The sequence below is a fragment of the Chiloscyllium plagiosum genome, unplaced genomic scaffold, assembly GCF_037043375.1.
Source record: "Chiloscyllium plagiosum isolate Xiang-an unplaced genomic scaffold, Cpla_swu_hap1 HiC_scaffold_41, whole genome shotgun sequence".
Lineage (NCBI taxonomy): Eukaryota > Metazoa > Chordata > Chondrichthyes > Orectolobiformes > Hemiscylliidae > Chiloscyllium > Chiloscyllium plagiosum.
In genome coordinates, this window is record NW_028270179.1 from 29,338,334 (window position 1) to 29,410,422 (window position 72,089).

The 72,089-nt window shown below is 43.9% G+C and overlaps 1 pseudogene; it reads left to right on the top strand.

Moving 5' to 3' along the window:
* The first annotated feature begins 25,012 nt into the window (after positions 1-25,012).
* On the top strand, positions 25,013-30,900 carry LOC148138202 (putative G protein-coupled receptor 139; annotated as a pseudogene).
* The last annotated feature ends 41,189 nt before the right edge of the window (positions 30,901-72,089 follow it).

The window sequence follows — 72,089 nt, forward strand, 5'->3', positions numbered from 1 at the left end:
CAGGTGTTCATGCACCGCACATTGTAGCTTTATGGTGATCAGCAGAAGATGGTGAAAGCATGACTCCGGATGTTTTTCCCTCCACTTTTCATATTGTTTTGAAAACCTCTGTACCTCAGTTAACTAACTAATGCCTATATACCATTTGTGAATTTTCAAAAATCCAGAGCAAAGTTTGGATGATAATGAAGGGGAAATCGATGGACGTTGGGGGATAATCGACAAACTAATACTAATTATTATTTTTACAATTATTATTATGATTTGTTCTACAGTTACAGAATCATAGAATCTGACATCATGGAGACAGGCCGTTTTGCCCAAACTCGTGCATGCTGAGGAAAATCTCCATCCATGCTAAACCCATTTCTTTGTATTTGGCCAATTTCCTTCGAATCCTTTCCTATTCATGTATTTAGCCAAATGCCGTTAAATGTTGTTAACATACCTGCCTGAACTACTGCCAATGGCAGCTGATTCCACCTGTGTACCACCTCCTGCGAAAAGAAAAATTTCCTCTTCAAGTTCATTTTTATTCTTTCCCATCTAATCTTAAATGAAGCCCTGTAGCACTCGATTCTAAAATCATGGGAAGAAAGACTGAGTGTATTGATCCTAAACATGCCACTCGTGATATTAAACATTTCCATAAGAAACCTCCTCGGTCACCCACGTTCTAAGGAAAAGAGTCCCAGCTTGTCCAAACTCTCACTGTAACTCAGACCATTGACTCCTTGTAAATTTCTTTTGCACTGTTTCCAGTTAAATGGCATCATTCTTGTGCAAACTAAACAAGTCTGAATACAAAGCTGTACTCCAATTGCGGCAACGAATGACCTGTGCAGCTGCAACAAAACCTCCAAACTTCTTTAGGCTATGCCAAGTTGTGAAAAGCCTTCTTCACTGATCTGTCTCCGTTTGACTCCACTTCCGGAGAACCTGAACTCCAAGGTCCCTCGATTCCACTGCACTCCTTCAGGTCGTACTATTCACCATGAGCCTGATGCCGTGATTTGACTTTCCAAAACGTAAGATCTCACACTTGCCTATTCGAAACGCCATTTTTCCATTACTCGGCCCACTTCCCTAGCTGATCAAAGTCCTACTGCAATTTCTGAGAAGCTTCATCACTGTCCACGACACTGCTTATTTCACTTCCATCTGCACACTTTTTAACCATGCCTTGTGCATTTTCATGCAGATCATTGATGTTGTTAACAAACAGAATAGACCGACCTCTGACCCCTGTGGAAACCCAGGAGTCACAATCATGAAGTCTTGCAGGCTTAATTATTTGCTCTGATTCCTACTGTCAAGACAACTTTGTACCTACTTTTCCAGCTAACCAGGATTCCATTCGACTTCGACTTTTAGAGCAGTCAACCATGTGGAACCTCATAAAAAGACCTTGTTAAAATCCATGTAATCTCAGGATACAACCCTGACTTTGTCAACCTTCCTGTCACTTCATCAAATAACTCTAACGATTCGTAAGACACTATACGCACAAAGCTACACTGACTACTCCTCATCAAATCATGTCTTTTCAAAAGCATGTACACCTCTTTCTCTGAGAACTATCTGAAGAATCTTACCCACCACGCATGTTAGGCATACTGGACTATAATTCCCTGGTTTTGCTTAGCCGCCATTCCTGAGTAACGGCACACAGCTTGCTAACTTCCAGTCTACCTGTACTTCACTTATGGCTCATGATGATGCACAAGTATAAGTCGAGGCACCGCTATTTTCTTCTCTCACTGATTGCAGTTTTCTTGAATATACCTGGTCACGACCAGGTATTTAGCTACCTTCAAAGATTATAATGCATCCAACGCAAACTATTCTATGGTTATAGACTGTCCCAAAGATATCACCACAAACTTCCCCAAATTCCAAGTCTTCATGTCGTTCTCCACGTAAACACAGAGGAGAAGTATTAGTTGAGGCCCTCCTCTGTCTGCTGCGATTCAACACATGCATGTCAACTTTGAACAAAGAACATTATCAAAAAACCAAGAAAACAATAGGATAGGAACAAGCCTGTGCCAATTCAGATCCTCTACCTAAACCTGTCACCTGTTTTCTCAGAGTCTGAATCCCTTTGCCCACAGCCCATTCATGTGTAACTGACGCTATTGTACAAACCACTACCACCTCTGCTGGCAACGTGTTCGAGACACCCATGACCCAATGCATAAGCATCTCCTCTGAACTTGCTCCTCTCAATTGGAACTCGTGACCCCTAGTAATTGAGTCTTCCACTCTGGTAAATAAAAAAAATAATTCTTTGATCCACCTTGTCTGTACTCTAGCGATTTTGTAGACATCAATCACGTACGACCCCAAACCTCCATCTTTCTAATAAAAGTTATCTTAATCTAATCAATATCTGTGCATAGCTAGATCACTCCATACCAGGCAATATTCCAGCGAATCTTCTCTGCACCTTTCCAAAGCATCCACATTATTTTGGTAATGCGGTGACCAAAACTGAATGCAGTATTCCAAATATGGCCGAACCAAAGTATCATGCAACTGTATTATGAACTGCCAACCCTAATAATCAGTTACCCTGTCCAATGAAGGAGACATGTCGGATGCATTCTTGGTCAATCTGTTGCCCTGCGTCGCCACCTTGAGAGAATAATGGACCTGAAAAACCAGATGTCACTGTATATCAATTATCACCAGGAATGATCTATGTATTGAATATTTCGTTCCTGAATTGGATCTTCAAGAATGCATTGTTTTGCACATGCTCAGATTAAATTCCATCTGTCACTTCTCTGCCCAACTTTCCTATCCATCTGCACTCTGCTGCATTATCTGAAAGGTCACTTGACGAACTGCTCGACAAGCAATCTTCGTGTTACCTGCCAGCTTGCTAATCAGATGACCTAAACATTTCTCCAAATCATTCATACATATCACAAACAACTGAGTTCCCAGAACGGATCCCTGTGAAACACCACTGGTCTCGGATATAAATTTTGCGAAATTTGCTTCCACCAATTCCTGCACAAAATAATGTAAATACATTGCATGACACTCTCAACCATATATCCATGTAGAATTCATAATTAGTGTTGACTAGGACAGGATAAAATTGACTGAGATGACGAACATAGAGACAATGTTTATTTTTCTTAGCATTGCATTCCCGTGTCTTTCTGATTCTCCCCATTGCTTTGAGGCCGGGTTCTCCACTACGCTCCACTGATAATTAATAAGTGTGGGTGACGGTGAAATCATTAAGCAGTATCTTCGGGAGAAATGGAAGAATCCGAATTAAAATCTATTGAAGGAACTGGATTTTGACCGACTCCCGAACGCATATTACAGCAGTTTTTTCTCACAAAATCAGAAGACGTTCGCCGCTTGTACATTCGAATTTGGGTTACTGAAATTGAATTAAAACTGTTTAGAAAACAAACACGTTTAGGTTTTTGCTCTATCCCTCTCTCATATGCCACCCTCTAATCGATCATGATCATTTGCAATGCTTCTCAATTTTTTTCCCATTCATTTACCCATTCACGACTGATGCATTCTTCAGCAAATCTGGTTAATCTGTGCGTGGGCTGGCTTCATCTGAGCGCATACTGCGCATAATTCTCCGTTTCGGAAAACACAGTCAGAATGCAACAGATACTCAAAGATAACAACATCTGGATTAACATACGAGCCACGGGGGAACTAGCAAGTTAGATTTAAAATTGAGACCAACTAGAGATGCAACAGCATCTCCACCTGCATATGGACAAATATTAATATTTTCACCGATAAAGATTACTTTGAATGATCACAGTATTCTGGTTCCCTTTCTTCTGAACGATTTATATCAATGATCCCAATGCAGGTGGGGTAATTTAGAATCTAATAAACCGAATAACGTGCCATTTCTTTCAGAATTATGTGTCGGTCGGAATTTGTTTTGACGTTCTGTCCACACTGCCATCTTGGTTGATGTAATTGATAACTGAATGTACTTCTGTCGTGTATGGCTAAGAACTGCTTTCATTGCCTGAATGGGGGAAAAGTGTCCAATATGCTTTGAACGAGTGTAAATCCAACACAAAGATTAATGATCTCAACTGGAACACTGTAAACCAAATAATTCTACAAAATTTCAACACTTTTGACAGCATCTGTGGAGATATACAAAAGTTTCAAGTTCACTGACCTTTCGTAAGCACAATTCTCTTTGAGAAATTTGAACACAATGAGACAAATGGGGAAACATCTGGGAAAATAATAATTTGTTAAAGTAAAAAATCAACTGTGCTTCACTGATGTCTGTTAGGGAAGGACTGTCACATTAAATGGACTTTCACATTAAATTCATGGAATTTCGTATGAAAATGGCTGCGGCCTCATTTCAGTGACTAACTAATAAAATCATTGGGGGATTATTCAATTGTGTTGCTACATTGATAATCTGGTGATTTTTCGTCATTCATGGAAGGAACGTTTACAGCATTTGTCAGTCTTGTTCGAGCGAATTTGGAAGACAGGCTTGGTGCTAAAACTAGCTAAAGGTGAATTTGCAAAAGCCCAAGTCAACTTCCCGGGCCATGCTATTGGACATGGACTAATGGCTCCTGGTGATACAAAAACCAGAGTAATTGGGTTCATGGGATTGAGTTGATTTTATGTAAAATTTGTGCAATTCTTTAGCAGTCTGGCAGCTCCACTCACTGAATTGCGAAAGCAAGGCAAGGAGTTTCAGTTGACAGCGGACTGGCAGAAGCTGCCTGCCTGATGACTGTTTTAACCACTGTCCCAGCACTAGCCACACCTGATTACCCAAGGCCTTTCAAGGCGGCTATCACTGCGTGGGTGTCAATGCTATGCTCCTGCAGGAAGACGGCAAGAAGATTAAAATAATCCGCCAGGAAATTGAACATTCATCAACAGAAATATGTGACGATTGAGAAAGAGACATTAAGTGGGATGTTGGCACTACAACCATTGAGTGTTTATGTTACCAATAACACATCAGAGACAGTTGTATACACTGATCGGAACATATTGAAGTTGTGGAGGAATTAAAACACACAAATTCGTGACTGTTTTAATGGGGTTTGGTATTACAGCCGTTTAATTTTGGAATTGTCCATGTGGCAGGAGGAGAAAACGTGCTAAACGATGCATTGTCGACACACAAGTGAGAAATTAAGGTGTTCGGTTGTGGGAGAACCACAGACTGAATCCGAATGTAGTTAGTCCTATTGCGTGTTTATAATAAGTGAATGTATACATGTGTTTAAAGTACTAACCATTTCTAAAAACGTTGTTGAGGGTTTTGAACAATGAAGCTATCTTTCGATATTGATGCCACTTCTTCAGGGGGGAGGTGTCACATTACTGGTTCTGCTAAAAGTTTACTATGCTCTTGTTTTTGAAGTGAGTGTGTAATTGGCCAGACTCCAGTATGTCTGCAGCTTGATATGTTCATTGGGGCCTTTCTCTTAACCCGAACAGATAATATCTCCATCTTAAGACTTTCCCGTCTTAAAAAAAAGATAATCAGAGGGGAATAGCAAGCTAGCTGCATAACTCGCCTTCGTTTAGGTTAGTGTTTTTTTCTGTTTAGAACTTGAGTCAGTTCACTTACAGCAGGGCAAGTGTGAAACGTTGCTGGACTTCTCTCTCTCCTGGAAAACTGGAAAAATGTCTTTGATTTTGCTGTTTGTGAGAAGGGATGTGTGTATTAGGACGATTGCAAGTTTTTTAAGCAAAGAAATGCCAGAGAATTCCTAAAGGCCTGGCACTCCAACCACAACACCTTAAACAAACACATAGATCTAGATACCATCTATCAACCCCTCATAAAAGGAACAGGAAATGACATCACGACAAACCCTAGGAACCCCATCCAGGACAAACATATAAATAGAAAGCAGAAGACAACTTCGCTTCACTTGAAGGTCGTCACTGATGATGTTACGTGGCAGGTAATGAAACGACTGAATATCAAACCTACAGCTCAGTGAGCAAAACTACACCCTAAACTATTGCAAGTATTTTCGGAACAGCAACATTAAGTCGTGTTTGGATAGGATAAGTTACCCGACGCATTATTATCTGTTATTTCTGTTTCATTCTGTAATTTTCTTACTAAACTTTGTTTGTATAAAACTTGGAATTCGACCCAGCTAATTTACACTGGGAATATCCACTATGCACCTCGCGAAACAAAGAGCAAAATTAACATGTGGGCGACCTGCTCAAAAACGTTTTGAGAGCTCTTGCACAAATAGTAACAAAAGTGAGGGCGACAATGCACCCAGCAGATAAGTCCAGACTGACAGCATTAACGTGCAAGAGGCGTAAAGGACAGGAATAATAATGAAAAGTGATAACTGAAGATGTAATAGAGTATTACATTCTTGATCAGTACGCGTAGATCTGTGGTCGCAACTGCGAAACATGCAAACATTTTGTCTTGTGAAAGAATAATATCACAATGCTTGATTCAAATGAGATGTAATACTGTGAATCACTGTAAATGACAATACAGAAAAATGTAATCAACTGGTGCTGACAGCAGTCTGAAGGGATAACAAGTCAGTCCAAATGTACACAGTGAAGCAAAATGTAGCAAAATCAGATATTGGAACACAAAGTTGTTTCAGTAGTTCTCAAAATAAATTATTCTTAAAAAATTACACAAAAAATCGATTACTTCACTAAATGTGCTGAGTAAGCTCGCATAGACATGGTAAGGATCAACAAAGACAGCTTAAATCGAATCCACAGGCACAATTCTGGGGCAGTGGTTGGACACCAGCCCCTGGGGTATGTTCCTCTTGCTCCAGAGGTGTGCAAAACGAGTCTGAATAGATTTAATTCGGAATATCTTGTGATTAAAAGAATTGACAACAATCCCACCTATTGATTCTTCCTGCCCATGTCCGACAGTGTGCATCTTTTTCAAACTCAACTCGAAATTTCCCCTCTTCCCAATACCACCCGTGATTCTTCTTACACTTCAAGCCAGTTTCAGAATTTATCTTTCGCGGGCTCCAGTCATCGACATAGTGTCATAAAATCCTCCAGTATAGAGACAGGCAATTCAGCTCAAACTGGGCAACGCTGACTGAAAAATCCATTAGCAATAACCCCATTTTCGTTTGAGACTAGGCCCAAATCTTTATGAGGAGAAAGTGAGGTCTGCAGATGCTGGAGATCAGAGCCGAAAATGTGTTGCTGGAAAAGCGCAGCAGGTCAGGCAGCATCCAGGGAACAGGAGAATCGACGTTTCGGGCATGAGCCCTTCTTCAGGAAGAAGGGCTTATGCCCGAAACGTCGATTATCCTGTTCCCTGGATGCTGCCTGACCTGCTGCGCTTTTCCAGCAACACATTTTCGGCCCAAATCTTTATGAACGTTTCCTGTCCATGCCTTTGTCCAAATGCGTTTTTACCATTTGCACACAAAACCTTTACACATTCGTGCTGCATTGCAATGGTCATCGGGCTTTCCATTTCTTCATTAAAGACAAGCCTGAAATAACCCCATCAACACCGAATCTCCACCACATGACCAAGATTACCGGCACCCTGAACAACTTAGTTTTTATCTGTGCTCATTTTCGTCAGAACAAAAGCATGATCGGGGGTAGCACGTTTGACCCTAATAGGACTATCTCTTTGTGGGCGACAGGGAAAATTCCTTGTTTCAATTTTAACTGGCCATCACCCGATTCTCAACGAATCAATGGCATTATTGATGCTGTTTATTTTTCTCGTTCAGAATTAGAAAAATCTTAGTTATTTTACTTCCAATTTCGACCTCGCTTTCACCTTCACGTGGCCCATATCCGACTGCACCTTCCCTTCTTCGACGTCTTTATTGCCAGTTGTGATCATAGGTTGGCCACCAATATCTAATGCAAACCAACTGACTGACATAGCTATCGTTAATATATATACTCACACCCTGGTGCCTATACAGGGAGGACTAGCAATTTGGGTACAGAAATGGCTCAAAGGTGGAAGAGAGAGGGCACGGCTGGAGGATTGTTTTTCAGACTGGAGGCCTGTGACCAATGGAGTGCCACAGGGATCGGTGCCGGGTCCTCTACTTTTTGTCATGTACATAAATGATTTGGATGCGAGCATAAGAGATACAGTTAGTAAGTTTGCAGATGACACCAAAAGTGGATGTGTCATGGACAGCAAAGAAGGTTACCTCAAATTACAACAGGATCTATACCAGATGGGCCAATGGGCTGAGAAGTGGCAGATGGAGTTTAACTCAGATAACTGTGAGGTGCTGCATTTGGGAAAGAAATCCTCAGCAGGACTTATACACTTAATGGGAAGGACCTCTGAACAAAGAGACACTGGAATGCAGGTTCATAGTTCCTTGAAAGTGAAGTCGCAGTTAGATACGACAATGAAGAAGGCATTTGGTATGCTTTCCTTTATTGGTCAGAGTATTGAGTACAGGAGCTGAGAGGCCATGTTGCAGCTGTACAGGACATTGGTTAGACCACTGATGGAATATTGTGTGCAATTCTGGTCTCCTTCCCATCGGAAAGATGTCGTGAAACTTGAAAGGGTTCAGAAAAGATTTACAAGGATGTTGCCAGGTTTGGAGAGTTTGAGCTATACGGAAAGGCTGAACGGGCTGGGGCTGTTGACACTGGAGTGTCGGAGGCTGAGGGGTGACCTTAAACAGGTTTACAAAATTATGAGGGGCATGGATCGGGAAATCAGTCAAGGTATTTTCCGTGGCGCCGTGGAGTCCAGAACTAAAGGGCATAGGTTTATGGTGTGAGGGGAAAGATATAAAAGAGACCTATGGGGCAACTTTTTCACACAGAGGGTGGTACGTATATGGAATAAGCTGCCAGAGGAAGTGGGGGAGGCTGATGCAATTGCAATATTTAAGAGGCATTTCGATGGGTATATGAATAAGAAGGGTTTGAAGGGATATGGGCCGCATGCTGGCAGGTGGGACGAGATTGGGTGGGTGACTCTATAAAGACTGTATTCGATTCTCATAGTTCCACCGTCTTCATCACAAATGCTCTGATTTTCCCAATGTCGATAAAGGCATCTCCGAACTCTGCACTTTTTACCTCAAACAAGGAATCTCCTGCAACGTACGTGTCAAAGTCTTCAGACGGATCCACCCCCATTTCCCATACGTCAGTTGTTAACATCCTCTTCCCTTACACAACAACGATGGAGACCCCGTTGACCCACTATCCCATAAGTATCCTCATCCAAATGATCATTAGTCGCCTTTTCCTTTCGCACGAGCAGAATGCCATCATCAGAAACATTTTCCGTACCCTCACTTGTGAGCATTCCCTCTGCGAAACCCTGGTCCACTCCTCCTTCGATCCCAAAACATTCTCAGAGACACACCTTCCCAGAAGATGTAATGCCTGAACGGTTAGTTAATGCTCCCCTTAAGGTGATCAAAAACTGCAAACATACCTTCCAGGTATACCAGCACTTTTTTTTATTTTTTGCAATCTAGTTTATTCCTGCTTGCAATGTGGTCTCCTCTACTTTGGGGAGAGGAAATGCAACCTTCTGACTGCTTCTTAGAACACTTATGTTATACCCCTAAATATGGCCCTGAACTTTCTGTTATTTGCCTCTTCAACACACCAACGTATTTTTGGCAAAGATCTCTGTCTCCATTGTGATCCAGCGAAGCTCAAAGTAAGCTGGAAGAACAGCACAGCATTTTCTGCTTGGTAATGATACTGCTTTTTGGACAAGGCATCTGCTACAAAAACTTTAGGGCATGAGAAATTGTCGCAAATCTTTCCCCAAACCCACACAACAGACTGTATCATCACATGGGCTGCTACTACTCAATTCCAATTTCTAGACATTAATAGCTCCCATTAGAAGCTCATCATTTTCTCAGATTGACTACTAACGACTCATTTATCTGTCCAAAGATTTTTCTCTCTCTTTCTCAATTTCCAACCATTACTTAATTTCCCCTCCCTCGACTCTATATTCTTTATCTATCTATCTATCTATCTATCTATCTATCTATCTATCTATCTATCTATCTATCTATCTATCTATCTATCTATCTATCTATCTATCTATCTATCTATCTATCTATCTATCTATCTATCTATCTATCTATCTATCTATCTATCTATCTATCTATCTATCGATCGATCTATCGATCGATCGATCGATCGATCTATCTATCTATCTATCTATCTATCTATCTATCTATCTATCTATCTATCTATCTATCTATCTATCTATCTATCTATCTATCTATCTATCTATCTATCTATATAAACTCTTTAGTATCGACATTCGCACAAAAAGATGGAAATGCATCACTTAAAGGATAATTAAAATAAAATGAAACACAGGCCAGATTATTCAAATTGATTTCATGATGAGGTATTTCAAAGCCGTAGGTGGGGGTTTTGTTGGTTTTTTTGCTGAATAGTATTATTAACAGCAAATTTGACTTTTCACTAAGGTAAAGGCACTCGGAGGTTTGAATTTGATTTACATTCTCTGAGCTTGTGAAGATCAATTAATGTGGTTAGACGAGTAGTTGCAAGTCACTAAGGGTCAAAACTCAGATACCTTCTCGCAGAAAACATGGTCCAACGCCGAAGCATTATTCTGACTCATCAGTGAGAGACTTGACTGCTCCCTCCATGAGGTCCCTGTTAATGTGTAACATTTGCCATCTGCAAATTTCGCAACTGGCTGGAATTATCCCCCAGGCACTGACTTCGTTAGCAGTTCAACTTCTGCAATCTGTTTGAACATATTCCTTCTCCCACATGACAAAACATCTGCAGAACCGTTTGATCAGTAATAAACTACAATTCATTTCCAGGGTTGGCCTCACGGATAATTCGACCACAATTGAAATATTGTCTTCAGTTCTACTCGAATCATTATAGGTAGGATGTACCTTCCTTCGAGAGGGTGCAGAGGAGTTTTACCAGGATGCTGCGTAGACTGGAGTGCATGTCTTATGACGAGAGATTAAGACAGCTGGGCTATTTCACATCAAAGAGAAGAAGGCAGGGAGGTGACTTGACAGAGACGTACAAGAAACTGAGAGGTGTCGACAGAGTCGATGGCCAGAGACTTTTCCCCATTGCAGACATGGCTGCCACGAGGGGTCATAATATTCAGGTGTTGAAGAAAGTTATATGGGTGATGTCAGAGGACTCTTCTTTATGGAGGAATTAGTGAGTGCGTGTAAGGCACTGCCAGGGATGCTAGTGGAGTCAGAGACATTAGGAACATTTAAGCGACTGCTGGACAAGAAATTAGACGGGAGTAAACGGAGGGGTGTGAAGTTTTGGTTTATTTTAGATTAAGATAAATGCTCGGCGCAACGTTGTGGGCTGTTGAGCCTGTATTATTCTATGTTCTATGAAGTGGGTGTGAAATTAATGTGTTTGACTATTTGCTGTGATGGCGGGACTGTATTCACTGGAGATTGGATAAATGACTGAGAAGGGGGATTTAACTAATAGATATCACAAAATTTAAACCAGAGTAAGACAGGGAAACGAAAGAAAGATGTTTCTGATATTCGATGGTTCTAGTTTGTCTCAGTCTAAGGATGAAGTGAAGGACTGACAGGAGGAGAAATGTCTTCACGCAGAGTGGTGAGCCTGTGGAAGTTTTTGCCACAGAAAGAGGTTGAGACCAAGGTACTCAATGTTTTCAGGATGGAGTTAAATTAAGATCTTCGGGAGAAAGATTTCAAAGTGTATGGGGAGAATACTGGATGGGGGAGCGGAAGATAAGGACCGATTTCTCATTCGCCTTTATCTCTGGATTGACGTTTCAGTCTGAAATAGAAATGGGAATAATGGGAATACACCGTTTCAAACTTGAAGAGAAGGAGAAATTGAGCCAGTTTTCAAAGAGCATGTGTTGCATTCTGCTCTGATGTGGGCATTTTTGATCTTCGCACATTTGATTGCCAAAGGCAGACACGACTCAAGCTTTCCCGAGTGATGAATGAACATTGATGCATGACATTGGCCCTATCCACATTCAAACATTTCTTCTTTAACTTTGCAGACCAAGATCATTGTATCCTCGCTCGCCACTGCAGATGTCACAGAGGACTGGTGAGTAGCTAATGTATTATCTCTTTTCAGCAAGGTAAATAGGGTTAATCGGTAAGACGTGCATCGTTGATTGAGTAGCTATTGGACGGATTACTTAGCAATTTTTGTTTACATATATTTGGAAAAGAATCGTTTAATTAGGACTAGTCAGCAGGGCTTTGTGCTGGATATGGCATGCTTGCCAAAAATGCTTGAATTTTTCCAGGAGGTGTCGAATGAGATCGATATGGAGCATTGGGAGATTTCTATGTTGATTTTAATAAGATTTTCGAGTAAGTCCCTCATTGTAGGCTCATCCAGAAGATTAAAAAGCATGGGGTCGGCGATATTTTGACTGCTTTGTTCTAGAATTGGCTTGCTCATAGAAGGAAGCGGGTAGTGGTGGAAGGGTATTTTTCTCGATGGATGCGAGAGACTGAGGGCGCGCTGCAGATGACGCCTGCTATTTCTGATGAATATAAATGACTTGGAAGAAAATGCACACGTTTGGTGGGGCGGGGGGGGGGTGGTGTTAGTAAGTTGTAGACGTTACAAATATCAGCGGATTTGTGGATCGTATGGAAAATATTCAAAGCATGTCGTGGAACATAAATCAATTGGTCATATGGGAGGAGAAATGGCAGTTACTTTAATTCACGGAAAGGTGTGGTGCTGAACATTAGGCGATGAACTGTTAAGAAAAAGCATACAGGTATTGGCAGGACCCTGAAAGCGCTGATGTACAGAGGGATCGTGGGGTTTGGGTTTATAGGTCCCTGAACATTGCCACGATGGTGTTTTAAAGAAAGCACACGGCATGTTTACCTTTTTTGATCATGAAATTGAGTTGAAGAGTCAAGCTGTCATGTTGCAGCTTTGTAGGACTGTAGTTCGGCCATTCTTGAACTGTTGCAATCAGTACTATTCGCCGCAACACAGGAAGGTTGGAGATGCTTTGCAAAGGATGTAAAAGAAGCTTTTCAGGAGACTTCGTGGATTAAACAATATGAACTATAAGCGGAGACTGGAGAAAATCGGATTTTTTTCTTTGGAGCGGCGGAGGCCCGGGGAGAATTTACATAGATAGGGTTGACGGTGTGAATGTTATTATCACAGTTCAATGTCTTTGCCCGTGCATTTAATGTGAGAGCGAGCAAGTTCAAAGGAGCTGAAAAGCGCATGTATTTGACATAGGCAGTAGTAGACTTCTGGATAGCTCTTCTAGTGATAGTGATGCAGACTGATAACGTCGGGAGTTTAAGGATATCTTAGACAAACACGTGAAGATTCCAAGATAGAAGGATATGTACTCAAGGCAGAAAAAAAGGATTAGATTAATTCAATTTGGCGTCGTGTTTGGCCCGACATGGTGGTTTCAAGACCCATTACTGTGCTGTAACATGTTATATTCTATGTTCTGTTTTCTGGACTCACAAAAATGTTTCCACCTCCAATATCCGGATACAGAGGGTCAACAAAGGAAACGGGACATCAGCATAGAGTGTGGAGAGTGAACAATTGAAAGCAGGCTCATAAACTAAATTTACGGTCAATGGCTGAATAAAGTGGCTTACCAGAAACTCCAATGAACCCAATAATAATATCGCAATAACAATCAATAAGTTAAAGCAATTATTGTACTTTAAATCGTAATGAGAGGTGATCATGGTACGAAAAAATACCAGCATACATTCTTGAAATAACTTGCAGATATAAAGTCCATTGTTTACAGATTCGCTTCCGTTGAAGGAATGCTCCAGTCCGTTGTTCTCAGATTCAAATCTCTTGTAGAATATTTTTAATCGTTTCTTGTCAGATTGTGTACACTTATTCTGAAGTTACAGCCTCTTGCTCCCGGATTCTGATCTCTCTCTCTCTCTCTCTCTCGCTCTGTCTCTCCCCATTTAGTTATCCCTCTAACTACGAAGAATATGTTCCCACCGACATTATGAAACATCCATTGAAAGAAGTGACATTTAACCAGAAGAGGGAAAGCTTCCAGCGACACGTTGAGATCCATGGCGATTATTGATAATTGCAAACTTGAAACAAACTGTTTCACCTTACCTCATTCGCTCCAAAACCATGTGTATCATAACAACTAGCGAAATGGAAATATGGATCACCACTGACTGTTCCAGTAAACGATGGTGACTGTTTGTCATCTGTTAATACTCCCTGTGTGTTACGAAGTTGTGTCGTAGTTAGTTGTTCCCATACTCCCACACTGTTATAAAGTGTAAATCGGTGTAAACATTACAATTTCAGACCAGTCAGTAGGATTCCTACAGGAAAATTTGTTAGATCTGAATATTAGGTTCACAGCCTAAGATTACAGGGCACGGTGCTTAGACAGAGATGAGATGATATGTTTTCACACAGAGAGTGATAAACTTGTAGAATTATCCACCACAGAAAGTAGTTCATGCAAAACACTGAATATTTTAAAGAAAGAGATATGGAAGATTCTTATGATGAACGTACGTTATGGCAAAAAATAGTGGTAACAGGGTACTGAGTAGATTGTTCAGTTCTCGTCAGACTGAATTGTGGAACAAGCGTCAAAGCTGAAGAACCTACTCCTGGACTCATTTTCTATGTTTATAGACCCTAGGCGAAATATCACAGGACAGTTCTGCAGTGAGGGCATGGACGGTGGGCTGGTGGGCAATTACACATGTTCAGGGTTTCAATCTGCAAGTGTTTGATTGCTGCAGGGATCAGTGTTGTGGCCAGAATTATTTACAATATTAATCATAGAATCATAGAATCCCTAAAGTATGGCAACAGGCCATTTGTCCAAACAAGTCCAGACTGAACCTTGCGAGGAAGAACCCACTTAGAACCATTCCCCTACCCCATTACTATGCATTTACCCCTATTTAATGCATCTAATCGACACATCGCTGAACACTATGGGCAATGTAACATGTTAAATTCACCTAAACGTCAACCCAATGCGTTGTGGGAGTATACGCGAGCACCCGAAGGAAACCCACACAGACACGGGGAGAAAGTGCAAGCTCTGCACAGCAGACGTCCGAGTCTGCAATCAAACTTGAGTCCCTGGCACTGTGACGACACCAACTGAGTCTGATTTTGCTGTTATAGACGAGGAAAGTGAACCTACTGAGGTAGATGATGCAAAAAAATTGGCAACTGATGAGAAAGACATAAATATTAAGCAGAGCTTACACACGGGCCAAGTAAGTGGGAAAACATTTTGTAGATTAAACACAATATGAATGGAAGTTAGCTCGCTGAGCTGGAAGATTTGTTTTTAGATGTTTCATCACCATACTAGGTAACAAAACTAGTGAGCGTCTTCAATGAAGCGCTCGTGGTGTGCTTCACCTCTCTATTTATAAGTCTTAGCTTCTTCAGGCAAGTGAAAATATTTCCAGTTCTATTTTAAAGAGAAGGTAGATAAGATCTAAAGCGACGTGTTTATTCATAGAGATGTGTTGAGATTGCCCTGTCTCTAAGAAGTCTCATGCGCATGTTCTTTTCACCTGTCCTCTGATGTCTGTGTTCTCCCCGATAAAGTGGTTTCCTTCTTTGTCTGTATGTATAGAAATTGCCACTCATCAACCAGAGCTTCAAATGTTCTCCATATTAAATATAATATGGAGAAATGTGCGGTAATGCATGTGGCAGGAAGAATAGAGGTTATAGACACAATTTAAATGGTGATTCCAGCTTGGTGCTCGTAAAGCTAAGGTTGCGAACTGCACACACAGGAAGTCTTCTGTTCCACAATATCATGCACTTCAATGGGACAGAAATCCAAAGTCATAATTCAGAGCTTTCATGACAACCTGAACCAATGTCTGTCAGTGGCACATATCGATTATCCATCAGTGCCCATCGACTTCTCCTCCATTATCACTCAAACCGGTAAATTTCCTCTGCAAACTCTCTAAAGCTTTCAAATCGTTCCAATAATGAGGTGAGCAGAACTGAACACAATATTATATGTGTGGTCTAACCACGGCTCATTAAAGCTGCAATATAAGCTGCGGCTCCTGAACATATTCTCCCTGCCAATGAACACCAACGTAACAAACCACTTCTTAACTTCCCAAGCAACTTGGGTGGCAACTTTGAGGGATCTATGGACATGGACCCCAGGATTCTTCTGTTACTCCACACCACCAAATATCCTGCCTTCAAACCTGCATTTACATTCAAATTCGACCTTCCAAAATGAATCAATTCGCACTTTCCCAGGTAAACTCCATCTGCCGCTAATCAGCTCAGTTGTGCATCCTGTTGATGTCACGTTGCAACCTGCAACAGCCCTCCACTCGATCCACTGTTCCAGCAAACCTCGTTTCATCGGCAAACTGACTATCTCATCCTTCCACTTCCTCATCCAAGTCATTTTTAAACAATAAAAAGAGCAAATTATTGCTGTATTCTACTTTCTAATGTATCCACGTCTGAATACAAGATGATTTCCACATCGGGCTTTCTTTTCAGGTGTGGCTGCTTGGACATTCCCCAAACCACTTTTTAGACATAACATAACCAGACATGTATGCAGCTTTACAACTGAGCCACGAGATCCAGGTTCAATTTCAAACTACGTCAGAGGAGTGTCACAATTTGTTTTGCAAAATAACTTGCAAAAACGGTACATAAGGCGTGGGTGTATGCTTGTTTCCTGAAGATGTCAGGTGTATCCAAAAGGCAAACTCAGCACCAGCGTTCAGAACAAATAGATCTGTCAATTATTACAAGTGGATCTCGATTGCCTTTCATCTCCGGGGAATGCCATTTTATAAAGGGATCCGAGTGCCTGCGAAAAGTCTGACTCTGTTAAGCGTTTTTGTGGAAATAAAAGTAAGATCTGCGGATGCTGGAATTCTGAAACAAAAGTGTAGAGGTGTCGGAGTAATTCAGGAGGTTGCCCAGAGTCTGTGTAGACAAAGCAGAAGGAACATACAATGGCTTCACTCTTCTTCAGAACTTATTTGGAGAAATGGAGAGTGCTTACTGAAGTGAAACGTTAACTTTGCTTTCTCTCCAACAGAACTGCTGAATTTCCGCAACACTTTCTACTTGTGTTGAAGTGTTTCTTCTCTCTTCAAGACAAACGAAAGTTTGGCAGATAGTTTCGAGTGTAAAACATGTCATGAAATCAGCATGATTGACAATTATATAATCCTAGTCAAAGGAATGGAAAACAATCAAGAGAGTGGTTTGTCATTGTACCATTTCCTTCATGGGGAGTCGACCAAATCTCATACTATCTTAAACCATGGCAAACATCCATTCTTTTGCGGCGGGAGTGAAGTGGGGGTGGGGTGGGGGCAAATATCGAGAATTTACTTACAACTTGCGTTTACTACGAGAGAGTAGAAATAAAATCAATTTAATATACATGTCTGTGATTCGGAAGCACATCTCCCAAACTTTGAAGAGAGACACATGGGCAGATATATAATCAATTGCAAATATATGTGAGAGGATTATGTTGCAGTTAGGGAGCATTCCAACTTTGCTGACATAAATTGAGACTGCCTTCATGTGAAAGGATTCAATGGCGGCAAGATTTAAAATAAGTCGAGGAGACGTTTAATGCCAATACATAGATCGTCCCACGAGAAATGTGATAGAGTTACAGGAAGCTGGAAGGATTAATTCCGGTCAAGAGTTTGAAGTTTTTTTGTGGATCATCATTTTGGTGATAGTGACGATAACTCAGTACTGTTGACTGACTGAATGATCGCATTGACTGTGAACGCACGCTCTGACTGACTGACTGACTAAATGTACGCACGAACTGACTGACACACTTAATGAATTCACTGACTAATTGACGAACTGAATGTACGCACTGACTCAATAATAAACTGAACGTATTGACTGTCTGACTGAATGGTCGCACTGACTGCATGCACACACAGACTGACTGACTGACTGGACACACTGTCTCACTGAGTGGCTGAATTAACACACTGACTGATTCAATGGACGCACTGACTGACTGAACGGATGCATTATTGGTTGACTGACTGCATGGATGCATGAATTAAAGTATGCTCTGCTCGACTGACTGACAGACAGAATGAATGTAATGACTGACAAATGATCGCACTGATTGGCTTATTGAGCAAATGCACGAACTGATTGACTGATTGACTGAATGGAAACATTCACTGATTACATGGACACTGTCTGCCTGCCTGACTGAATTCACCCACTCACTAACATAGTTATTGACTGATTAAGTGGATTCACTGTGTTGAAGAAATGAACAAAATTGACACGAAACAGTTAGAAGCCATTTTGTCACAAAGCTATTTTTACATTAAGATTTCTAGCCAGGTCGTGAAGTGTGAGAACAATCCTACTCTGAAAAGTCTGACCTTACAGCTGACCTTACAGCTGCTCTATCCCAGAGAATGAATTTTATCAGGACACTTTCTTCATATATGTCATGTGATCTGAGTGTATTTGAACATTCATTCATTCTTCAGGCAGCTATGAATCTGAGTTACTATTAAGCATTAAGTTGCAAAACTCAATACTATTCCACTTGAGTTTCAAACTTCATGCTGGTGGAAGAAAGCTCAGGTGATACAATGCTGTACCAACAGACTACGTTATTTCTTTATTCAATTGCTAAATAAGGGTATCGCTGGCTATGCTAGCAAATATTGGCAAACTTTAATTTTCCAGATGGCTATTAGAAATCAACCACCTTGCTGTGGATCTGGAGTCACATGTAGGCCGGATCAGGTAAGGGTAGTAATTTCTTTCCCTTAAGAACAACCATGAATCAGATGAGATTTTACCTGACAGTTGCCAATCGATTCATGCTCGTAATTAGTCTCTTCATTTCAGACAGTTTTCTAACTGAGTTTAAATTCCATTATCTGGTGTGCTAGGATTCAAATCCCGGATCCACGGAGCATGGTGTCGTTCTGCAGCTTATTAACCCAGCAACAACACCATGATGCCATCGGCTGCACGTGAATATTGAAGTTGTCACGAGTAGGGCTTTTAAATGTGTGCTAACATATTGACTATAAATATCACAACAACTCAACAGATAGTAACTGATTATTATAAAATATTCCTGCCTGGAAAGGATTTGGACAAAAATGTGGTGAAAAATCACTATACTGTGCTAGGTATGATCTCGCTCATAAAACCACTGAAATTAAATGCTTAATGATGAATGCGTTAATTTAATTCACCTCTGCAACTTACTTCCTGTTTCTATTTTGGAACCCCGACTGTTATAGCTACACAGCTTCGCAGAGTCATACAGCACAAAAACAGAGCCTTCGATCCAACTCATCTACGCTGGCAATACTCACAAACAAAATTAAACCGACTTGGATCCGCTTGGCCCATGTGTCTCTGAACCTTTCCTATTCATGAAACTGTCCAAACGTCTTTTGAATGCTTTAACTCTGCCTGTCTCTTCCATTTCATCTGGCAGGCCAGTCCAAATGCGACCACTCTCTGTATCAAAACGTTGCCCCTCCTATCCCTCTTAAGCATTTCTCCTGTCACCTTAAATACATGCCCGCTAGTTGTGAACTCCGCCACCCTGGAGAGAGTACATTGGTATTCAACGTATCTGTATATCTCAAAGTGTTATAATCCTTTATAATGCCAACACTCAATCGTCTCCCCGTCATTGATAAAAATCAGAGGCTAGCCAGCCTGTCGTAATTTAAAACGCTTCAGTCCAGGGAACATCCTGCTGAATATTTTCTGAAACCTTTCCAATTAAGTAATAACCTTCTAATAACAGAGCGACCACACGCACAATACGCCAAACGTGGCATCACCAAGATCGTGTACAACCTCAAAATTAACTTCCACTCCGATACTCAATGTTATTAGCACGGACGACAAAGGTGATAATACTGTTATTAACTACCCAGACTACCTGCGATGCAACTGTCATCGAACTATATGCAAGAAACCCCAGACCCTTCCGTTTGACAAAACTCCCAGGTCCCTGTCATTATCTATAAATGCAGCCCGTCTTCATTTTACCAGAATGCAATGCCGACTATGTTTCTAATTGAATTCCATCTTGTCAACAAGTTTTCGAACGTCCATGTATGTAACGTGTAGCATTCTGTCCTCATCAATCTTTTGGCTTCCGTCCATTAACAACTACATCAAGTTTGTGAGTCACGATTTCCGATGTACAAAGCCATGTTGACCATTCCTAATATGTCCTTTCCCCCCGCCAAATGCGTGTAAAATCTATCTCTCTGCATCCTCCAATAACATAGCAGCCACTTTTGACAGACTCTTCGTTCTATAGTTCCCAGGCTTCTTCTTTGAACTTCACTTAAATAAAGACACACTATTCGCCACCCTCAAGTCCTTTGTAAACTTAGCTGCAGATGGCGTAAACATTTCTGCCAGGGCCTCCTCGATTTCTTCCCTAGCTCGTATGATGAGTCTGTCACTTTAAAAAGGGAGCTTTGTCCTTTTTTTTTGAAAGTTCATAAAGGCGGAGGTGCCGGTGAGTATCGTTTAACAATTGAATAGGTGTGTCCAGGCCTCATGGTTAAGGCGTTTTCTAGTTTGGTTTTGATGTAGCTGTCACAAGATGTATGAGTACATGGGAGTTGCAAGCTTCGTTGAAGGATTCGTCTGACTTTCTTCTGAAGTCTTTCTCTGGATATTGTTCCAACCTTCCTGCAAGAATTTGTTTGTATTTACCCTTTTTACAAGAAGTGTGTTTATGGGATGCTACTGTTTTGGAACAGTTAGTTAGTCATTGTTATTTTATTGGGTCGTTTAAATTTTGCAACAGTGCAATTCCTCTTTCTTTTTGTTCGTGTTCCAACTATAGTGTTAAATGAATTCTGTTTTGTTTAAAGCCGAGTCGTATGAACAGTTGCGTATAGGTGAAAGGTACAACTCACGTCTGTCTTTAAAATAAGGAAACGTTATTTTCGAGACAATCTTATATAAATATATTCCAGCAGTCTGGCATGTTGGAGGCTCTTGTCGGGATTAATTCTGTAATTCAAAATTCAACATTGGGTTTGTTGGATACAAAGATGGCACGTGGGAGGTGTTGGTGTCTATTGTTCCGTGTGTTGAATTCGGTTGGTTTAAACAGTGCTTTCAGAACTACTGGCTCATTCAGTGAGTAAGAGTTTTCTGGGAGTGGAAGAAATGACTGTCGGGGTTTCACAAAAGTAGAGCAAGGGAAACCTGTTGGAATTGGCAGACACGTTGCATTTGCACTTGCCTTCATCTGTGCAAGATAGAGAGGTAATTGCAGGAAAATTACGGGAACATTCACAGCTGCGCCACTCGCCAGTTTGTCTTTGTGTGGTTTTGTTCGTTCTCTTTCACAAGTTACAGGCTCACGCCACGACTGCTGAGGTTCGGATGGGGTTAGTTAATTTCAAACGCCAGCTTGAAGGACTGCCCAGAGACATATTCGCTTGGAGTTGAGATCCAGGAATGTTTTGAATTTGATTTGCAGTTTGGGAATTTAAGATGATTTCTTTTAATTGTAAAGAACCATCAGTGATTATGAAATGAAATATTATCGCTTCCACTCCCCTGTTTTTCTTACAGACCATGTCCGTCCTACTGTCAATTTCTAACTAATCACGTTTATGCTTAAATGAAAACAATTCTCATTTCAATTGAAATCAGTTTAATATGGTGAAACACGAAATTACAATTTTGTTTTAAACAAAAAGTATTCTCCTTAGATTCTGCACCATTTGACATTAGTATAACCTTGGTCTCAAATTCCCTATAATTTCATGCGACTTCCAAAGATCATTTTCACCATCTCGACATGTTGGACAAATGAAGGAATTGACGAAAGGAATTAAAGTCGTAGCACACCAAATCTTGGCCTCTGGCTCAGAATCATTTTGTTCCAGGATGAGAACAGGTCTCTGTTAAATTTTAATAAAAATCTAAACCAACCATTGAGGAAAATCAGTTCAGACTTTAACATTTGATCATTTAGTGGAGGAAGTCCATGAGCTTCATTTAATTTGCTTAAATATTGTAAAACTGGGAGTATAAGGATAGGTCGAAAATATCCCGAACCAACAGTATTATTTTCAGAAAATGATACTAGCATGTTCAATTTTTGTTTAGAACTCGTTTGTATCCACTTAATTTTAAAACTGCTGCAACTCATTGGTGACTATGAAGTACTAGTCATGGCTTTACTCTTTCTCAATTTTCTTCCCTCACTGACAATTCCAATATTATGTTCTGATAAATCATGCAACAAAATCAATATTCTATTGTTCATATCTGTGCCTTCGGATTTATCCATTATTTATGCATTCGGAGTATTTTGTTGCCATGTGAGTAGACAAGACCTTTTAATGCTGCTGCAGCGATTTCACGGCCTATAGAATTGTAAATGAGCAATGTTTGTCAGGACCACTTATGGAACCTAATCTTGGATTTTAAAAAAGGGACTAGAACCAGGTAATTATAATGTAATTCAGAGTTGTTAACTATGTACATTTTAAAATTGAATTTTGACTAAATGAATTTCCAGTTAATATTGAAAAATTTTAAAATGTCTCAGTCACTTGTTCAGTTTACACTCTGAATTACAGATAATGATTATTTTGTTATTATTTTTAATAACCAATTGTATTAGCCCTGACTCACAAAATGAGAATTAATTGCAGGGCAAGTTGGTTTTATTACTGTACACATTGTCAGTAGCCAGTGCCATTGCCTCATGGTTAATTTGAAGCGTGGCTGCATTAATTTATTGCTAATTAAAGATTGTAAAGATACCTTAATGCCCTGTTGAAGGAATACTGACTGGGTCATAGAGGTAGGTACAGCAGATGGAAATCTCAAAAGCTGAGGGATGTTCACAGCTGACTGTGGATGATTAGATGGAAAACAAAGGAAACATGAGAGACAGTGTAAGGTCACTAAGGGTGAGGAGTATGCAAAAAGAGTTAAAGCAACAACGCTGTAAAATAAATAACTTTCATTTTTCTCGTACTCTCGGGCCTAGTTTTGGCATACCGATCCTAGTAGAGAATGGGGATGTCACTAATAGGAATGAGAGATGGAAATTTTATTCTAGTATACCAACTGAGCCCCTAACATCACTTGATTGTACCCAGCACATGCCTCATTACAAACCTTTCCATCTTTTGAAAATAAAGCATCCGGTCTTCATAGTTGATATTATGGGGTAGAGCGGCCTGAACCATCCGAAACCATGGGCCATCCCGAGATTCAGAGTAATGGTAATGAAGCATGACCCTGACTGCAAGAACAAACCGGCCCAATTTGATCAATATATCCAAAGGAGGATACAGATGCAAACGCAGCAAAATTCTGAGAGTAGCCTGAGAACGAATGGTTTGTGTTATGAGACTGGAATAAGCAGCCATCTGTCTGACGGAAGTGTTATACACCCCACAATGTTACAATTACCGAGTATGAATCACCTTTACTGTGATTCTGTTCATTGAGCTGGGAATTTGTGTTGCAGACATTTCGTCCCCTGTCTAGGTGACATCTTCAGTGCTGAGGAGCCTCCTGTGAAGCGCTTCTGTGATGTTTCTTCCGGCATTTATATTGGTTTGTCTCTGCCGCTTCCGATTGTCAGTTCCAGCTGTCCGTGGCGGTGGTCGGTATATTGGGTCCAAGTCGATGTGCTGATTGATTGAATCTGTGGATGAATGCCATGTCTCTAGGAATTACCTGGCTGTTCTCTGTTTGCCTTGTCTTATAATAGTAGTGTTGTCCCAGTCGAACTCATGTTGATTGTCATCTGCGAGTGTGGCTACTGAGGATAGCTGGTCGTGTCTTATATGTGCATATTTTACAGAATTTGAGTGCATTTTATGATGGTTCCACTTTATCATCCAACGCCCCATCGGTCAATTTTGGAAGTAGCTGCTGCTGTAATCCAGGTACATCATTGAAGAAGGGATTCAATTCGAGAACAAGAAATCAGACAGATGTGATAACTACAATGTGGGGTTCACACATTTCAAACAAAGAGGCATTGCTCCCACCTTTGTACATGTGAAAAAAAACTCATGGAGCTAAATTTTATACGTTAGTAAAGCAAAGGTGGTACTGGAGAACCTTGCTTTTACATCCTTTCCCATGCGAATCCAGAAACATAACTGAGAGAAAATGCAGCTACAACAAATTTCCTCAAAGCGAGTTGAACAAGCAGCTATAGGATAAAGTTCAGGAGAAAAAGAAGGAAGTGGGTGAGAGAGCTCAGCTGAGTGAAAGCCACAGAGAGCTGTGAATGACAGTACTGGCTGGATATTAACTTGCTGGGCTATGAATATCTTAACGTGTTTATCTTGGGGTTCTGATTTGTTTAAGTGGATTCGTTAGGTCCAGCACAAGAACAGTATAAAATACAGATCTCAAACTCCTGTTGTCGTTTCGCAGTTTCCAAGTGTGAGCACATTTTTAAACTGATCAGTAGAAAGTGAAGACTGCAGATGCTCGTGATTAGAGTCGACAGTATGGTGCTGGAAAAGCACAGTGGGTCAGGTAGCACAGAGGAGCGGGAATCGACGTTTTGGGCAAATGCTCTTCATCAGGAATCTGATGAAGGGCTTTTGTCCGAACGGTCGATTTTCCTGGTCCTGGGATGCTGCGTGACCTGTTGTGCTTTTCCAGCACCACACTCTCGACTTTAAAATGATCAAACCTGGCCATTTTGAGTGTTTCAGGCTCTAATTAAATCAAGCACCCTGTGTATTTCATCAACAGGGGATGTCACGCATGTTGTAATCTGTTTACTCAAAATTTACCAAATGAAAAAAAAAACTTCAGCGTCGCGATGGATGCCCCTGAAAGTATAAAATGAATGCATTGGGATGGAACATTTCAGAGTTTAACTGTGAAAATTTTCTGCAGTACAAACCAACACAGCACTTTCACAGATGAAATGCATAGTACCGTACGAGCTGTCAGGAAAATGTTTTATGCGATCCTCACTATAATTGGTATTCCTGGTAAGTGTTTATAAGGGTTGAAATTGTTTAATTCTTTATATGCATTGGCTTTTGATATGTACAGTGACTTCATATAGTATTTGCTGGACATTCTAATACTGACACCATAGCATTATTACTGGTACCAATACGTCATTTTTATCTGTACAATGCGACTTTTTTTCCCTGAAAATTCCTTCTTGTTTAATTGTTTCTCACCCACAGAGATGTGTGTCTGCGAATGTATGTGTCGAGGCGTGTGTCCGTCTATCTGTGGTATGTATGTGTGTGTGTGTGTGTTTGTGTGTGTGTGTGCGTGTTTCTGTATGGTCTGTCCTGTGAAGCCAGATTCAGGAAGGGGGAAATTCCCTGATAATACGTATTGTTGGAGATTATCAATGTCAGATTCCACTGTGTGCAATGAAAAATGGACAACCATAACAGCAATCGTCTTTTGATTCTGAGAGGAATTATACGTTAGATTGGCTCTTGTCTGGGTGATGGCATTCTGTTTCACACGTCATTTACTTTCAATCTAATTAGATGAAATTATTTATTGACAACACTTTCTCATGTGGATTAATCTTCTTGCTGGTGCACAATTTTAAATAGAATTGAGTGCCGCACGTCCTGTTTTAGGAAATAATTGATATCAATTCACAGATATTAACATAGACGATAATAGACGGGATTCTTGGCCGTGTGGAGAAACAGAGGGATCTGGGTGTGCACGTACGTGGATCCCTCAAAGTTTCCATCCGAGCGGATAGTGTTGTGAAGAAAGCATGTGGTGTTTTAGCTTTCATTAACAGGGACATCGAGTTTAAAAGCTGCGAGGTTTTGCTGCAGCTCAACAAGTCCCTAGTGAGATCACACTTGGAATTTTGTGTCCAGTTTTTGTCGGCTTACTATAGCAAATATAAGAGGCTTTGGAGAGAGTGCAAAGAAGGTTTACCAGGATGCTGCCTGGACTGGAGGGCTTGCCTTATGAAGACAAGAAGAATCGGATCGGACATTTCTCTCTGTAGAGAAGGGGGAAGAGAGGAGACCTGATAGTGGTGTAATAAACAATGAGATCAATAGATCGAGTCAAGAGCCGGAGTCTTTTCCCCAGGGCAGGATTGACTGGTACGAGGTCTCATAGTTTGAAGATATTAGGAGGAAGGAATGAAGGAGATGTCAGAGGTAGGTTCTTGACACAGAGAGTTATGCATAAATGAAATGCGTTGCCAGCTGTGGTGCTGGAAGCAGAGTCATTGGGGACATTTAAGCACAGCTTTGGACTGTAGGAGGAAATCGGAGCACCGGAGAAAACCCATACAAACACAGGGAGAATGTGCAAACTCCACACAGAGAGTTGTCCCAGGTTGGAATCAAACCCGGGTCTCTGGTGCTGTGCTAACCCCAGAGAACAGACTTGAATAAGAAAGTTGGAAAAGAAAAACGCTCTGCAAGGAAGGAACTGCTCAGATAATTGGTTTATTGTCTGTGCTCAGGATTTTCTCATGTGAACTGACCTGGCAATGTGAGGCAGCAGGACTATCCACTGAGCGTTAGTGTCCAGGGATGTACACGCTTGGTGAATTTGCCATGGGAAATGTGATATTACCGGATAGGCATGGAAAATTCTCGTGGGGGCTCTGGTTGACATGTTATTCTGAGGGTCAGCACAGGGATAAAGTGAGGACTGCAGATGCTGGAGACTAGAGATGATAACTGTAATGCTGGATAAACACCGCAGGACAGGCAGCATCTGAGGTGCAGGAGAATCGATGTTTCGGGCATAAGCCCTTCTTCAGGAATGAGGCTGGTGTGCCAAGCGAGCTGAGATAAAATGAGGGGAGGAAGGAATTTGGTGGAGGGGCGCTGGGAATATGATAGGTGGAAGTAGGTGAGGGTGAGGGTAATACACTAGAGACGGGTGGGGGCGGAGAGGTCAGGAAGAAGATTGCAGGTCAAGAGGGTGGTGCTGAATCCGAGGTTGGGACTGAGATAAGGTGGAGGAGGGGAAATGTGGAAGCTGCAGAAATCTACATTCATTCCGTGTGGTTGAAGGGAACCTAGGCGGAAGATGAGGCGCTCTTCCTCCAGGTTGTGTGGTCAGGGTCGGGCGATGGAGGAGGCCGAGGACCTGCATGACCTTTGCGGAGCGGGAGGTGGAGTTAAAGTGTTCAGCCACGAGGCGGATGGGTTGGTTGGTGCGGGTGTCCCAGAGGTGTTCGTTGAAACATTCCACAAATGTTTCCCCAATGTAGATGAGACCATGTCGGGTGCAGTGGATGCAGTAAATGATGTTTGCGGAGGTGCAGGTGAATTTGCAATGGATATGGAAGGATCCATTGTGGCCTTGGAGGAAGGTGAGGGAGGAGATGTGGGCGCAAGCTTTGCACTTCTTGTGGTTGCAAGGGAAAGTGACAGGAGTAGAGGTTGCATTGGTGGGTGGGGGTGGAACTGACGAGGGAGTCGCGGAGGGAATGGTCTCTCCAGAACGCTGATGGGGTGGGGAGGGAAATATATCTCTGGTGATGGGGTCTGTTTGGAGGTGGCGGAAATGACGGAGGATGATGCAATGCATCCGGAAGTTGGTGAGGTGGAAGGTGAGGACCAGTGGTGTTCTGACGTGGTGGAGATTGGAGGGGCGGAGTTCAAGGGTGGAGGTGCGGAAAGTGGAGGAGATGCGGTGGGGAGCATCGTAGACCACGTCCGAGGAGAATTTGGGGTCTTAGAAGAAGGAGGGCATTTGGGTAGTTCGGTCGTGAAATTGGTCCTCCTGGGAGCAGATGCGGCAGAAGCGAAGGAATTGGGACTGTGGGATGGCGTTTTAAAAGGGGGCAGTGTGGGAGGAGGTGGAATGTAGGTTGCTGTGGGAGTCGGTCGGTTTCCAGTAAATGTCTGTGTTGAGTCGGTCGCCCAAGATAGAAATTGAGAGGTATTGGAAGCGGAGGGAGGAGTCTGAGACGGTCCAGATAAATTTGACGTTGGGGTGGAAGGTGTAAGTAAAGTGGATGAGCTGTTAAACCTCCTCGTGGGAGCACGAGGTAGCGCCAATACAATTATCGATGTATCGGAGGAAAGGGTGGAGCGTGGTGCCAGTGTAGCTATAGAAGATGGACTGTTCCACAAATCGGACGAAGTGCAGACATAGCTGGGGCCCATGCAAGTGCCCACGGCTACTCCTTTGGTTTGGACACCATGGCCACCCGCATGGGCCCCAGCTATGCCTGGCTCTTCGTCGGAAATTGGAACAGTCCATCTTCCACAGTTACACTGGCACCATACCTCACCTTTTCCTCCGGTACATCGATAATTGTATTGGCGTTACCTTGTGCTTCCACGAGGAGGTTGAACAGTTCATTCACTTTACTAACGCCTTCCACCTGACCTCAAATTTATCTGGACCGTCTCCAACTCCTCCCTCACCTTCCGAGACCTTTCCATTTCTATCTCGGGTGACCGACTCAACACAGACATTTACTACAATCCGACCGACTCCCACAGCTACCTAGATTTCACCTTCTCCCACCCTGTAAAAACGCCATCCCACAGTCCCAATTCCTTCGCCTCCATCGCATCTGCGCCCAGGAAGACCAATTCCATTACCGAACTACCCAAATGGCCTCCATCTGCAAAGACCGCAATTTCCACTCCGACGTGGTCGACGATGCTCTCCACCGCATCTCCTCCACTTCCCGCACCTCCGCTCTTGAACCCCGCCCCTCCAATCACCACCAGGGCAGAATCCCACTGGTCCTCACCTTACCCCCCACCAACCTCCGGATACATCATATCATCCTCTGCCATTTCCGTCACCTCCAAACAGACCACACCAACAGAGATATATTTCCCTCCCTACCCCTATCAGTGTTCCGGAGAGACCACTCCAGCCACGACTCCCTCGTCAGGTCAACACACACCACCAACCCAACCTCCACTCCTGACACCTTCGCCTGCAACCGCAAGAAGTGCAAAACTTGCGATTGTGCCATCCCCCTTACTTCCCTCCAAGGCCCCAATGGATCATTCCATATCTGTCGGAAGTTCACCTGCATCTCCACACACATCATTTACTGTATCTGCTGCACCCGATGTGACCTCCTCTTCATTGGGGAGATAGGCCGCCTACTTGCGGATCATTTCAGGGAACACCTCTGGGACACCTGCACCAACCAAACTAACTGCCCCGTGGCTGAACACTTTAACACCCCCTCCCACTCCGCCAAGGGCAAGCAGATCGTTGGCCTCCTCCACCGCCAGACCCTGACCAAACGACGCCTGGAGGAAGAGCGCCTCATCTTCCGCCTAGGAACCCTCCAACTGCAAGGGATAAATGTAGATTTCTCAGCTTCCACATTTCCCCTCCCCCCACCTTATCTCAGTCCCAACCACCGGATTCAGCGTCGCCCTTTTGACCTGCAATCTTCTCCCCGACCGCTCCGTCCCCACCACCTCTCTGGCCTATCACCGTCACCCTCACATCCTTCCACCGATCGTATTCCCAGCGCCCCTCGTTCAAATGTCCTCCCCTATCTTTTATCTTAGCTCGCTGGGCACACCAGCTTCATTCCTGACGAAGGGCTTATGCCCGAAATGTCGATTTTCCTGCTCCTTGGATGCTGCCTGACCTGCTGTGTTTTTCCAGCAACTCATGTTTCACCTGAGGGTCAGTACAGCCTCGGTAGGCCAAGTAGTTTCCGTAGTTATTCAATGATTCTATGGATATAAAAATATCCATAACTTCATAACAGTAGATTTGTCGAAATCCCGAGTTCCACGTATGAAAGAAAATTAATGTATTGACAATTGCCTGCCGTGCCTTACTTATTTTTTGAATTGTGAAAAGGGCCGATTTCCATGTTTTTAAACAAATCTCAGTGCTTACTATCTCCACACGAATGTGAACAATATGGAGACCCTTCTGCCTCTTTCCTCTTACAGCAAATCTCGTGGCAGTTGTCATCCTATCCCAGGGAAAGTGTGGGATCTCCAAATGCACCACTTGTTACATGGTGGCCATGGCAATGGCGGATCTACTGACGATTATCACTGAGGTCATGCTTCTCCGAATCAACTGGTATTATTTCCCGATGCCTCTCCTGAAACTCACTGCTGTGTGTAAAGTTAACTACCTCCTGGCTCGCTTAGCAATGGACTGTTCAGTCTTGTTCACTGTTGCCTTTACATTTGATCGATTTATTGCAATTTGTTGCCAAAAGCTTAAATTTAAATATTGCACCAGGAAAACTGCAACAGGAGTTCTTGCAACAATAAGTATATGATTTAGTTTAAAAAACATACCAATTTACTTTCGATTTAAGCCTAACCGAATAATTACCAATGTGCCTCTGTATTGTTCTAACAAACGAGCCTATTTTACTGACCCAAGATGGATTGGATTCAGAATGGTTGATAAGATTTTAACGCCATTGTTACCATTTGGTTTAATTCTGTTGCTGAATGCTCTGACAGTAAGGCATATATTAGTGGCTAGTCGAGTCGTAAGGGACTGAAGGGTCATAGCAAGGGACAGAATGATCCAGAGATGGAGAGCAGACGGAATTCTGTGATTTTATTCCTGACCATATCGAGCAGTTTTATACTGTTGTGGTTACCGTATATTTTGTTCATTTTTAAAGTTAGTGAACTCCTCGATGACAATTCTGAATATATATTTGAGGAAGTTGCACATATGTTGCGGAATTTCACTTGCAGCACAAACACATTAATTTATGTAGCGACGCAGTCCAAGTTCAGAGAACAGTTGAAGAGAATGATAAAATATCCGGTTACATTAATTATGAAACTAACTTCGAAAGGAAACAACTCAGAGCTGCTGAAAAGATGATACACGAATGGAAAGAGTGACTTGGCAGAGAATCGCTGGGAATGAAAATCGAGAAGCAAGATGCATTAAGGTGTCGTGACCAATCCACATGGAGGAACAGCGAAACTCATAAAGAACAGTGACACCAGGTCAAACAGAAACCTTCTGAAGGCCTGAAAGAAATGAGCAGGTATAATCCAAATCCACAACAACAGCAAGGCACATCCTATATGAACTTGTATAGCAAATGGCAAAAGAGCAGAAAAATTCTCACATCCCAGAGATAAGAGGACAAGGCCGAAAGATAACACCCGTCCTGCAAACTGGGTTGAAATGTACATACGAGCAAACAAAATGATGGGTAGAGCTTGTGTACTGCGGTACACTGTTCCTTACATGGTAATCAACAATATCATTTTCTATCAGACAGAGCTAAATGGTTCAACAAAGAAAGGATCAATTCGGCGTTGAACTTTATTCATGATATTATTGACATTGATACTGGAGCAGATTAGATGCAATGGTTTCTGTGGTGAGGAACTCATCCCAACTCTCGATAATGTGTATGCACCATCTTGAAGGCAGACGTCTAAAATATGATGAGATACTTGAATGATAACATTTACAGATCAGAGAATGATGCACGCAAATGAATTGTGATAATCTTGTACAGGTCCTTTTGGGAATAGTAAGGACGGAGACGAGTTCTAGGTACATTTTGTTCAATAAAATTCTGGTTCTAAAATCGTTTGGTGGCGTTTTCCTATTTGATTGAATGGTTTTATACAACAAAACAGTCATTCCAACAGTAGTTTGACGATTGTTGGTTGACGTTTGTGCAAAGCGCATTTTGTCAATCTCTGATGATGTAAGAGAATATTGAATTCATCCAGTATTATCCAGTGCCTGGTATTGTCTGTGACCAAGAACCTTTCATTTGCTCCCCACCACTCATTATCAGATTCACGAATCTTGCGACTGTGGAACTTCACTTCTCATCATCCATTGAAAGTGGGATTCATTCTGTCTCTGAATCTTGCTGTCTGTCAGTGTCAGTTGCAGCGTTTATTTCAGAATCTCTCGTTTTGTGCATGGAAGTGAGATCCACTCTGCACACAGGCCCTGCTCAACATTGAGTTTCTACTCCCATTTGCAGAATATTACCGGTCTGAATACAAGCATGACCCCAACTTTCCTGTAGCCCAGACATTTTAACACAGCATCCTGCTTGCAAGCCCATTTGTCTATCCTCGGCATGTGACCATACTCCAGTGACTCACAGCACAAACTGGAGAAGCAACATCTCGCCTCTTCTTTACTTTGCTGCAGGTGGGGATGAAAGGTTTGTCAGAGAGGCCTCGATGAAATTCTGAAATCTTACTCCCATTAAATCTAGGTCTGATGATTTTGGAGCATGTTTGATATTGACCAATTCTGTGTGCTCAGTGCTAGGCCCCAGGCTTCAAATCCTCAACACCGCTGCCCACCAGTTTTGTAGGCACTGGCTTGGCCTTCCGGTGCATCATACTGAGGATAGGCCAGAGCACCCTTTGCAGCTGCCCAATGTACTCCTCCTTGCTGGAGCCCACCGAGGTCAAGACGCAGCCTAGGTTGGCATCCAGGCACTGGAGGACGGTGATGGTGAGCTGCAGCTGCTGCTGGAGGTGGTGCTGGGTCTCATTCAGCTACTGCTGCTCACCCATGACATGGTTCAGGTGACTGATTGACTCCCAATCCTCCGTGCTGTTGCCAGGACTGGGCAAGTTCCTGGAGGTGGAGGCCTTGGCGGGTAATCATTGAAACTGTGTCGGGGTCTGGTGAGGCTGCACTCAGCATTGGCGCAGTAGTGGTCCACGAAACCAATTGGGCCACATCGAGGCCTCAGCCAAATGCACAGCCAATTGGGGAAGCAAATCTAAAACGGATCCAGCGCCTCGATTTCCTTGCACTGAGCGGCAAGATCGGTCCTGCACTCTGATTGGCTCAATCCGAACTAGGACTGATAGGCGACCTTGTCCTATATTCCCCTGCATTAACCCTACTACTGGGAGTGAAACTGGCTAATTGGCTATCCCACCTCTATGCCCATGATGCATTCTGAGCTGAAATTTCACTGCGTTGTGGAGATATTGGCTAATTTACTAACACAACACGAGGTCTGAGATGCATTCTCGACCTGTCCCATGGCCAGGGTGCGGATGGGATGTGGCTCAGTTAATCCACAACCACGAATCACATTGGCTGACAGGGCCCATGCCACAACCTGAGCCGTTATGTCCCTGGTCTATCGGTCATGGTTTGGGCGGTGGGGATGATTATTCCATCCAACCGACACCAGGGGTGAAGTTGACCCACTCAGAGTTAGGCCGAAAATTCAACCTGCGCTCTGTATCGCTGATTTGTGGAGTTCAGCTAACCTTAGATCAACTGTAAGCACGACGCCCGGGATATGGAACTTTGGTCTAAACTTCCCAGCACTGCGGTTCTCAATTCATCCCACATCACTAAGTTGGAGATTGGTTTCGGAAAAGGCTCGAGGAGGGAGCCTGGGTTGACCAGGAATGTTAAGACCTTGGTCAGGAAGAGAAAGGAACCATTCGTACTGTCCGTAGGATTGGAACAAATGAAGCCCATGAAGTATGTAAGGAAAGTGGGAAAGTGCATAAACAAGGAATTAAAATGACTAAAGGGGGTCATGAAAGGTCGTTAGCAAACAGGGTGATGGAGAATTCAAAGGTTTTTTTATACTTGTACAAAAAGCACGAATGTAGCCGAAAAGAGTTGGCCAACTCAAGGACTACGGAGGGAATACATGGCTGGAACCAGAAGAGGTCGGTGGGATCCCAAACGAATTCTTTGTCTCAGTGTTCAGCAAAGAGAATATTGGTGAAGGATGATCTCAAGAGAGGGAGTGTCGAGCTTCTAAGACAAGTTACTATTAAAAAAGATGAGGTGTCATGCATCTTTAAAAGGTTCCTGATGGGATCGAAACCAAAATATTGATGGAGGCAAGAGAACAAACGACAGGAGCATTGACAGACATTTTTGTCTCTTTGGTCACAATAGCCAATCTCGTCCCTTCATTTATCAAGGGCAGCAGGGATAATCCTGGAAATTACAGACTTTTAAATCTCACATCAGTGGCAGTGATATTATCTGTAATTTGGTTAAACACACACACTCCCTCCCAATCTCTCGAGCCACCTCCATCCCCGATATCCCTCCTGTTTCACGAACCTCCTCCAGCTCCCACACCCCTCCTTATCTAAAACCACCTCCATACCTATCTCCCTAAATACCTCCAACTTCCAAACGCCTACCTTGAACGATATCCCGCCCCCACACACTTACCTATCTCACTAATAACTTCCAACCCAACACCATTACATGTCACTCTAAGCTCCTTTTGCACCCGTACCCCAATTTTTCTTTCACCTCCTCCAAACTCTACGTCCCTTCCAATGTTTCTGACCTCCTCCAAACCCTACAGATCTCCCCATCTCTCTAAAACCTCCACCCACTACACCCCTCCATTTCCCTCTACCCACCTTCAGACCCCACACCACCTCTATTTGTCGAAGAACCTCCATCTCCCAAACACTTCCCTATCTCTCGAAACACCTGCAGACGTATACGCCAAATCAGTCGAACCACTTCCAACCCTAACATAAGGCACTATCTCTCTAACCTCATCCCAAGTGCTATAGCCCTCCCTATCTCTTTAACCTGAGCTGCTGCAACCCTTCCCAAACTGTGGGAAAGAATTTAGAAAAAAATCAGTAGTCTGTTCGAGTGTACACATGCCTCGCAATCTCTGTAACATGGAGTCATCTTCACTTTGATTTCCGATTTCTGTAACAACCCCCAGACTAGAAAACCATGATTATCTCCTGCAGATTTTGCACAACTTTATTTCTGCAATTTCCTCCAACATTTTCTCAGCCCCAAACTGCTTTTATCACCTCTTTTCGCGTCCGGTCCCTCTCCCAATGAACTCTTCCAGCTTCTATTCCACTTTCTATATCCTCCAGCCCCTGACTCCATCTCTGTCCCTGCTACATTCTCCAGCACCTAAACCCCAAGCTATCTCTGTAACAATCCATCGACCTGACACCAACTCCTTGTCGCTGTAAAACGCTTCAGCGCAAACACATACTCGCTATCCTGTGACATTCTCCAGCACCTGCATGCACTTGCTGTCAATGTAACATTCTCTAGCACCGAGACCTCTCCCATCCCTGTAGCAGTCTACATCACCTATACCACTCCATATCCCTGTAACCTTCTCCGCCACCTACACCCCTCACTACCTTCTAACAACCTCCAGCAACTTAGACCGTCCCTAACCCTATGACATTCTCCGGGACCTGCAATCCTCTCGATCCCTCATACCATTCTCCAAGCCCTACACCTCTCCCTGTCACTGTAACATTCTCCAGCACCAACACTCACTCCCTTCCCTGTAACATTCCCCAACACCGACACCCACTCCCTATCAATGGAACATTCTCCAGCAACATCACCCCTCACCATCAATGCTACATGTTCCGGCACCTACACCCTAAGTGTTCCCTGCGACATTTTTTAACACCTACACTTCTCCCTATCCCTGTAAAATTGTCCCGCCCCTACACCCCATCCAATCTCTCTGCCCAACTCCATCTTGCAGACCACTCCCTATCTCTCAAATACCTCCAGTCTCCGTACCCATCCCTGTCGCTCGAATTAACTCCAGCCCATGTACTCCCCATCAGTCGAACCACTTCCAGCACCTATACAAGTTCCTATATCTCGAACCTGAGCTGTTGCTCCCCCCACCCCCCGCATACCCTGTGAAAGAATTAAGAAAAAAATAAGTAGACTGTTGGAACATTCACGTATCTCTCTATCTCTGTAACATCAACTCCCTTGCTTTCCTATTTCTCTAACATCCCCCAGACGATAAAAACATTATTGCCTTCTATAGATTTCACTCATCCTCATTTCTGTAACTGCCTCCAGCATCTATACAGCTCTAAAATTCTGTTACCACCTCCTTCGCGTCCTGTTCCGCTCCACGAAAACTCCTCCAGCTTCTATTCCGTTTTGTTCATCCTCCAGCCCCTGAGTCCATCTCTGTCCCTGAAACATTCCCCACCACCTAAATCCACCATAACATTTTAACAATCTCTATACCCGACACCAACTCCTTGTCACTGGAAAACGCTTCAGCACCAGCACACAATCCCTATCCCTATCCAGTGACTCCATACAGTCAACACAGGAATTCTTGGACATCATCAGAAATACACACATAGACAAGGAAGAAACCATGGTCTCATTTGATGTAACGGTACTGTTCACCTCTATCAACAGAGCCCTAACCAGATAAACAACCTGCTGGACTTAGAGAACAGACAACAAGACCGGGAACCTATCTACCAGGACTTCATACTCAAAATACTGGACCTGTGCTTCACAACACACTTCACATTCAACAGCCAAATATATGAACAAATCAACGGCACACCCATGGGCTCACCCATCCCCGGACTCATAGCAGAAGCAGTAATGCAAAGGTTAGAATAAACAGTCTTACCGCAAATTCAACCCAAACTCTGGGTCAGATATGTGGATGATACCTTTGTAATCATTAAAACACAGAAATAGAGAACACACACCGGATCATCAACGCCACACTCACAGGAATTCGATTCTCTAGAGAGGAAGAAAAGGACAACCCACTCCCATTCCTAGACGTGATGGTACAGAGAACACCAAACGGAGAATTCACCACAAAGGTACACAAGAAAGCCACACACACAGACCAAGTCCGAAAGTACGAAAGCAACCACCCCAACACACACAAATGAAGTTGCATAAAGACACTGTTCAAAAGGGCCAGAACACACTGCAGTACACCAGAACTGCAAAAAGAGGAAGAGGAACACCTATGCAATTTGCTAAAAACAGATTCCCTGCAGTTTCATCTACAGATGCCTCAGGGAAAGACAACGGAATGAGGACATGCCACAACCCAAAGGACTAGCCACACGACCATACATCAAAAACATTTGTGAACTGACAGCCAGACTACTGCGACAACTTGGACTCATAACAGCACACCAACGAACAGCCACTCTCAGACAACAACTCACCAGGACGAACGGCTTGATACCCAATATGAGCAAAACCAATGTAGTGTACAAAATCCCATGCAAGGACTGCACAAAACAGAACATAGGATAAACAGGAAGACAGCTAACGATCCGCACCCATCAACACCAACTAGACACGAAACGACATGACCAGTTATCCTTTGTAGCCACACACTCACACGACAAGCATCAAGAGTTGGACTGGGACAACACTACTATTATAGGACAAGCCAAACAGAGAACGGCGAGGGAATTCCTAGAGGCATGGCACTTACCCACAGATACAATTAATAAGCACATCAACTTGGACCCAATATACCGGCCACTGCAGCTGACAGCTGGAACTGACAACCGGAAGCGGCAGAGACAAACCACGATAAATGCCGGAGGAAACATCACGGAAGCGCTTCACGGGAGGCTCCCAAGCACTGAGGATGTCACCTAGACAGGGGACGAAATGTCAGCAACAGAAATTCCCAGCTCGGCAAGCAGAACCACAACAACTATACACCTTCCTATTTCTGTACCCTTCTCCAGCACTGACAGGAAAAAGTGAGGACTGCAGATGCTGGAGATCAGAGCTGAAAATGTGTTGCTAGAAAAGCGCAGCAGGTCAGGCAGCATCCAAGGAGCAGGAGAATCGACGTTTCGGGCATTAGCTCTTCCTCAGGATTCCTGAAGAAGGGCTTATGCCCGAAACGTCTATTCTCTTGCTCCTTGGATGCTGCCTTACCTGCTGCGCTTTTCCAGCAACACATTTTCAGCTCCAGCACTGACACACCTCAGTACCGCAATCATCACCTCCACAGTATTTCCTTCCCTATGTCAGTAACCTCCTCCAGCATCTGTATCACTCCACTTCAAGTCGTCTCCTCCAGCACCTGCATTACTCACTATCTTTGCATTCTCTACTGGCACCTACAGTCTTCTCTATTGCTGAAACCTCCTCCAGCCTGTGTCTTACGGACTGAAAATACTGACCTGGTGAATCAGCAGCCCCAATTTCACGAGCGGGATTGCAGAGAGTGTCATTCTGGAACAACAAGGAAAGTAAATTAGTATATAAAATACTGATCTAGCGAATCAGCAGCCCACAATTCACCAGCGGAGTGGGGAGAGCGTGAACCAGGGAGAAACTGGGAAGGTATATTAGAATATAAAATAATGACCTGTTGAGTAAACAGACGTATTTCACCTGTGGGAGTGGGGAGAGCGTGAGCCAGGGCAGGCGGGAAGTTAGATTAGAAAATAAAATACTTTCCTTGCGAATCAGTTTAGCGAAGGCTGAACAGGAGCGGAGGTGGATACATGATGGGTAGGGAAAGTGAACTAATATATTCGGAGGTGGTGGTGGTGGTGTGGGCTGTAATTTGCAGGGGAAAAACATAGTGACCAGGTCTCTGTGGATCAGAAGGGAAAGGGTAAAATAGGAGAGCGATGGTGACAGGAGATTCAATGGTAAGAGGAACAAACAGGAAATTCTCTGGTCGCGAAAAGGACTACCGGCAGTATGTTGCCTCCTGGTTGCAAGGTCAGGTATGTTTTGGATAGAGTCATCAAGATTCTTAAGTGGGAGGGAAAGCAGGCAGAAGTCGTCGCACAGATTGTCACCAATGAGATAGCTAGGAAAAGGAATGAGGGCCTGAAAATCAATATGGGGAGTTATGTTCGAAGCTCAAAGTCAGGATGAGCAGAGTAGAAATCTCATCATTGCCAACGGTGTCACGCACGAATGATGCTGGGAAAAGAGAGCAAATACTGCTGAACACGTGACTGCAGGACTGGTGTGAGGCGGAGGGCTTCAGATATGTGAATCATTGCGATATATTCTGAGGAATTGAGGAACTGTAAAAGGTAGATTGGTTGCACCTGAACTAGAGAGGTACCAAGATCCTGGGTGGGACGTTTGCTCATGCTCTTCAAGAGGTTTTAAACTTGTTTGGCAGGAGGATTCGAACCGGAAATCGTGGTTGCTTGTGAACAGGCAGATATAGCGTGTAGAGTCTGTGAGGAAGGATAGATGGTTGATAGGGCAAAGTTTAAGTCAGTGTGATGGGTTAAAGCGTGTTTATTTTAATGCCAAGAAGTATCTAGAATAAGGATAACGAACTCAGAGCATGGATTAGTACTTGGAGCTATGATGTTTTGGCTATTACGGAGAATTGGATATCACAGGGACAGGAATGTTTGATGGATGTTCTAGGCATCAGATGATTCAGAAGAAATAGAGAGTTCAATAAAAGCGCTGTGGGAGTGGCATTTACAATCCGAAATATTATCATAGCTGCAGAAACAGAGATTGTCGAGAAGGGTTTTTCCACAGAGTCAGTATGGGTTAAAGTCAGAAACAGGAAAGGAGCAGTAACTTGATTGGGAGTTTTCAAAAGACGAATTCCCCTTCCCCCACCCCCACCCACCACACTTCCCCATTGCAAAAAAGACACAGAGGTGCAAACTGGGAGGCAGAGTTTGGAAAAATGCTGAAGCAACAGGGTTGTTGTCATGGATTACTTCAACATCCCTAATATTGGTTGTAATCTCCTTAGTTCAAGTACTTTGAATAGAACAGTTTCTTTGTCAGATGTGCCCAGGAAGGATTCCTGATTCGATAAGTAAATAGGCCAATTAGAGGCCGGCCACACTGGATTTGGTGCTTGACAATGAACCAGGTGATTTGTCAAATCTCTCGGTGGGGGAACACTTGAGTAATTGTGATCACAACTCCCTGACCGAAACTATAAGCATGGGGAACGAGAGGTGCAGATTGCATCAGAAAGTATTTAATTGTCGGAATCTCTCATGATGAATATATTCGGATGGATTAATTATTCACTAAAAGACAGTTAACAGATTGAAGGATTTAACAGATCATTCTTGTGTGGGAATGCGTGCGATGTGGAAGATGTAAATATTATTGAAGATTGAACAGGCCTCCGCATGGCCAAGATCAGTATAAATGACATATGATGCGTAAACATGAAGTTATCCAATTTGTTGGAGATATTGGTGTGCAGTATATTTCTTAAATCGTAAAATCTTGGAAACTACAGATGTCCATTAAACACGAGGTGTCCTCGTCTATCAGGAGCTGATAAATAAATTATAGGTGCAGCAAGCTCTTTGGAAAGCCAGGGGAATGATAACTTTTATTGTGAGAGGATTTAATTGCAAAATGTCTTGCTGCAGTTGAATAGAAGCTTGACAAGGGGAAGAGCTGCACTCTGTTCATCCTATCCACACCATCATGCTCTCAAGCACCTCGATCAGGAGCTCCTCCCAACCTCCTCTGCTTCAAAACAATTCCTCTTTTTATAGTTTGAGTACTCTCTTATCGTGTTAATTAAGAAAAGCATTACCCGATATGTAATCAGTGTTGAGTTTCATCGGACATTAACGGGGCCACCTGAAAAATCTGTTTAGTTTCGCATGTAGCCTGACACTTTCCTCGTCACTGTGAACTTCCTAACTATTCTTTCTGTCATCCACAACATTGCTTACCATTCCCGCACTCCATCCCTCACGTTCATTTCATTATCATTTATGAAGCTCACAAATAAGCCTTGGTTTTCTACCTGTTCTTCAGACGTTATATATATATAGAAGAATTGAGAATTGTAGTTTCTTGCTTTTCCTATTCTGATGAACTGACAGCGTGATGCCCTTTTATGAGGGAGTCACAATGTTTGTTTGGACATGAAGCTGAATTATCCTTTTATACTATGCCCCTTTATATGTTTTATTCGTAAGGCTTGCATGTAATTTACACTGAACTAGGTACAGGTGACTTGCACTGCAAATTTATTGTTTTATGTGGATCTGGATAATGATCTTTATAACATTCCCGGCAATAGTCAGAGCTGAAAGAACTTGTCGTGAGCAGGATGGAAACAGACTCTTAAAACTGTTTGAAAGAGCGAGAGTAATAAGAATAAAGGTTCAATTGAATTCTACATGATTGACATAATGTCGGAGATCAATTCATATCATTAAGTTTACCTTGAATTGGAAAAGAATATTAGAACATACGGCTCCAGGGATTGCCGGCATAGTTAAAGATTTGTTATAAGGTTTTCTAAACTTGATATAGTCATTACAGCGTACTTATATAAGATAATTGAACACGTTTTGTATAATTAACCAGCAACAACAACCACAAGATAACAAAAAGAGGCAAACAAAATTGAGATGTTTTTTCCAAATGAATTTTTTAACGAACTTTCGAAGGGTGGTCTAAAATGAAATTAGAAAAGTCTGTATGTGTTTTAAAAGTTTCATTTTTAAAATTAAACTGCAAAACTGCTTTGCTTCGAAAAACCGAAGTTTCTTTTGTCAAATAAGAAATTGTGCTTTCATTACGGATACACATACAAAGCTCTGTAGGAGCTGGAAATATGTTGCTGGAAAAGCGCAGCAGGTCAGGCAGCATCCAGGGAACAGGAGAATCGACGTTTCGGGCATAGGCCCTTCTTCAGGAATGAGGAAAGTTTGTCCAGCAGGTTAAGATAAAAGGTAGGGAGTAGGGACTTGGGGGAGGGGCGTCGGAAATGTGATAGGTGGAAAGAGGTCAAGGTGAGGGTGATAGCTCAGACTAGGGTGGGGGCGGAGAGTTCGGGAAGAAGATTGCAGGTTAGGAAGGCGGTGCTGAATTTGATGGATTTGACTGAGACAGGGTGGGGGGAGGGGAAATGAGGAAACTGGTGAAATCCGAGTTCATCCCTTGTGGTTGGAGGGTTCCTAGCCGGAAGATGAGGCGTTCTTCCTCCAACCGTCGTTTTGTTGTGGTCTGACGATGGAGGAGTCCAAAGACCTGCATACCCTTGGTGGAGTGGGAGGGGGAATTGAAATGTTGAGCTACAGGGTGGTTGGGTTGGTTGGTCCGGGTGTCCCAGAGGTGTTCTCTGAAACGCTCCGCAAGGAGCCGGCCTGTCTCCCCAATATAGAGGAGGCCACATCGGGTGCAGAGGATGCAATAGATGATATGTGTGGAGGTGCAGGTGAATCTGTGGCGGATATGGAAGTTTCCTGTGGGGCCTTGGAGGGAGGTGAGGGGGGAGGTGTGGGCGCAAGTCTTGCACCTCCTGCGGTTGCAGGGGCAGGTGCCGGGAGTGGAGGTTGGGTTGGTGGGGGGTGTGGATCTGACGAGGGAGTCACGGAGGGAGTGGTCTTTACGGAATGCTGATGGGGTGGGGAGGGAAATATATCCTTTGTGGTGGGGTCCGTTTGGAGGTAGCGGAAATGACGGCGGACGATGCGCTGTACATGGAGATTGGTGGGGTGGTAGGTGAGGACCAGTGGGGTTCTGTCCTGGTGGCGGTTGGAGGGGCGGGGTTCAAGGACGGAGGAGCGGGAAGTGGAAGAGATGCGGTGGAGGACATCGTCGACCACGTCTGGGGGGAAATTGCGGTCCTTGAAGAAGGAGGCCATCTGGGTTGTGCGTTTTTGGAACTGGTCCTCCTGGGAGCAGATGCGGCGGAGTCGAAGGAATTGGGAGAATGGGATGGCGTTTTTACAGGGGGCAGGATGGGAGGAGGTGTAGTCCAGGTAGCTGTGGGAGTCGGTCGGTTTGTACTACATGTCCGTGTTGATTCGGTCGCCTGAGATAGAAATAGAAAGGTCGAGGCAGGGGAGGGAGGAATCTGAGACTGTCCAGGTGAATTTGAGGTCGGGGTGGAAGGTGTTGGTGAAGTGGATGAACTGTTCAACCTCCTCGTGGGAGCACGAGGCGGCGCCGATACAGTCATCGGTGTAGCGGAGGAAAAGGTGGGGGGTGGGGCCAGTGTAGTTGCGGAAGATGGATTGTTCCACATATCCTACAAAAAGGCAGGCATAGCTGGGGCCCATGCGGGTGCCCTTGGCTTCTCCTTTCGTTTGGAGGAAGTGGGAGGATTGGAAAGAGAAGTTGTTCAGGGTGAGGACCAGTTCAGTCAGTCACAGGAGGGTGTCAGTGGAAGGGTACTGGTCGGTACGGCGGGAAAGAAAGAAGCGGAGATGGGAGATGATGGTTTGGTGGTAGGGGTGGGGTCATGGTCAAGGGGGCAGTTGGAGGAGGTATCTGCGAGATGGCGTTTGGCCTCAGCGGTGTAGAGGTCGGTGCGCCAATCTACTACGGCGCCTCCCTTATCTGCTGGTTTGATAGTGAGGTTGGGGTTGCAACGGAGTGAGTGGAGGACTGCGCGTTCCGAGGGTGAGAGGTTGGAGTGGGTGAGTGGGGTGGGGGAGTTCAGGTGGCGGTTAATATCGCGGCGGCAGTTGGCTATGAAGAGGTCGAGGGCAGGTAGGAGACCAGCACGGGGTTTCCATGTGGATGGGGTGTGTTGGAGGCGGGAGAAGTGTTCGTCAGAGGGTGGGCGGGAGTCTTGGTTAAAGAAGTGGGCACGGAAGCGAAGGCGGTAGAAGAATTGTTCGATGTCACGCCGCGTGTTGAATTCATTAATCAGGGAGCGTAGGGGAATGAAGGTGAGACCTCTGCTGAGGACTGATCTTTCATCCTCAGAGAGGGTTAGGTCTGGAGGGATAGTGAAAACACGGCAGGGCTGGGAGTTGGACCTGGGACCTGGTGTGGGGCTGGAGCTGGGTGTGGGGGCGGGGTTAGGTCTGGGGGCGGGGACGGGGTTCGGCGTGGGGGCGGGTTTGGGCGTGGTGATGGCGATAGGCGAAGGGGCGGGGTTAGACGTGGTGACGGAAATAGGCGTGGGGCGGGGTTAGGCATGCAGTCGGAGATCGGCGAAGGGGCGGGGTTAGGCGAGGTGACGGAGTCCGCCTGGGGGGCGGGGTTAGGCGTGGAGATCGGCGTGGGGGCGGAGACACATGCGGCGTTGTGGGCGTGTAGGGTAGTGACGTCAGTGGGGGCGGAAGTGGCTGCGGCGACCGCAGAGACAGCGTTATTCCCCATTGCCGCGGAGGTCGCGGAGGTCGCGATTGTCTTCATGGCGATCGCGGAGGCGGTTGTCTGGGCGGCGATCGCGGAGGCGGTTGTTGGGGCGGCGATTTGACAAGGGAGGCGCGGTAGTAGTTTGGCGCACCGACCTCTACACCGCTGAGGCCAAACGCCAGCTCGCAGATACCTCCTCCGACTGCCCCCTTGACCATGACCCCAGCCCCCACCACCAAACCATCATCTCCCAGACCGTCCATAACCTCATCACCTCGGGGGATCTCCCATCCACCGCCTCCAACCTCATAGTCCCACAACCCCGCACCTCCCGCTTCTACCTCCTGCCCAAAATCCACAAACATGTCTGCCCCGGCCGACCCATTGTCTCCACCTGCTCCTGCCCCACCGAACTCATCACCGCGTACCTTGACACCGTCCTGTCCCCCTTAGTCCAAGAACTCCCCACCTATGTTCGGGACACCACCAATGCCCTCCACCTGCTCCATGATTTTCGCTTCCCCGGTCCCCAACGCCTTATTTTCACCATGGACATCCAGTCCCTGTACACCTCCATCCCCCATCATGAAGGACTCAAAGCACTCCGCTTCTTTCTTTCCCGCCGTACCGACCAGTACCCTTCCACTGACACCCTCCTTTGACTGACTGAACTGGTCCTCACCCTGAACAACTTCTCTTTCCAATCCTCCTACTTCCTCCAAACGAAAGGAGTAGCCATGGGCACCCGCATGGGCCCCGGCTATGCCTGCCTCTTCGTAGGATATGTGGAACAATCCATCTTCCGCAACTACACTGGCCCCACCCCCCACCTTTTCCTCCGCTACATCGATGACTGTATCGGCGCCGCCTCGTGCTCCTACGAGGAGTTTGAACAGTTCATCCACTTCACCAACACCTTCCACCCCGACCTCAAATTCACCTGGACAGTCTCAGATTCCTCCTTTCTATTTCTATCTCAGGCGACCGAATCAACACGGACATCTACTACAAACCGACCGACTCCCACAGCTACCTGGACGACACCTCCTCCCATCCTGCCCCCTGTAAAAACGCCATCCCATTCTCCCAATTCCTTCGACTCCGCCGCATCTGCTCCCAGGAGGACCAGTTCCAAAAACGCACAACCCAGATGGCCTCCTTCTTCAAGGACCGCAATTTCCCCCCCCCCGACGTGGTCGACGATGCCCTCCACCGCATCTCTTCCACTTCCCGCTCCTCCGCCCTTGAACCCCGCCCCTCCAACCGCCACCAGGACAGAACCCCACTGGTCCTCACCTACCACCCCACCAATCTCCATGTACAGCGTATCGTCCGCCGTCATTTCCGCTACCTCCAAACGGACCCCACCACCAAGGATAATTTCCCTCCCCTCCCCTATCAGCATTCCGTAAAGACCACTCCCTCCGTGACTCCCTCGTCAGATCCACACCCCCCCCACCAACCCAACCTCCACTCCCGGCACCTGCCCCTGCAACCGCAGGAGGTGCAAGACTTGCGCCCACACCTCCCCCCTCACCTCCGTCCAAGGCCCCAAAGGAAACTTCCATATCCGCCACAGATTCACCTGCACCTCCACACATATCATCTATTGCATCCTCTGCACCCGATGTGGCCTCCTCTATATTGGGGAGACAGGCCGGCTACATGCGTAGCATTTCAGAGAACACCTCTGGGGCACCCGGACCAACCAACCCAACCACCCTGTAGCTAAACATTTCAATTCCCCCTCCCACTCCACCAAGGGTATGCAGGTCTTTGGACTCCTCCATCGTCAGACCACAACAAAACGACGGTTGGAGGAAGAACGCCTCATCTTCCGGCGAGGAACCCTCCAACCACAAGGGATGAACTCGGATTTCACCAGTTTCCTCATTTCCCCTCCCCCCACCCTGTCTCAGTCAAATCCATCAAATTCAGCACCGCCTTCCTAACCTGCAATCTTCTTCCCGACCTCTCCGCCCCCACCCCAGTCTGACCTATCACCCTCACCTTGACCTCTTTCCACCTATCACATTTCCGACGCCCCTCCCCCAAGTCCCTCCTCCCTACCTTTTATCTTAACCTGCTGGACAAACTTTCCTCATTCCTGAAGAAGGGCTTATGCCCGAAACGTCGATTCTCCTGTTCCCTGGATGCTGCCTGACCTGCTGCGCTTTTCCAGCAACCCATTTCCAACTCTGATCTCCAGCATCTGCAGACCTCACTTTCTCCTCAGCTCTGTAGGAGACATTTTTCTTCAAGGAATTTATTGAAGAGGATTTTTTTTATTTAGTTTATTAGCTAAATGTTTGGTTTAATTTAATGATTATACATGTATGCATATACACTTGTAAATACATCCCATTTCAACATGACATGTAATATTAGTAATAGTAACATCATAAAGCTGCATATAATCTACAGAAAAAAATGGCTGAAGATTTAGAAAGTTGTTACGCAACAAAAACAATTAGACAGATGGGAGATTCTCAGAAAAGTTAAGAAGGTCGTTGGAAAGTCTTCGGTGGCTACTCCTCTATGAAACAGATATTTAGTCTCTGCAACTGTGGAAGGTGGTAGTCCCTCTGAGGAAAATGGAACCGGCATCATTTGTTCGGCACTTGGAACGATTCTTCTGTTCAGCAGCGTTTGGCAACATTTAGTAGAAACGTTGCTACAGGGGAGTCTTCTGTCAGGGGTATCAATAGGACATTCTGGGGCAGTGAACGTACATTTAGAATAGATTGTTGGTTTGCCGGTGCAAGGTTGAAGAACATGCCTGAACATTTCAAGCATATTGCTAAAGGTGAGATCGTAAAGCCAGATCTTTTTTACATATTGATAGGAATGACATATTCAAGGAACAGTGATGGTGATAGATCAGAGTGAAAAGATTAAAGCAGTTAATCTAAGAGGTGAGGTATACGACTAAAAAAATTCTTAATGAAGTCCTTAATTTCTGATTTACTCTCCCAATGCAAAACTCAACCGCGTGATGGAACAAAAGTTTATCGAGAAAAATCAACGGCTGAAAAGTTGATGTATTGTTCAAGGATTTAGGGTTTTGGGAAGTTGGGATGTCATTTGGAATAGAAAAGGCCTGTTCAAAAGCGATTGCTCGAATCTAAACTGAAAAGCGACCAATATTTGAGCAGGAAGATTTGCTCAGTCTATGTAAGGAGACTTTATATTGATAGAGAAGGCAAGTGCAGGTATTCTAAGTGGCAGTATAAATGATAGGATTGGTGGAGAAGATTCTGAATGTAAGGAGAATACATCAATTAGAAAGGAAAGACGAGAAGATCAGAGTATAGCGTAATTCTGGAGACCTAAAGTTCATTGATTTCAATGAAAGGGATTTTACAGGGAAGGCTGATGAACTCAGGGCTTGTTTAAGAACATGGCATTAGGACAACATAGCAATCACAGAGTTTTGGCTGAGAGATGTTCAAGAGTGGCAATCCAATGTTCCAGGTGCTAGTTGTTGTGAGAAGGATAGAAAAGGATTCATGGGTTGGGGGCTGGAGTTTTTGATTAAGGAATAAATTTTTGCTAAAACTCGGCAAGCTATTATTGAAAACTTGTCCAGTAAAAATATCAGGGTAGAAATTAAAAATACAGAAGTAAAGATCACTTTGCTAGGTTTGTACTATATTTTCATTTCTGAGAAATATACCGGCAGAAATTAAAAATGAGAAACTACAGGTCACTTTGAGGGGATTGTACTGTATGCTCGCAACAGTAGGAAAGAAATTGAAAAACAAATATGGAGGGAGATCTCAGATATATGCAAGCATAATGAGGTTGTACTAATGGAGAAATTTAATTTCCTCAGCGTTGACTGGGACTAACAACATGCGAATGGTATGGATGATGAAGCATTTGATAAATGTGTTCAAGAACTTATTTCTTTAGCATTATGTAAATGTTCCTCCGAGAAAAGGAACAAATTTCGATCTTCATTTGATAGTAAGGCAGGGCGGGTGAGTTAAATAAAAGTAGGGCAACACTTTGGATCCTGTGATCGTGATTCCATTAATTTGAAGATGGCTAATCAACTAATAAGCCTTTCATTAAACAAATCGTTTTAATAATTGGACTATAACAAATTTTAATGGCATGAGACAGGGTCAGTGAAATGTTGTTTGCAGTAGACTGTTCGCAGGGAAAAGGATCTCTGAAAGGTTAAAGGCGTTCAGCAGTGTGACGACGAGAGTACAGAGGCATTATATGACTGGTAGAGTGAAGGGTAAGGCTGGTAAGATTAAGGATTTAGTTTAGAGTGATGCTGGAAAATCACGGCAGGGAGGCAGCACCTGAGGAGAAGGAAAACCAATGTTTTGTTAAAATTCATTCATCAGGAATGGAGGCAAGGGGCCTCCAGGGAGGAGAGATAAATGGGCGGGGGGGGGGGGGACTGTGGAGAATGTAGCAAAGAGTATATGAGGTGAATGGGGATGGGGATGGGGATGGGGATGGGGATGGGGATGGGGATTGTGATGGAGTTGATACGACAGAGAGGAGGGTGGGGGAATTAAGCAAAAAATACAATTGGTGGATGGACGTGTGTATGAAGGTGATAGGTATGAAGTGAGATCGGCAGATAGGGCAGGCTAGGCGGAGAGTGCTAAGCTGGACGTTTAGAACTGGGGTAAGGTTAGCGGAGGGGAAATAGGAAACTGGTGAAGTCCACACTGATGCTTTTGGGCTGAAGTGTTCCGAGGCAGAAGATGAGGCGTTCTTCCTGCAGGCGTCGGGTGGTGAGGGACCGGTGGTGGACAAGGCTCAGGATCTGCATGTCCTCGTTAGAGTGGGAGCAGGAGTTGAAATGTTGGGACACGGGGTGGTGGGGTTGATTGGTGCGGGTATCCCAGATATGTTCCTTGAAGCGCTCTGCGAGGAGGCGTCCAGTATCCCCAATGTAGAGGAGACCACATCGGGAGCAACGGATACAATAAATGACATTGGCGGGTGCGTAGGTTCTGAGGAAGCAAATATGGCTGTTGTAGCGAGTCTGTTTCAGTACATGGTTGAAGAGCTTCAGGGCAGAGGAGATGATCTGGGGGTAGCAAAGAGAGACAGACTCACTGAGTTTTTTGTGGAGAGAGGAGTACTTCTTCAGGGTAGGCATCCTTGCAAGAAGGTTCGCAGTCAGGTTAAAATCAAGTTGGCAAAAGTGAGGTCTGCAGATGAAGGAAACAAGAGTTTATGTTAGAGTAGTGCTGGAAAAGCACAGCAGGTAAGGCAGCATCCGAGGAGCAGAAAAATAGCCGATTTTGGCAAAAAAAAAACATTCAGCAGGAATGGTGGCAGGTAGCCTCCAGAGTAAAGAGAAAATGGGGGTGGGCTGTGGATGGGGAGAAGGTAGCAAAACATGCAATAGGTGAATGGATGTGCGGATGGAGTCCCTGCGCCACACTCCATTTATCTCCTCCCCTCTCCACAAGAATGCCAGTGAGTCTCTCTCTCAAAGTAACCCCCAGGTCATCTCCTCTGCCCTGAAGATCTTCAACCATGTACTGAAACAGACTCGCTACCACAAGCCACATTTGCTTCCTCAATGCATGCGCATTCACGAATGTCATTTATTGTATCTGTTGCTCCAGATGCAGTCTCCTCTACATTGAGGAAACTGGGTGCTTCATCGCAGAGAGTTTTAGGGAACATCTACGGGACACCCGCACAAATCAACCCCGCTGACCTGTGGCCCTACATTTCAACTCCCCCTGCCACTCTATCGAGAACATGCAAGTCCTGGGCCTCCTCCACCGCCGCTCCCTCTCCACCTGAAACCTGGAGGAAGAACGCCTCATTTTCCGCCTGTGAACACTTCAACCCCAAGGCATCAATGTGGAATCACCAGTTTCCTCATTTCCTCTCTCCCAATTCCAAACTTTCAGCTCAGCACTGTCCTCATAGCCTGTCCTCCGTGCTGATTTCACTTCCACCTATCCGCTCCACCCACCCTTCTGACCTATAAACTTTATCCCCACCTCCATCCTCACATTGTACTCTTTGCTAACTTTCCCCACCCTCTCCTCTGACCTATCACCTCAATCCCCACCCCCATTCACCTATTGCACTCTTTGCTACCTTCTTCCTGCCCCACCCCCCTCGTTATTCTCTCCACCCTGGAGGTTCCCTGCCTCCATTCATGATGAAGGACGTTTTCCGGAAACATCGGTTTTCCTGCTGCTCGCCTGCTGCCTGACTTGCTGTGCTTTTCCAGCACCACTGTAATCTAAACTCTGGTTTCCAGCAGCTGCAGTCATCTTTTTTTGCCTGGTAAAATTAAGGAACGATGGATAAATAAAATTATAGAGGTACTAATCAAGAATAAAGGAGAATCTTAATTTAGACAGAGGCAACTTGGTTCAATTGAATCTGTTAACGATTGGAAAGAGTGTGGGTGACTCTTAAGAGTGAAATCAGGAATGCCAAAAGGGGATATCAGATAGCATTAGCAGATAAGAATGACAATAATCCAGAGAGTTTCCACAACTACATTAACAGCAAGGAACTGGTGAGAGGGTAGGGCCTCTGAAATTTCATGGAGGACATCTTTGTGTTAAACCCAAGAGATGGGGATCAGGACCATCTTGTTACTGATGCTTCAGATAACGGCAAACACACTCTATTGCGTGCATCTCGCAATTATCCAGATTGAACTCTCTGCCATTTGTACACCCATTGATCCATTTGATCAAGATCCTTTTGTAATCTTAGAAAACTTTCTGCACTGTCCACTGCACCACCAATATTGGTGTCATCTGCAAACGCACGTACCATGCTTTTAAAATCTCATCCAAATCATTTATATAGATGACATACAATGAGAACCCAGAACTACCATCTGTGGAACTCTGTGGGTCACAAGCCTTCATACCGAAAGGCAACCCTACACCATTACTCCCTGTCTCCTGCCATTAAGCTATTTGAACGTGCTGGAAAGAAACCCAGCAGTTCTGGCCCCATCGAAGGAGAATTAACTTTTTAAAATTCAATATGACTTGTTCAGAACAGGTTCATATCAGAGTCGGTATATTAGCTCTGTTTCTCTCTGGAGATCCTGCTTATCTGTTGCCTTTCTGCACCATTTTGTGCTTGTTTGTCAGATTTACATTTTCTCTAGTATTTTGCTGTTTTTCATGGTTCTCGATGTTGAACCTATTTATATTCGGACCATATGCTCCGGTCCTTTTGCCATCACTTGTGCCGGTGTCACTGGTATTACACTGGAACGTGTATCTTCCTTATATTCCAAACAAAAATCCTTGTCAATATCGTCTTAAATGCGCGAACTGTGCACTTCCTGTTACTCTGCTGCAACTCCCTGTAATCCCACAGATTTGTGACCTGTGTCTGTTTTTAAATTTGAATATGCTGTCCAGATATAAGCAATCTCCCTGACTCATTAAACATGGGTTTTAAAGGACAAGGTTATTTCACATGTCACATTTGTCTTTGGACTGAAGTCACAAAGTTTAAGTCTTATTGCAGTAATCCAATAAGCCGTTTTCAGATGTTTGTGAGATTACATTAAAATTCCTGAAGCACTTTGGATGTTGAAGATACAAAATTACCTTATAACTGCAATAAGATCAATGTCCAGACAAATCCACAGTTCCTGTGTATGGTCAGGGCAAATATGCCCCATGATAATCTATTGTTTGGCAATGTTTTGGAGGAGGGGAGATTAGCACAGTAACAATCTTTTGATTGTGTTTTTTTTTATGGAGCTTGTGGGGTTCAGTTGTTACAGCATTGTACATGGACAACAGAGCAGAATCATCCAGCCTGCTAAAAGGAATCATCCATCATTCTTCCTCAGAAAGAACTTCACTCGAGCAATTCGTGATGGGGGATTAGACCAATTGCCAAAATTGTCAATATATATTCCACTCCAGATTTTATTGTGAACTGAAAGTTACATGCTGAAAGAAGTTAACAGGAACTATTTGTACAGTGACTGCCTTTGGTGTCTGTCTCCATGGATACTAATTCTGTCACTGGAGAGTTTACCTCTTCTATTAGTAAGGGGCTTCTTTCGAAGTGTTATCTCATTGTAGCAACAGATGCATCACCTCAGACACTAACAGCGTTCAGCAGTTGCAGAGATAGGGAGAGAAAAGTTCAAAATCTAATAACTTTAGCCTGGAAAGCTACAATAACGTATCAGATTCTGGAAACAATAAACTGCAATGTTAGAACAATGAACAGGAGTCAATCCGAGGGCCTTTACTATTTATCCTTGTCAAGGTTAACATTATCATGGCGAATATACGGTGTGCTGCTGATTATTCAGGCGGGTTACTATCTCATCCTCGCCATTATTGGTGTACCAGGTAAGTCTCTCCATTTCTTTCCATTTATTAATCCGATAAACTATGGTGAACTTCATTGTTATTTCCGTTATGTATACTTGGCAAAGACGGAAACTGTTTTGCTCAGCTTTAATTACGACCTCCATTCATTACCCAAATACTTAAGACCTCCCCCCTCAACTCGGAAACATCTGAAAACAAGACTGTTCACAATCTCGAGATCAATTTTTGCCCTGAACTGTTTTATATCTCGGTATTCTCTCCATTAATAAACCTATCCACTATCGGATCCATAATATCCCCAGTTTTCATCTCTGTGCCAGTGCTGTTGCAAAATAAACCATGATCTATGCCTTGGTAAAATTTAGACATTACGGTTCCAGCTCTATTGTGAGCATCTTTCAGTTACAAATGTTTCAATCACACTCTTGTTCTTGAGTCTAAAATAACTTCATGATGAGTCATTGTGTCAGAGTCGTAACACCGTTGGACATGTAATTCACGGCCACGTGAAACACTTTGTAAAGTTATTACACGAAACACATTGTATTAAATCCTGCCAGAGATTATTCCAGAGCATAAATTCACATGACACAGATTGGAAATAAAAGCGAACTTTACAAATACAATCGTAACTCGACCAGCATTTTGTTTATAAGCTTTTCTATTTCACTGATGTCCTTGAAATCTAACATTATAAGCTAGTTTGGACTAAGAGTGAATTCTGACCCACAACCATGTGTTTGGCACTTTACTGCCATAAGGAATGGCCTCACAGTAAGGGGCAATCAGTGAGGTCAACAAATGCTGCCGTTTTCATAGTTGCAAACATCCCATGCAATATTAAAATAAAAGTTTAAACAAACAAGGAATGATGTTAGCTGTCAGGAACAACAAGATCAAACAAGTGCAGGAGAAACTGAGCATATATGGAAGCCTCGGGTCGAGAGCAAAAGACAATTGGCATTTGCAGTCCACTGACCATATATCAGAACTGAACATAGCTGTGAAATGGTTTGTTTAATGTTGGTGACAGGGATGTCTGCTGCGATGAGGAGAAGGAGTGGGTTGAACTGATAGAGAAAGAGAAATAGATGAAAAAAGAACAAACAAAGCGGTGGTTGAAGATCAGCTGGAATTGAACGAAAAAAACGGATTAATCTCATTTGTTTTTCTCTTGTTCCCATATTGATGAATGTCATGAACATGCAGGGGAGACATCAAATTCCAGATCTCAAGTGAGTTAGTATATTAACGGCCTTTCACTCATTAAACAAATGCTGGGCCAGCATTTAATTCCCTTTCCCCATTGTGCTCGAGAAGGTGTCAATGATCTGCCTTCCTGACCCACCGCCGTCCATGGGCTGGAAGGAGTCAGTGCTTAGGTCCGTCCAGTTTCATTTCTTTGAAATTTTGTAGTGAGTCATACAACTGAGTGGTTGTTTTGGCCATTTCAAACGCCACTGGAGAGTCAAGCACACAGCACTGGGTGTGGACTCACATGTAAGTCCGACCAGGTGAAGACGGCAGATTTCCTTTCCTTCCTGAAGGGCATTAGAGTGTCAGGTAGGATTCTCGGACATTTGAGAATGGTTTTATAGTATGCTTTGATACTTAATTCCTGTTACTTTAAACATTGAATAAAAATCACACCAATTGCCATGGTGGGATTCGAATCTGATCTCTGCACCATTACCTGGTTCGCTGGATTAATAATCCTGGTGGAAAAGTTCGAAGCCATCGCTTCCCCAGCATCTCCAAGCAGCTCCATTGTCGATAGTGGATTTTGCGGTTGGCATGGCTGCGTCTGAAGCACAGCTGTTTGCAAGGCAAAGAAATATTTTGCCAAAAAACACCATCCTTCTTAAATTTACATTTATTAGAAGGTTTGCAGATCAGAAGAGCGCTTAGCGAAAATGAGTTGGATGTCCTTCGTCATGAGTTATTAACAGATTTCATATCTGACAGCAAATAATCAGCACAGGGAATCGTGTGCAGTCCATCACTGCAAATTGTTCAAAGTGAAACAGTGAAGACGTCTTTATGTCGTAGTCGAGTGCTGTTCAGAAAGTACTTGGGGCACTGTGTACATTTTGTCCGTCATTCATAAGGAAAGGTCTCCATGCCACAGTGAGACAATATAAAGGAGTTTCACGAGATTAATCCCTGCGGTAACAATACCATGAGGAGAGTGTGAAGGAAATAACCTTTATCAATACAAAATAATAAAAGGTGATTGCATTAAAACTTGAGGGTTAAAACCAACACAATAATATCAAAAGAAAACATTGATTATGAGAAATATAACGTGTTTTCCATTGATGCATGTTTTCACATTTGGACAAATACTTATAAATGAAATTATGGATGAAGTGCAGGGAAATGGCTTGACTGCTTATTCTTATGAGTAACAATGGACAGGTAGGGGCTGGACGAACACAGCGTGCCAGGCAACATTGAGATTAACAACTTCAAATGACATCCCTTCCAACCCCTAACTCCCTTGCCAGCCCCTCCCCTCCCTTACATTATGCTGACCAACCCTTCTTCCAGCCGCCAACCTATCATTCTACACATCGACTAACCGGGTGGTACCCTCTACATGATTTCACCTATCCCCACCTCACCATCTTGCCTCCTCCTCACACGCCCTGCCTTTTTTTCCTTCGCGTCCTTACACCTACCCCCCAGTCCGGAAGAAAGGTGATACCGAGGCGTTGACTTCTCCACCTCCTGATGCTGTCCGGCTTGTTGAGTATTTCCAGCCTCCTGGGTGTCTAATTTCGATTCCAACATTTGCAGTGTTTCATTTTAATCTTTTCTTGAATAATAGGCAAAAGGGGGTGAATGGGCTGTTCCTCTTCTTATCTAATAGTTTTGTTGAGCTGAATGGATTTCTAATACTCCTCTGAAACAAGTTTGAGAAACTCAATGAGCTCCTGTTCTTTTTTTCATTGTGGAAATGTGCAGTGTCTAGCAGTATTATTACATATATGTTACCGACACGTTCACAGGACAAGCCTGAAAGTTGTCCAGGTTTTGATTCTTTAGCACCTGATAGTGTTACATTTTTTTCTGTTTCATCTTCACTGAACATCCTCCGTTCAGACTGTATGAAGGAGGGAATATATTAATGAAGCAGCTGAAGATATTTTGCCGAGGAAGCTACCCTGAGGAATGCGCATAGTGATATCCAGAGTCTAAAAGGATGACATCCACCAGTCACATTGTGCTCTGAATGACTCAAACATTGGTGAGGTTACAACTGATTCCTGTTAATTTGAATTTTTCTCATTCCAATCCTGCCGTGATATCAGGAATTGCCACTCTTACGCTGTGTTCATATATTTTGTTCATGTCAACAGGCCAAAGGTTATGTGTGGGGATGGTTTTGTTCTCTCAGAGGGTAGTGACAGTAGGTGCGTCTCCATTCCAGAGAGGTTTGGAGATACATCACTGAAATGTTCATGGGCTGTGCCAACGCATTTTGATATTTCAGAGGCGACAAAGAATTGGGCATGGAAGAGAAATTGCGGCCGACAGAAAATCGGCGCCGATCTCACTGAATGGAAGTGAAGCCTGAGGCGTTAAATAGCCTCCTGTTATTCCAGTATACCCATACTCCAGTCATTTTGTGTTCTCATCCAGTTTCTGTGTTGCTGACATGAAACGTTTGAATGGACTCATACTGTTGCTGTGTGACAAGATACTGGTGCTGGATAAAAGCAAATTACTGCGGACGCTAGAATCTGAAACCAAAAGAGAAAATGCTGAAAATCTCAGCAGGTCTGTCAGCATTTCTAAGGAGAGAAAAGAGCTGACGTTTCGAGTGTAACTGACCCTTTGTCAGAGCTAAAAAAAAAAAGGAGAAATAGGGACGTATTTCTGCTCGGCTGAGGAAAGGTGAGTCATGGCTCCAGAAGCAAAAGTCGCAATAAAGAGGTGATAATGACAGTGCATAGAGAGATTACGGGAAGATTAGGAGCTGTGAATGACCAAAGCTGAAGCCACTGCTGTGTGATAAATATGTGGGGTTGGTGGGGTGCGAGGGGGGGGGTGGATGAGGCAGAGGCAAAATGGAAAACAGGGGAGAATGGTCGCAAAGGGGGAAGAGGAGAGGAAAAAGGTGATGAGAGAGTGGGGAGCGAGAGAAAGAGACAATCAAGAAATAAGAGGTACAGAACAGTGAAAACAGTTGTTTTTTTAAAATAAATAAAATAATTGAAATAAAATTACGGAGCAGAATGAAAACAGAGGAGTCGAGATGGGATAATCATCGGAAGTTGTTGAATTCAGTGTTGAGACTGACAGGCTGTAACGTACCTAGTCGGAATATGAGATGTTGTTCTTCCAGTTTGCGCTGAGCTTCACTGGAACATTGCAGCAGGCCAAGGACTGACATGTGAGCATAGGAGCAGGATTGTGTGTCGAAGTGGCAAGCCACGGGAAGGTCCGGGACCTGATTGCGTACCGAATGAATGTGCTCAGCAAAGCGATCACCCATTCAGCGTTTTGTCTCTCCGATATAGAGGACACCAAATTGGGAGCTACGAATGCAATGGACCAAATTGAAAGAGGTAGAAGTGAAAAGCTGCGTAATCTGAAATGAGTGTTTTGGGCATTGGATGGTGAGCATGAAAGAGATAAAGTGGCAGGTGTTGCACCTTCTGCGTTGCATGGGAAGGAGAGGTGATAGTTGTGATGCAGGAGGGGACTAGGTTGTCTTGGAGTGAATGATTTCTGCGCAATGCAGACAGGGGGAGGGAAGGTAAGATGTGTTTAGTGGTGGTGTCGTGTTGGAGTTGGAGAAAATGGCGGAGGATTATTCTTTGCATGTGAAGGCTGGTGCTGCATGGCCGACTTTGGTAGAGAGGCTGAATGGCCTGCTCCTATAACTGTATATCAGGCTCCAGGCGTTGAACACCCACATCCTGTTCTGCTGAACGTGAAATCCATGTGCACTAAATCGCCAGCCCCGAGAAAAAGTTAGGACTGCAGATGGTGGAGATCAGAGGAGAAAATTTTGACGCTGGAAAAGTACAGCAGGTCAGGCAGCATCCGAGAAGCAGGAGAATCGAAATTTCGGACATTCCAGATTAAGGGCTTTCGCTCAAAACGTCGATTCTTCTGCTCTTCGGATGCTGCCTGACTTGCTGTGTTTCTCCTGATTGTCACTTTCCGACGTCTAGTTCAGCAGGGCAATGGGAAACTGAGGTGCAGTTACAGTGCACAGGAGGATAAGAGTAGGGAGAACAGGGACAGGATTTCACGGTCACAGGAATGTGGGGGCAGAGAGCAAGATGGTTTGAAGTGTGTCTACTTCAATGCCAGAAGTATCCCAAACATTGTAGGTGAGCTTGCAGCATTAATAGGCACCTGGGAATTCGATGTTGTGGCTATTTAGCAGACATGTATAGGGCAAGGTGCGGAATGAATGCTGCAGGTTCCAGGGTATGATCTTTCATGAAGAATAGGCAAGGCAGCAAAACAGGGGTTGGTGTGGATGTGTTTGTAAAGGATGGTATGCTGGTGGCTGAAAGAACTTATGGCGAGGTCTCGTGTTCTGAGGTAGTGTGGCCTGAGGTTAGAAACAGGAGAGGTGAGGTCACACTGCTTGGAGATTTTTATAGGCCTCCTCAGAGTTCCGGAATGTAGAGGAGTGGATTGGCAACATTATTCTGGGTAGGAATGAAAGGAATAGGTTGGGCATTACGGGGCACATTAACTTTCCCATCATTGACTGGAAATTCTACAATTCTTGTACGTCATATGGATCAGTGTTTTGTCCAACGTGAACAGGAGGGTTTCCCGACACAGCATGTGGAAGGGCTGAAAGATCGGAGGCCACACTGGATCTGGTGCTTGGTAATGAACCAGGCCAGGTGTTTGACTTAGTTATAGGTCAGCACATTGGAGATAGTGACCATAATTCAGTTCCGTTTAGTTTAGCGATGGAAAGGGATAGGTACATAACACAGGTAAGAGTTATCGATGGGCCAAGGACAATTATAATGCAATTAGGCCAGAATTAGGATGCATAGAATTGGGGAGCAAAATGCAGGGGATGCAGACAATGGCAATGTGGAACTGGTTGAAGGAACAGATATTGCGTGTCCTTGATAGGTATTTCCCTGTCAGGCAGGGAGGAAGTGCCAAGGAAAGGGAACCGTCGTTTCCTGCATAATTTGCATCTCTTCTGAAGCAGAAGAATGATGCTTATGTGTTGATGAGTCAAGATGGTTCAAATGAGACGGTGGAGAGTTACATTTCACAAAGGAAGGATTTAAAGAGAGAGTTAAGAACAAAGAGAGGGCACGACTAGTCTTTAGCAAATAGAATAGAGGAGAACCCTAACGCTTTCTATTGATATGTGAGGAATAAAAGGACGACTCAGGTAGGAATAGGGCCAGTCAAAGACAGAAGTGGGAAGTTGAGTGTGGGCCCTGTTGAGATCAGACAGGTGCTAAATGAACATTTCTTATCGGTGTTCATTCAGGAAAAGGAGAATATTGTAGAGGGGAAGAATGAGACAGAGATATTAGACTAGAAAGGATCGAGGATAGTTACAAAGAGATGTTATAAATACGAGAAGCAGTGAAAGTAGATAAGTTCCCTGGGCCAGATGGGATGTATTTGTGGATTGTCTGGGAAGCCAGGGAGGAGATTACAGAGCCTGTGGCTTTGATACTTGAGTCGTCATTTTCTACTGGTTTAGTACCAGAGGACTGGGGACAAATGTTATGTCCTTGTTCAAGAAGGGCAGTAGAGATAACCCAGGTAATAATAGACCAGAGAGCCCTGATTCTTTAGGAGGAAAGGTTTTGTAAATGATTAGAAGAGATAGGATTTCTAATCATCCAGCAAGCAATAATTTGATTTCAAATATTCAACATGGTTTCATCAAGGGCAGGCGGTGTCTCACAAAGCTCATTGAGTTTTTTGGGTAGGTGACCCAGCATGTAGATGAGGGTCAGCTATTGACGTGGCAGCCATTGACTTCAGTCAAGTCTTTGATAAGATTCCACATGGTAGGCTTTTGGACAAAATGCAGAGGCATGCGACTGAGAGTGAGTTAGCAGTTTGGATTAGAAACTGGCTTTCTGTAAGAAGGCAGCGTGTGGTGGTTGATAGAACAACATTCAACCTGGAGCCCGGTTACCAGTATTGTGCCACAAGGTTCTGTTTTGGGACCGCCGCTGTTTGTCATTTCTTTAAATGACTTAGTCGCAGGCATAGGTGGATGGATAAGTAAATTTGCAGCTGACAATAAAGTCCTTGGAGTAGTAGACAGTTCAGAAGAATGTTACAGATTGCAGGGGGACTTCGATAAACTGCAGAATTGGGCTGAGAGGTGGCAAATGGAGTTCACTGCAGCTAAGTGTGAAGTGATTCTCGTTGGGAAGAAGAACAGGAATGCAGAATACTGGGTCAATGTAAAGATTCTTGGTGGTATGGATGTGCAGAGGGATCTTGGAGTCCATGTACAGAGATCCCTGAAAGTTGCCACCAGGTTGTTAGTGCTGTTACGAAGGTATACGGTGTACTCGGTTTCATTGGTAGAGGTATTGAGTTCTGGAGCCGCAATATCATACCGGAAATATTGAAAACGCTAGTGTGGCCGCACTTGGAATACTGCGCACAGTTCTCATTGCCAAATTTCAGGAAGCATATGGAAAGCATCGAAAAAGGTGCCTGGTCTGTTTGGAAACTCTTATGAGGAACAGCTGAGGGACGTGGGTTTGTTCTCATGGGAAAGAAGAAGGCTAGCAGGGGATTTAATAGAGACTTAAAAGATGAGCCGAGGATTAGATAGGGTATACTGTGAAAGTCTTTTTTCCGAGGTTGATGACGTCAGCTCGTTCGAGGGGTCATAATTGCAAATTGAGGCGTGATAGATTTAAGACAGATGTCAGAGGTAGGTTCTTTACTTAGAGAGTGGTCAGGGAGTGGAAACACTACCTGCTAATGCAGTTAGCTCAGCCACATTAGGGAGATTTAAACAATCCTTGGATAAACAGATGGATGGTGATGGGATGGTGTAGAGGGACGAGCTGAGAATAGTTCACAGGTCGGCGCTACATTGAGGGCCTAAGGGCCTGTGCTAAGCTGTATTGCTCTATGTTCGATGTTCTACCCCCCAACCCTCTTCAAGCTTCCTGCTCAATAAATCAAAGTAAATTTAATAATAAAAACGTTAGGCTTGAACTTCCATGCACAAAGCCATGTTTACTGTGCCTAATCAAGCCCTGTCATTACAAATGCATGTTTGGGAGAAAGTGAGGACTGCAGATACTGGAGATCAGAGCTGAAAATGTGTTTCTGGAAAAGCCCAGCTGGTCAGGCAGCATTCAAGGAGTAGGGGAATAGACGTTTTGGGCATAAGCCCGAAATGTCGATTGTTCTCCTCCTTGGATGCTGCCGGACTTGCTACGCTTTTCCAGCAACACATTTTTCAGCAAATGCATGTATACCCTATTCTTGAGAATCTTCTCGATTAACTTACCTACCACAAATAATAAGCTTAGTCATCTATATTTTCAGCTTTTTTTTTCCCAGTCCTTCTTGAATAAGGGCACAACATGTGCTATCCACTAGTCTTCCGCGATGGCTCCTGTGATTAATGATGAACTGAATTATCAGCCAGGGACCCAGCAAATTCTTCTCTCGTCTCTTGCGCTGTTATTATCTTTATCTAGTAAGGACTGTGAGATTTATCCATCTTCATACATTGTGGAAAGTCCAATACCTTTACTACTGTGATATGGAATGTCTCTAAGGTATCAAACTAACTTCCCCAAATTTTCAACTCTTCCTGTCTTTCTCCACAGTAAACATAGAGGAGAAACATTCGTTGAGGCCCTCGCCCATCTCCTGTGTATCCACACAGACATGTCCAATTTGGTTCTTAAGTGGTCCCATTCTCTCTCTTGTCATTTTCTTGCTCTAGTATACGGAAAATATCTCTTGGATTGGTCCTAAACTGATCCACATGGGCGACAGTGCCCTCAAGCGCATTTCCTCCACTTCACACATCTCCACTCGCAACAAGAATGGAACACCCACCCCCACCCCGTCCTGCTCTTCCATCCAATCAAACTGCAGATGCAGCGCGTCGTCCTCCACCATTTCCGCCACTTATAAACAGACCATACCATCAGGTATATGTCTCCCTGCCCACACGTATCTGCGTTTCCTCCCTGACCCCCTTGTCAGTTCCGAACCAACCCCCCATCTACACACCCTCCACTCCCAGCACCTCCTCCTTCAACTGCAATAAGTGTTACCCCTCCCCCACAGTTGCGTCTACGTCTCCAAAGGGTCCGTCACACATCTGACAGAGATTCACCTGTACTTTCGCACATGTCATCTACTGTGCCCGTCTGTCTCCATGTGGTGGCCTCTTCATTCAGGAGACAGGACAGCAAAACGTGGAATTTTCCAGAGAACATCTCGGGAACGCACGTATGAAATAACTCCACCACCCTGTGGTCAAACACTTTGAAGCCCCTCCCACTCCGCTAAAGACACACATGTCCTGGGCCTGCTCCAAAACCAAACCCTAACCATCTGACACCTGGTGGAAGAACGCCTCATCTTCCACCTTAAAACTCTCCAACAATATGTAATCAATGTAAATTTCATCAGCTTTCACATTTCTCCACCCATCATATTGTCCGAAATCCAAACCTCTAACTTAGCAATGCCCTATCGAAGAACTGCCCTACCTGTCTCTCTTTTTTCTCACATATAAGCACTGCTCTTCTCGACAACTGATCACCTTCACCCCACTGTCATCTATCTTTCGCATTTCTAGCTATCTTCTGCCCAACCCCACAACCCTCCCACTTATCTCGCAGCCCCCTTGGGCCTCAAGCCTAATTCTTGTTGAAGATCTTGTGCTTGAAACATCGATTCCTCTGCTCTTCAGATGCTGCCTGACTAGCAGTGCTTTACCAGCACAACACTCTTCGACGCACCCCTCAGCAATGGACAAAGTGCGGTCTGCATTTGCTGGAGAGCCCGAGTCGAAAACTATGCCTCTGGAAAAGCACGACAGGTCAGGCAGCATCCAAGGAGAGCAATTCTTAGCATCTTAGGCATAAGCCTTCATCATAAAGGCATTCGTGTCTTCCCATTATTTTCCATTTCATGATTCAGTGGGATTGGGAATGATACTTGTTCAAGGAAGGCAGCACTGTACATCTTAGTGAAATGGAAAGCAGTTTATCAGTTGCTTGAACAGAGCTTATGGAGTAGACAAGTTGAGGTGAAGTACAAACATAACGATAGATAAATCCCCCGGTCAATTTCGGGCACAGTGCAGATTTCTAGAGATTACTACAGGAAGCTAGGAAAGAGATTGCTGCGCCTTTCTCAATTATCTTTGTTTCATCACTGTCAGCTGCAACAGTGCAAGATGTGCGGAGGTGGGTAAATGTCATTTCCTTGTTCAGAAAAAAAGGAATATGGATAATCATGGGAATAACAGACGTGTTGGTTGTACGTCAGTCGTAGGCAAACTATTGGAGTAAATTCTGAGAGTCAGTGTTTATAATTACTTTCAAAACCACAGTTTGATTCGTCATAGTCAGCATGGCTTTGTGAGGGGCAGGTCATGCCTCCCAAACCTTATTGAATTCTTTGAGGATGTGAAAAAACACATTATTGATGGCAGAGCAGTGAATGTGGTGTACATGGATTTTAGCAAGACGTTTGATAAGGTTTCCGTGGTAGGCTCATTCAGAAAGTAAGGCGGCATGGGATACAGGGAAATCTGGCTGTCCGGATACAGAACTGGCTGGCCCATAGAAGACAGGGGGTGAAGTAGATGGAAAGTATTCAGCCTGGAGGTCAGTGGTGTTCCACAGGAATCAGTTTTTGCACCTCTACTCCTTGTAAATTTGATAAATGACTTGGATGAGGAACTGGAAGTGTGGGTAGTAATTTTGTCGATGAAACGAAGGTTGGTGGAGTTGTGGGTAGTGCGGAGGGCTATTGCACGTTGTAATGGGACATTGACCGGATGCAGAACTGGGTTAATAAGCGGGAGTTGGGGTTCAACCAGGTAGAGTTTGAAGCGATTTGTTTTGAATGGTCGAATTTGAATGCAGAATACGGGGATAAAGGCAGGATTCTTTGAAGTGTGGAGGAACGTAGGCATCTTTTGGTCCATGTAAATAGATCACTCAGAGTTGCCATCCATGTTGATAAGGTGTTAAGAAGGCCTATGTTGTTTTGGCTTTAATTAGCAGGGGGATTGTGTTTGAAAGCTGCGTTGTTATGTTGCAGCTCTTTCGAACCTTGGTTACATCTCACTTGGAATATTGTGTTCAGTTCTGACGCCTCATTATACGAAGAATGTAGAAGTTTTAGAGAGCGTGCAGAGGATAGTTAACAGGATACTGCCTGGACTGGTGAGAATGTCTTATGAAGAAACGTTGAGGGAGCTAGTGCTTTTCACATTGGAGAAAAGAAGAATGAGACGTGACTTTTTAGCGTGTATGATATGTTGAGAGTCATAGATAGAGTGGATAGCCAAGACTTTTTTTTTCCAGGGCATACACTTCGATCAAGAGTGGGCATAACTTTAAGGTGCTTGGAGGAATTTTTAGGGGAGATATCGGATTTGGTTCTTTAAGAGTTGGTGGGTGCGTGGATTGTACTGCTGACAGTCCAGTCGAGTCAGATACATTAGGGACATTTAAGCAATTGCTGGATAGGCACATGGAAGGTAGTGCAATGAAGGATATTTTGGGTAGTCTGAACTTAGGGTAGGACAAAAGGCCGGCACAACATCAAGACCGAAGGGTCTGTACTGTGCTGTACTGTTCTATGTTTCAAGTGTCACCCAATTTGTGGATTCTTATCAATTGGTGAACATGTGTGGGAGTGAGGTGTGTGAGGTCAGGAAATTGGCGAGGAGTGTTAGGCCGATTCTTCCAGATATGCAGCACATTTTTGCATTTAACTCAGTGCCAGGCAAATATCTGCGTGTTTACCTACACTCGACAAAATCCACCAAGTTCCGTTATTAAAGTGATTCTTAACTTGATGTTTGCTCATGTTTTCTTCATATACATTCGGTTGGTTGATCCATGTATTAATTTCTGGACATCCACAGAGATGTATAATTTTGTTTTGTTACTGGTTTTAGAGGATTCACTGTGTGACTCAATGTGCTGCAGAAGTCTGTCAGTTTGTTAATGCCTTCAGTCAGTGTCTAGCCCAGGGTGCTGATGAATAGCGGCTGGGGTGGGGGGAGGGGCAGCCGGATGTTAACACCATAAAATAACTTCTGCGGTGTGATTCCGAACTTCCTGTCCATACATCTGCTCGCTGGGCCAAACTCTGACTGAAGAGGAATTTGGAAGACATGGTTGCTGGTCAGTCATTGGTATCTAACTTGAACAGCATTTGTTCGGACATTGTGACTGGTGATAAAGTCCGTTGACAAGTTTACCCCTTCCCAAGGTGAACTCCAAATGATTTGATCTGAAGGAATGCTTGAATAACTACCCTGATGTAATTTGGAAACTCTCTGGACAGATTCAGGAGCAGACCAGTGCATCACTCAGTATCACAATCAGCTGTGAAGTTGAATAGAATTGTGTTTGAATTCAGGCCTTCTGGAATCCATTTCTAATGTAGGTCATGTTTGCAAGCGACGAATTTACTGACCCGTACAGTAATCAGGTGTTTGCCATGTTGTGAATTGGGAAAAAATTAGATATGAATTGTGATCATTCAACTGAAAAAGAATTGAAAATAATTAAGTTGATTCTACTTTTATGGAACTAAAATATAAACACCTGTCAACATTATATGATACAAAAATAAAGGAAGCACATTTTATTTGAACCGGAAAACGCGCATGCCTAACTATCCTGGTGATCATAGTTATACATTGACTGTTAGAGCATTCAAATGTATATATCATTGCACTGTCGTTTGCAAAGTGGTTGGTCTGGTCAACCCACTCTGGATACTGACTTTCCAGTGTACCTGGGTCCATGGTAAACAAATGGACGTGAGACTTTACAGAAGGGAAGTTCTTACACAGGAAGGAGCAGGCCACTGCACTTTCCCCCACAGATTTCCATGAACATTTTTCAATTCCAGGTGCAAAGTGTGAAACCAACTTCTTTCAAAAATGAGGTTGTCACAGAGCTGTGTCCCGTTCTTCAGTAAAACCTCCAGTCTTACACCAGGGACAAGACTGTGCTGACACTCACCATGAAGTGAAATGGATTGATTCTGAAACTTTCCAGGCAGCAATGGGTGACATATCCATCATCTCCGAAATGCAGTCCTTGGATGTATTCACGAGTTGACAGAAGCCAACTGCCCACTGCGAGGAATACCTTGGTTCTATATCCCCCGAGGAAGGTACATAATCTAACTTCCAGAAATACTAGGGGACTGGGGACTGGTGAAAGTGTGGAACTTCAGAAAGTTAGAATTAATGAAGAGCAAGCGTTTCAAAATCGAATTGAATTGAAGTTTGGTAATTTGTTGCATCTGATTACTACATGCCTTTGTATTGAAGAGGTGACAATAGAGCTGGTGAAAGAATTACTGATTATTTTTCTAAGGCATGTAGGGATGGAAAATATAACATGCGAAGTAAAAATTGGATAATGGATAGAATGAAGAGAGTAGTGCTTTTCTCTGGACAGAAGGCTTGTGGGTTATCAGAAGGACCAGTGTTTGGGCAATAGCTGTTCGCAAGATATAAAAATGATTAATATGTAAACAACAAATGTAATCATTCGCATTTATGTTTATTAAATGGTGAGAGTTCAGGAAGTGCTGTTGTGGCAAAGGACCTGGATGTCCTTGGTTATATGTCACGAACAGAGTTCATACGGGATAGTAAGTAATTATAATTGTAAATTGTGTGTGGTCCTCCATGCAAAATATTTAAATTATCAGTGTAAATATATCTGACTTGATGGTATTGTTCTGTTGAGACAGTAATATTGCGTACAGACTGAGTCTGCTTGATAAATAATTATCGACATGAACCAAGACAGAGCAAAGGAGATTCACAACATTTAACTCTGACATGATGTTGCCATGAAGACAGAATGCATTAATTATGTGTTTAATATGTCGTTCTGTGCGAGAATAAGAAGTTTATACTTGATGCTAATGAACGCAAACTCATTATGTCTGAAGCAGCCATTGATAAGGTAAGAAATTCCATATTTTCCCAGGATGCTCGAGTCCCGACAGTTTACGTACTTTTGCAGAGACCTCATGTCAATTGGCGGAGTTCTGAACTCTGAGCACATTAATGTACAGTTACTATGTGACCCTACACTCAACGTTATACTGTTCACAATCCTGTCAGCAGCCTGAATACCTTAATTCTGAAACAGTTAGACATTCCTTACTAGCTTCGGGCCTCCAGAGAGAACACGAGTCTGCTTCTCAGACGTGCAAGACATCATTGAGAATGGCTTAAAAAAGACTTCATTCCACTACCAAATATGTGGCAGATGGAGATCAATGGAGGTAGATGTGACATTGTGCACTTCGGTGTAAATAGAGTACGGCAGCCTACCATATGAAAATGGATTGGCTGTAAAACGTTGATCTGTAAAGGGACTGGTGCTCCTTTTTTGTTTCCTTCTGTGTAGTCGCTAAGGTCCATTCATGGCAATGAGTTCTGAAACCAGAAGTCAATAGTGGGAATAGCATTGCCATGCTGACCAATGAACACACATGCAACAAGTGAGTAGCTGTAACATTGAAAACGATCTGGATCTCCCTGCACACCAGTCACTGAAAGCAATATTGCGGGAACAGAAAGTAGTTTGGAACATAAATGGTACGTTGATCCTCATCGTAACGGGACTTGAGTACAGGAGTAAGCAGCTGTACAGGGCCTGGGTGAGTCCCCATGTCGAACATTGTGCAGTATAGTATGCAGCTTTTCCCTCCTTAGTTAATGAAGGAAACACCTGACGTTGGGTGAGTGCAGCGAAGGACAGGCTTGTTGTGGGAGCAAAGTTTGGAACATGGGGTTTTGGCAAATGAGTGGAGATCTCATTGAAATATATATGTATGTCTGTCAGGGCGAGAGGGATTGGAAGCAGGAATGATAATTCCCCTCACTGGGAAGTCTAAAACACGGGGTGACAGTATTAAGTACAGGCAGGCCTCTCTGCATTGAGATGACAATAAATGTCTGCACTCAGTGACTGGTGAACCTCGGCAATTCTCGCCCACATAAGGCGAGAGAGAGAGCAGGGCATCGGTGTGGAAATAATGGGTCAGCCCATCGTTGTATTGCATTGGATAGAAACTTCAACGGACACAACAGCCCACTACAGTTCCTATTTTATATTTTCCCAAGGTCAGTCAGATTAAGGGATATGTACATTGTGGATGAAAAGTATATTCAGGAGATGTTCGGCCATGAACGAGAATGGGGAAGACCCAATGTGTTGAACGGCCTACACCTTTCCTGATGTTTCTGTACAGTCTGTGGGAAAGCTCTGTCAACATTGTCACAAGTTCTCAAACACTAGGAAGGAGGTCTCTGCTGAGTCGACAAAAATGTGTTTCCCATTCCCTTTTCCAAAACAGAGGCGAGTGATGTGTGTTCTTTTCGGTTTTATCCTTTCAGACCTCGGAGCTGTTTGATACAATTCAGGGTCTTGCATGGCCGTTTCGGAGGCCAATGAAGATTTTATCACATGTCTGTGAGTCTGGAGTCACTTCTAGGCTAGGGCAGGAAAGCACTGGAGATTTGATTCCTGTACTTTGGGGAAACAAATTTATGTTTTATGAAGGCCTTTGGCTTCAGGGTCACTATTACTAACACCAGACTTTAGGTCTCGATCTTTTATTAATTGTTTTTAAATTCCACCAGCTGCCAGAGCATTAGCCAGGTCTGGAATAATAATCAAGTGGCATGCACACAACAGCATCATCTGCACATGGCGAGCTATCGGAAACCACAATGAGCAGGTTATTTCTGTGTTGCTTGACAGCTCTGTCAAAAACAAGTTCCACCAATTTGACAATCGTGATGGTTCTGAGGGTATGGTAAATGGTCAGATTGTAATTATTCTCCTCGTATGGGACTGGACATAGCTGAGTAGTTTTCCACATTGTCGAGGAGATGTCAGCATTGAAGCTGGAATGAAACAGGTTCCCGAGGGACACGGCTTGCTGTGCATCACACGTCTTCAGTCCCATTGCAGGAATGGTGTCACGGCCCATTGTATTTGTCGTATTTACTGTTTTCTGCTGTTTATTCATGTCAAGTGCAGCGAATCAAATTGATATTGTTTGGAATGTAACCTGACTTGTGTCGTAGCTTTAACAACTTGTCATCCGTTGTGGGTGCACATAGTTCTGACCCAGGCATGCTCACCCACACTCGTCACTGAACCAGAGATCGGCTTGATTGTCGTGGCAGACTGAGGGATTATCCCTTGCAGAAAAGTTACAGTTTGTGGTTGAATACAATTCTGCTTCTTCCCTGCCGTGGTCTGCAGCATCACATCCATATCAGAAATACTCTGTTAAAGCAAGTTCAGAGAGTTCGATTGTTGAAAGTATTTACAGAGGATATTTGACCTGTAAGTAAATTGGGAGCAGTGAAGAATTAGTAATGAAAGAGATGTTACAGAGTCTTAAACTCTCACAGTCATGCAATATGCAAGCAGATCGTTCGGCCAAATCGCCCATCCTCACCGGGTTTCCTAAGCTGAACTTGTTCTACATTGCTGCTTTTCGCACATGCCTCTCCAAAACTTTCCTATTCATGCACAAATCCAATCGTCTTTGAAATGCTGCAATTGTACTCACCACGACCACTTCCTCTAACCGTTCGCTACATATGAACAGAACCCCTCTGTGAGAAACAGCTGCCCCTTACTTCCCCTTTAAATGTCTTCTGTCTCACCTTAAACCTATACTCTCTGGTTTTGGAAACCGTCGCCTTGGTGAAAATATCTTGGATATTCATCCCAGCCATGCCCCTCGTGATTTTATAAACGTCTATTAGGTCATCCCTCAACCTCCTACGCAAATGGAACAAAATCCCAGCCTATCCTTATGTCTCAAAACTTCCAGACTCCGTGAAATCATTTTATATATTTTGTACTCTTTCCAGTTCATAACATCCTTCCGATAGAAGGGTAACATGAACTGTACTCAATACTCCCAACGTAGATTTATCATTCTCTTGTACAGCAATAACATGATGTCCCAATTCCTATACTCCATGCTCTGGCCGATGAAGGTAAGAATTTCTAACCCCTTATTCACACCCCTATTTACCTGCTGGTCTAATTTCAAGCAACTTTCTTACCCCACCCCAGGTGTCTCTGCTCCACAACACTCCCTACAGCCCTACAATTAAGTATTAAATTCTGCCCTCATTTGTCCATCAGAATGCAATACCTCGTATTTATCTGCATAAAGCTCCATCTGCCATTACATGGCCCACTGAACCAGTTGAACAAGATCTCATTGCCATTTGAAATGACCCTCTCACCTTCCACTATAACACAAATTTTGATTTTGTCTACAAACGTACTATCCATGGTACCTATATTCTCATCCAAATCATTTATAAAGATAACAAACAGCAGCTGCCTGGTCCTGTGGCACACCGCCGGTCACAGGTTATTAGTTAGGACCACAAATCTCTCCAACCACACTCTGTCGCCTGCTGTCAAGCTAACTTTTTAATTGAATTGGCTCGCTCTCCCTGATCCCCTGTGATCTAACCTTATTAACCAGACTAGCATGCAGAACTTTCTTGGCCTCACTAACGTCCACGTTGACAACGTATGCTGCTTTCCCTTTATCGATGTTCTTGGTCACGTCTTGAAAAGTTTCAAACAAGTTTGCGAGACACATGTTATCATACACAAAGCCGTGATAACTCCAAAATCAGTACTTGCCGTTACGATTGCATGTAAATCCTGCTTCTGAGAATCAGGATTTATGTCCATAACAGCACACAAACCAACAGCCACTTTCAGACAACAACTCACCAGAACGAAGGACCCGATACCCAACATGAGCAAAACAAATCTAGTGTCTAAAATCCCATGCAAGGACTGCAGAAAACACTACATAGGACAAACAGGAAGACAGCTAACAATCCGGATCCATGAACACCAACTAGCCACAAAACGACACGACCAACTATCCTTAGTAGCCACACACGCAGATGACAAGCAACATGAATTCGACTGGTAAAACACTACCATTATTGGGCAAGCCAAACAGAGAACAGACAGGGAATTCCTAGAGGCATGGCCCTCATCCACAGACTCTATCAACAAACACATCGACCTGGACCCAATATACCGTCGACTACAGTGGACAGCTGGAACTGACAACCGGACGCGGCAGAGACAGGCCATTATAAATACCGGAAGAAACAGCACAGAAGCGCTTCACAGGAGGCCCACAAGCTCTGAGGATGTCACCTAGACAGGGGACGAAACGTTTGCAAGACAAATTCCCAGCTCGGCGAACAGAACCACAACAACGAGCACCCGAGCTACAAATCTTCTCCCAAACTTTGAACAGTCATGAGAGATTAAAAGATCTGCTCACGTTGCTGAGAAACTGCTTAGAATAGCTGAATGGCCTTATTCTATCCCTGCTTAATACTCTTGATGTGCCGAATAGCTTCCTTCAGTATAGGTATAGTTTTGAATGGTGCTGAATATTTTGAAACCTTCAGTGAAAAGCCCATTTCTGACTATATCATGGATGGAAGGCCGTTGATGATGCAGCTGTCGACAGCCCACAGTGCCTCATGGATGCCCACATTATATTTTCTCGATATATTCGAGGTATGTCCTTCTTCACAGGAGGTAGTGCCACATAATACAGTGGACGGTATCTTTAATATGAGACTGAGACGTCCTCGCGCTCAGGACTGTGTGCTTCCCGATCCTACAGATACCGTTAGGGACACATCCATTTGTGACAAGTAGGTTATGAGAATGATTCCTTATTTTTGATTCCCCCATCACTTCACAAAGTCGGGCTACTGTATATTTCTCGCCTCGCCATGCTCAGTCTTTGGTGGACCTGCAGAGACACTCTTGACGATGGACTTTTTAGTCCCACTCTCAGAGTACGTTCTGTGTCCTTGTCTGCCTCAGTGCTTCTTCCGATTGTTTTCAACGTCATGGGGAACTGTTTTGTCGACGAGGGGTGGTGAGGAGGGAAGTCGACGGACATCATCAGGCGATTTTCTTGACCAACTTTGACATGTTACCATGAGATTTCCCGAATTCTAAAATAAATGTTGTGTAATTCCAGGGTAACTCCTTTCCTAAATGTATTCCACGGTGATGGTGTGACGGGGTATATCCGGGGTAGTAATGGGGCTTCATGAAATATTATCCATCAGGTCTCATTCTGTGAGTATGACGATGGAACAGCAAAGCAGGTCAGGTGGCATCCGAGGAGCAGCAGAATTGACGTTTCTGGCATAAGTCCTTAATCAGGATTAGTGCTTGCGGGTCGTGGTGTTAGTGTATAAATGGGAGGGAGTGGCCTTGGGGAGAAGGTATCTGTGAATACGATAGGCGATGAATGCAGGAGTTTTGATGACAGGTTGGAGAGGAGGATGGAGCAGATCGATGGGAAAGGTGATCGATAAGTTAGGAGGGCGGTGCTGATTTGTAGGGTTGGATCTAGGATAAATCCAGGGGGAGGTGAAGTGAGGAATCTGTTGAAATCCACATTGCACGTATGTGGTTGCAGCGTCCTAAGGCAGTTCTTCCTCCAGGCATCGGGTGGTTAGGGGTTGGTGATTGGAGGAGGCCCAGGACCTCAATATCATTGATGGAGTGGGAGGGATAGTTAAAGTGTTCAGCCACGGGACGA